General features: G+C 44.4%; 1 protein-coding gene across 1 annotated transcript; it reads right to left on the reverse strand.

Moving 5' to 3' along the window:
• Window positions 1-729: 729 nt before the first annotated feature.
• On the reverse strand, window positions 730-60,319 carry FRMD1 (FERM domain containing 1). Its single transcript, XM_084832116.1, has 14 exons — window positions 59,913-60,319; window positions 35,345-35,540; window positions 28,377-28,467; window positions 24,262-24,341; window positions 20,756-20,832; window positions 17,708-17,894; window positions 13,251-13,406; window positions 10,984-11,049; window positions 10,549-10,617; window positions 9,247-9,421; window positions 7,971-8,306; window positions 7,715-7,831; window positions 6,047-6,126; window positions 730-3,355 (listed from the first exon to the last, which is right to left on the reverse strand). Exons 2-14 carry the CDS (start codon window positions 35,438-35,440, stop codon window positions 3,068-3,070), a joined length of 1,818 nt encoding a protein of 605 aa, XP_084688242.1. The 5' UTR covers window positions 35,441-35,540; window positions 59,913-60,319; the 3' UTR covers window positions 730-3,067.
• Window positions 60,320-72,089: the final 11,770 nt, after the last annotated feature.

A 72,089-nucleotide genomic window follows, 5' to 3' on the forward strand; every position in this document is an offset into this window, starting at 1 on the left:
CCTGCTCTTTAAATGCATGCAGAAGGATCAACAACATTACTGTGGATCTCACTGGTCTTTCCAACCCTACAATTTTGTGGGGGAAAATATTTTTAAAACCTTTTAATTTACTTCTATGGCAATAACCAGTGTCAGCTGAAAAAAACAAATGGGGTGGACAAAACAAATGTTCTATTGCCAAAAGGAAGAATACTATTAAGTTCATGTATATTGCTTTAAACACACTCTCAGATTCCACTTAAAAATGTGCAACCATGTGATAGAGTGTAGTAGTACACTGAAAAAGGCAGACAGCAAAAGAATGTGGTACGTGGATACCGAAGGTATCTACATCACTTGATCACTCATCTTTGTTCCCCTGTACTGAGGGCCAAGCTAGACAAAACACTTGATCATGCATTTAGCAGTCATGAGATGAGATGTCAATCAAGCATTCAGTGACTGCAAAAAGGCTTTTAAAAAATTAAGAGCAGGTGATGGATGCCCAATCCAGATCAGGACCCCGGCATGGAGACCATGGGGCTTGAAGTCTTTGTCCTCTGATGCAGTCCTGATCCGGATTCGCAGCCCTACAGCTGCTATTTGCATTGGGAGGAAATCTCCCTCCAGTTGCTTGATTCGCATCTTGCCTAGTTGACACTGGAAAACACTGGCTTAGAAAAAAGAAAAGAAAACCTGGGCAGTAGTGATAAATCTTGCTGAACATTTCAAATTGTTTTTTTAATTTTTGTATGTTAATGGTTTTAGATTATGTCACTGTGTTGTATTTTTATGGTTTTAATCTTTGTAAACTGCCCAGAGGACTTTAGCTACTGGGTGGTATAGAAATGTAATAAATAAAATTAAATCTGCCAGGGCTCATTTGAACATGTGGGTGAACTTGAGGGTAATTTTGGCAATTCTTTCCTAGGATGAGAGAAATTCTAATAATTTGCAGGGGAAGGGGGGCTAGGGCTTACACAGCAAATGGGGATGGTGGTGGCTTCTTTTTTCCATTGTACCTTTGCTGCCACAGAACTCCTATCCCCCCCGGCCCCCCCACACAGTGCCCACCCTCGGAATGACAGTATTTCATGACATAGCATCATTCTAGGCCACCAATAGGAAGTTATTTGAAAAACAGCTGCCACTGCCACTTTTCCCACTAGGCCCCCATTACTAGATTTTCTCCTGCACACATGAAATGTTTAAGGCACTTTGCCCCTCTTCTCCCCACCATCCCCCATTTTCTGTTGAAAAGCTTCAAAAGATAACTTTTGGCTCTGGTCCTCATTGCTTGATGCTATAGTCAGTGAGGGATGAACATACATGCATGTTCATCCCTCATGGGAAATAGCACACAGGAAGCATATGAAGGAAGTCATTTGCACTACGGCTAAAAGTTAAGACCATGTTCTTTTGGTGAAATAAAGCAGAGATTAACTAGCCAATATTTCAGAACCATGATTAGTTAACAGAATTAACTAAAAGGATTTCTTTACATCCAAAACAATAGCCATATAGAAGGGCAAGTGAACCGATGTCCCACTGCTGTCAATTTTTTAAGTGCAGACTGACCTATATATGGGGTGGGATCCAAATGTAGTCATACGTATCAGTAGACCCATAGATTTCAATGGGTCTTAGGTTAGTCATGACTAAATTAAGCCCCATTGATTTCAATGGGTCTGCTTTAAGTATGACTAAATCTGGAACTAACTCATGAACATCTAGAGCTGTTATTGTGTTTCTACAACTCTGAGGAGACATGCACAGGACCTACAGAACTTACTGATCAGCGACCTGCATGTTATTTCTAGAAATGGTGTGCCATTTATTTATTTATTTATATAACCATCTTGCCATTGTTTCACCCATGTTGCTCTGTGGCACCCTGTAATCATTATTGTATAAATAGAAAACTCACTGGAAAAGACCCTGATGCTGGGAAAGATTGAAGGCAAAAGGAGAAGGGGACGGCAGAGGATGAGATGGCTGGATAGCATCACCGATGCAATGAATATGAACTTGAGCACGCTCCGGGAGAGAGCGCAGGACAGGAAGGCCTGGCATGCTATGGTCCATGGGGTCACGAAGAGTCGGATACGACTTAACGACAGAACAACAACAACTACCTGTGTCCAAGAATGGTGTACAGTTGTCTTCCTGGGAGGTTTTTAAGAAATGGAGAAAAAATGAAGGGGAGAGGCAAAGCTTCAAAGTGGTACACCCCTCACTTCCAATGATTTATTGATGATGTAAATATGCCTGACAGCTGTCACTAATAATAATAAAAATAATAAATCTTTGGGCCAATATTCATACATCTTGAGAGGTGCATATGACACAAGGCATATTCCACTCCTTTTTGCCTGTGACAGTGGAGTTACAGAGCTTCAGCTTGGCGGACAGTCAATGAAGATACATTTTTGGATAACAACCTCCCTAAGAATTATACATCCTGACCAATACATTGGACCACACTTTGGAAAACAGCAGGCAAATCTTTCTGTGTGTCCTAATAGCGTGTTCAGTATTTTGTGTAATTTGCCCACCAGCCTTTTCAGTGAGAAAAGTGGTCAAGCCAACGGTCCGTGAGCACTCCTCAGATCTCCAGTCTGGTATTGGTATAATGTTTAAGACGCTATGCTTTAATTATCAACTTGCACTTTGATCAGAACTGCTGGACACCACAACACGATAGACCAGAGTGCAACAACAAGGAAGGAAAGTATCCCATATAATGAAGTGTGTGTGTGTGTGTACACACACACACATGAACAAACATAAGTGTCCTGCTGGATCAGACCAAAGGCTTATCTAGTCCAGGATTTTGTTCTCACAGCTGCCAACTAGCTGCCTGTGGGAAGCCCACAATCAGGACATCAGTCCAATAGCAACCCCCCCCCCCGCCCCATGCTCCCGAGAAACTGGCATACAGAGGCATACTGCCTCTGATACTGGAGGTAATATTTAGCCATCATGACTAGTAGTCACTGATCATCTTCCATTTCCCATCACATCAGTTGTCATTCCGCTTCTTGTGGGTGCTTTGCCACAAGATAGTCCAAGAGCTTCTCCAATGCGATCACACCACAAATTCCTCTGGGAGCTGATCTTCTCCCAAGAGATCTAGAGACAGACAGTTCATGGACCGCTTTCCATAGAGGTCGGACTTGGTTTTACAGTCAGCTGTTGAATACACACATCCGTAGCTGGCCAGCTTATCCTCCAAGGCACAGCCAAACGTGTAGCTGTGGGAGGTATCGGAAGACAGTGTGGCACTTAGTGGCGGATGAAGACACTTGTGAAGACGAATGTCGTCAAGGCTTTGGCTGTGCTGGTCTGGGCACTTCATAGCTTTGGGCTGTGCAATCTGCCAGTTTAAGAAAGGCATATATTAAAAGCAAACAACATTAAACAAACAAGCAAGACAAAAGGAAAACAAAGATGGCTTGTATGCAAGCTCCCAGTGCATCTCCGTCTCATCTCAAATTGTTAACATCCCTCTCGCTCCCTTTTATGGAAATTGTCTCAATGAAAAAGCTGTGAACCATTACGGAACTGTGAAGTCATTCAACTATTAATGTCTAGATGTTGAGCTCAGTACACATTGTCCCCAATGGAATGTACAATGAACTGAGTTTTGGAAGGGAATCGTTTGGCAAAAATGATAGTACTTCTTTGCATTGAAAGGAGGTCGGGGAGAGGAGAAAAGGCAGGGTAGCCACATCCCATGCTATGAGCCTTTCTACATGAGGCTTTTATTGTGCACTTGTGCTTCCTCAGTCATGGTAGTTTGCAGGTCCTTTACACAATGTCATCCTCCTCCAGGGCCTCTCCCATGCTTCGCAACCATTATTGTGTATTTTTTCCCTAACAGGGCAAGTCTAGTATTTTTTCTCAGTGGTGTTATTGAACCCTCGTGTAATTGCACAATTCTGCTATACCACAGTGCCACCTAGTGGTTGTGTAATGAAACATATAGAAGGGCAGAGAAAAAATACTCCTGGAAAGAAACACGTGTAAAGGAGTCAATTTTAATCCTGCAAAGAATTTATTTATTTTATTTATGTATTGCATTTATATCCCACCTTTTTTCCTCTTGCAAGGAACCCAAGGTGGCTTACATGATCCTCCTCCTCTCTGTTTTATCCTCACAACAACAACCCTGTGAGGTAGGTTGGGCTGAGAGTCTATCACTGGCCCAAAGTCACCCAGTGAGCTTCCATGGCTGAGTGGGGACTAGAACCCGGATCTCCCAGCTCCCAGTCCAACACTCTTGCCTCGCTAAAAGTGCAGGTTAAAAGCCTGAAATAGAAAAGCCCAGTATCTAGAGTGGGTTCATGGGTGAGGATTCCTGATCGTTCTGAGAGCTCTACTCATGTTCAAACAAACGCAAGGAGAGTGCCTATTCAGACCTTGCCAGTTCAACGTGGCAAGGTCTGAACTGAGGGGGGTGGGGCCGGGACATTGGGGCCAGCGTGCATGGTTCCATCTCAGGACACATGTTCATAGAATCATAGAATAGTAGGGTTGGAAGGGGCCTACAAGACCGTCGAGTCCAACCCCCTGCTTAATGCAGGAATCCAAGTCAAAGCATCCCTGACAGATGGCTGCCCAGCCTCATCTTGAATGCCTCCAGTGTGGGAGAGCCCACCACCTCCCTGGGTAATTGGTTCCAGTGTTGTATTACTCTAACAGTCAGGAAGTTTTTCCTCACTGTTAAGCCTTTATATGTTCTTTGAACAGCTGCACAGGGCTTTACAGTGCAATCCTATGCATGTCTACTCAGAGTTCACTGGGACTTACTCCCAGGTAAGTGTGTATACTTGCCTTCCCCAACCTGGTGCTCTCCAGAGGTGTTGGACTGCAACTCCCATAAATCCCTGCCTCGAAGCCCAACCCCTTGCTGAGCCAACTAGAGCCCTGATTGGCTCCTGGGGTGTCCCTCACTGCCATAAGCGCTGCTGACTTGTGGCAGAGCTACCGCCAGCCCCAAGGCTCCCCTCTTCCCTGTGGGACCACACACCCCACAACCTTGCTCCCAGGTACATCCAAGAGCTCTATCTGCAGCCTTAAAAGGGTATAATTTTGGTTGCATCACGCCTATCAGTTAATCGGTCAGCCCTGCATGTTGACAGCTTTGGAAGTATGAACCACCCTGTTGAACTCCATGGATTACGAAGAAGTGAATTTAATTATTTCCAACTAGACTTCCTTTAACTAGCAGTTGACTGTGAGCCTGATTTTACTTTACAAACTTTGCTGTTCTATTGTGTTGGGGGAATGAAACTTTAGAAACATTTTGAGCTGAGCAATTTGTGCTCAAACCACAGACCGTGAATAAACAGCAAGTCCCACAATGACAAAGCCTACAGTCAAGAGTCTTTTCTTACGACAGCAACCACATTTGGAACATTAAAGATGAAAGTAGGGGTTTTTGTTTTTTACAGACCAGATTATTATTGCTTAAGACACAGCATAAGAATCTACATCTAGAAACTAAATCCAAGACCTAAACCCAACCCTGTGCATTCTTTGTTTTGGGTTGTATCCAGCTCCTTGAGTGATTTATGCCATATTTTTTGCTTGGAAGTAGATGTTCCACCAGACAAAGTCCCAGGGGTTGAAACCCAGAACCCCTCCTCCTTCTGTGGCATAGAAAACCGACTCATTTGCCTGTTGCTAGAGCCCTATTTGGACATTTTAACCTCACCCCCACCGCAGCATGACTAGAATCATGTGAGGGAGGGTGAACAACAAAGGAGATGGAGGAGAGTAGTGGCGGCGGCAGGGTGGGGGGACTTGTGTACTTGTTCCTGCTCTCCTTCACATAATTCTGATCACAGAATCATGTGTAGGGCTAGAGAAGGCTTCCCCAAACTGGTGCCCTCCAGATGTTTTGGGCTTCAACTCCCATCAGCTCCAACCAGTGTGACCAATAGTCAGGAATGCTGGGAGTTGTAGCCCAAAATATCTGGAGAGGACCACATTGGGGAAGGCTGGGCTGGAGTGTAAATGAAGTGAAAGTTTGGTGCTAGGCCCACAAGAGCCATCTCCTTACCTGACGGAGAGATTCCACACTTTGGCCTCGGACCTTTATCAGTGTGACTTGTACTACCGAAAGATGGTTCTTATTCATGTCTGGTTGGGGTAGGGTGGGGATGAGAAAGCGAAATGAAATCAGAATGATAGATGTAAACTGAAAACAAAAGCAGGGCCTGAAGCTCATGGGGGCAGACATTAGGAAATATAATGTATGGAGTGAGAGTCCTCAGGCTGGTGGGGCGAGTCGGCCAGGACTGGAATTTCTGCAGGCAGCTTCCATGCAGAACAGCACAGCAGGAGGAGAGAGTGCACATTAAAAGAACTGTGCACAGACGCCCACAGAGCCTGCAGGAAAGGCAGGTGCGTGCCTACAGGAGGGCACGCCCTCAGTTGGGCTTGTATCGAGCTTTGCTGCACTGACTCCACTGTCACCCAGGAGCTCTGTTGATGCCCACTGTGATCACCATTCATACCCACAGAAGACTTCAGGAACCTCAGGTCAACAACAGGGAACATCAGTTTCAGATCACTGAAAGAAGTGATCTGCCTTCTTTCAGATCATCCCCCTGAATATGAAAGGTATGACAAGTGGCTATTTGCCCCTACTCCCAGGCCCCAAAATACTCTTTACTCCAGGTATATATTAAACTTCTGTATATAATGGCAGGCCATAACGGTATGCTGCTCACCAATTCCTGCAACCAGCCCTATACCTATCTTGTACACTGTTTGCATTAGCAGATATCTATATCTGTCTATATCTATTTACAGTGCAATCCTATGCATGCCTACTCAGAAGGAAGTCCTAATGAGCTCAATGGGACTTGCTCCCAGGTAAGTGTGCATCAGATTGCAGCCTTAACAATTTTCTTAAATAAGTTAGGGAAGGGGCGGAAATAGGCAAGGCCAGCAGTATGTATCACTTCCAGAGGACCATAATTCGCACTAACCTCAAATTACGTTTCTAGCTCTCTTTCTTGCACAGAAAATGATTGTGAAAACATGTATGTATAGTTAAAGCTTCACAAACACCAAATTGGGAATTCCAGTGCTTGACAGGAATTACTAAACTCTGTTTAGCTGCCAGTTCTTCTTCCTAAGAGCCTCGTGTGGTACGGAGTGGTAGGCGGCAGTATTGCAACCAAAACTCTCCCCACGACCTGAGTTCGATCCCAGCGGAAGCCGGGTCTCGGGTAGCCGGCTCAGGTCAACTCAGGATGTTGAAGCCTCCATCCTTCCGAGGTCAGTAAAATGAGGACCCAGCTTGCTGGGGGAAAGGTAGTCATGACTGGGGAAGGCAATGGCAAACCACCTCACTATAGTCTGCCATGAAAACGCCAGCGTAAGCGGCGTCCCTCTAGGGGTCAGCAATGACCCGGTGCTTGCACAGGAGGAATCTTTCCTTTCCTTTCTTTTCCTTTTTTCTGCCCCCAGTCTCCATATCCCCCTGTTCCTATGCATGTCTTAAAACCACAATGCCCTGAGATACCCTCCCATATTTTTCTTGCTTCATTTCACATACAAATCCCTTAAAATTGAGTCAACATTTAAAATTGGAATATGTTATGCAAATGAGCCTAAATTGTATAACTTTACCCTCTTGCAGCTTGTTTTAGCTAGAGAACTAGGAGGTGTCCATGAAACAAGATGTGCCACTGAAAAATTATGAAGAATACCATCCCACCTTGGCAGCAAATATCTTCTTCTGTGTGAGCATCTACAGGCTTCTCAGGTGTGTCTTCTTCTAACTGAGGATCATCCACAGGTACCTCTTCTGGCTCGTCTACTCCCAATTCAACCTCTGGAAATTATGAAAGAGAAGTTGACGTAATGATTCAACTTTTTCTAGACCCACCCACCCACCTGCCATCTTTCTCTCTTAATTTTGTTGCCACGGAAAATAAATTGTGGCCAGCCACTCCCTTCCTTCCATGTCTTACCTTCATCCCGAGAGCCATCTTCTGCTCTCTCTTTGCTGTCACTGTCAATGCTGGAGCTGCCATAGCTGATGTTTGAGCTGCAGGACTGGTCCTTCTGATGAACCTGGGCCATACCAAAGGGCTCATCCACGGACATTTCCACTGATAGCCGGTGTCTCGAGTCGGCCTCAATGCCAGATGTGTGTGAGCTGCCATGGCTGTCTGTTGACTGCTGAGACAGACGATTCTTTCTCTTGCTTCCTCTGCTGCTTCCACTGTCATGGGAATGCTTGTCTGATGGATCAAAATCCATCTCAAATGTGTCACTGATGTAGGATTCCCGGTATCGTTTCTTCTCTGGAAAAAGAGGGCAGGATTTTTTAAAAAAAAATTATTTAAAGCATTTGTATCTCTCCCTATATCATTAAGATCTCAGGGCAGCATACAGATGAAATCAATTTAAATAGTATAAAACAATAAATAATTTAAACAGCTAAAAACATATTAAACCATTAAGCAAGCTAATACCAATTTAAAAATCTAAAACAATAAGTTAAAACAGTGTGCAACTTTTGGGAATTCAATTAGTCCTCAGAGGCTTTGGTGAAAAGCCATGTTTTAACTTGGCGCCAAAATGAAACCAAAGTCTGTGCCAATCAGGCCTCCAAGGGGAGGGAATTCCACAACCAGGGTGCCACAGCAAAGAAGGCCCTCTCCCACATCCCACCATACTGTATGTCTCGCACTGGTGGGATGCAGAGGAGGGCTCCTCCAACAGATATTAATCTTTGGGCAGGATGTGGAGAAAAGTGAGTGCAGTGACCAAGGTGTAAAGGATATCCAAACACAGTGCCACCACAGACAAAAGCCAAAGGTGCGAAAAACATGGAGGAGGAAGAGTGATTAACCCTAGCAATCAGGGGTCCATTTAATAAAAAAAAACAGCACTCCAGCACTGTACCATACACAGCTCCTCCTGCTCTTCCCTTAATTACAGCCCTTTTGCCCAGATATTCCAAATTCTGCAACCCCGCCCCCCAACATTGGTCTACAAGAAAGCAGGAAGACTGAGCATGCTTATGAAACAAACTAGCAAAAGGGTAAGCTGCAGTTGGGCTGTGGGGCTCCCGCAGGGTGTCGCCCTCAGCAGTTGCCCAGCCAAGCCAGCCACTGATGCCAGCCCCACAATCACTGAACCACGGCTCAAAGAAACATTCTGACCTGGCGCACTTCTTAACACTGGATGCTTGCTGGCAGCCTTTACCCTTCTCGAATGTAAGCCCTCCCCATCACGTACCTTCTACGTCTTCCAGCATCTGGATCTGCTTAAGTATGGGCTGGATGTTAAGAAACAGCCGGTGACTGTTGCTGAGCAGCTGCAGCAAATGCCGAGACCGGAACGGGCAACCGGTATAGTAAACCAACTTCCGGGCAGAAGGCAAACCATCTGGCTGGATCACAAATTTTTTCCCCTAAATTATATATGTATAAGAAAGGCAGTGGGGAGGAAAAATGTAACGGCTTAGGAGAATATCAGGGCAGGCTGCACAGATTAGATACAAACAGGGATTTCAATGTAGTGAGTAAGAGCAATGATCCATCTAATTCTGTATTGCTCACCATGACTGGTATCCATCTCTAGGATTTCAGGCATAGGGCTTTTCCAGCCCTCCAGCCCATGACCTGTTAACTAGAGGTACCAGGAGTGGGCCCTGGCACCTTGACTGTCCAAAGTATAGCTCCTACCACTGAACTATGACCACCTCGCACAAGAAGACCTACAACTCTGACCCTTAAACATCCTAAGAAAAGGGTGAGGAATCTTTGGCCTTTCATGGCATTTTACGGGAGGTCCAGACTCTGGGTAGAATCCAACAGGGCGCTTCCGCCTCCACTAATTCTCTTCCACCCTACTGATTGGGTTGTGCACCCCCCCCCCCCGCTTGCACAATGGCGATTTAGTGCTTCCAGGGCAATCCAAAATGAGGTTTCTGGAGGGAGGCAGAGCTCACATAAGGGAGTTCCACCAACCTGCCTCCTTCCAGAAATGAGCATTTTTTTGCTCATGTTGGGGCTTCTCTCATGAGGCACTAAATTTCCCTTGTGTAGATGGTAGGTCCAGTTTGCGCAATGCAACTGGTGGGACCCACCACTTGTGGAAGGAAATCAGCAGGGTGGAAAAGAATCAGTGGGGGTGTGAGCACCCTGTTGGATTCTGCCCAATGTCACCTTCCACTTGTAACCCCACAGTGTTTTCTCACTGCTTCTTCTGTCTTTTTTTCTTTGCAGAAAAAAAAAGTTAAAGAGGAAAAGTCAGAATAGCTGCATAGTTTTTATTTTTACCGCTGGAAGCACCCTAACAGCACAATCCTATGAAGAACAGGTTCACTGACACAGAAGTAAGCCCCACTGAGTTCAATGGGGCTTACTCCCAGATCAGCGTGTACAGGACTGAAACCTAAATTACACATTTTATTATCTATATCTGCTCAATTTGAAAAACAGAATCCATGCATTTACCAGCTCTGAGCCTTCAAGCAATATGTGATTCAAATTGCAGATAAACCAAAGACCCACTGTCAAGTTCCACAACACTCACCAAAAATGCAAGTTTCCCAATATGGGACCAGGGGAAGTCATACAGCAGCTGGCGCACATGGTTCACTTCCTGCAACAAAGCAAACACATAGCAAAAAAGACAAGAAAAAGGCATTGGGCTGGATCCATAAGAACAAAAGAAGAGCCAAGCTGGATCAGACCAATCCATCCAGTCCAGCATTTTGTTCACACAGCGGCCCACCAGCTACCTGCCAGGATGAGCCTTCTTCACCGCCTCCCCCGCACTGCCCCCGCCCCACAGCTCCCATTCAGCAGGGGCTGCTTTGTCTAGCAGCGTGTAAGTTTGTGTGTGTAGCAGAGTTAATGCTACACTCTTAAACCCGCTTATCTGGGAGTAAGTTCCACTGAATTCAATGGGACTTCTGTCTGAGGGGTATGTATAGAACTGTGTTGTTAAAATCTTCCCATGTCTTACCTGATAGATGTGCATCCCTTTAAGCGTCAGACCCAGGATGACTGTAGGGCGATCCTCCTTCTTATCCTGGGAAGACACATAGATGCAAGGTAAAACAATGACAATTCTACACGCACAATTCTTTGGTGTTCACTGAGGATGCTTTCAGCCCATCAGAACAGGTTTCTAGCCTGGAATGCTCCTGCGGCTCATGGGTATAGCAGAATTGTTTGGCTACATCTTTCACTCTTGTATGGATGTTTTTAATGACCTCCTGTGTTTGCTAAGGAGCATTTACAGAGACATTAAGGATTAGGAGAAGCTCTTTTCCTCAGACGTTCTAGCAACAGGAAATCATTCAGACCAGCAGTGGTAGAAGCACACGGTAACCTTCCTCTCACTGCTTTGGGGTCTAATGCACCCTTCCTCAACTTGGCACCCTCCAGATGTGTTAAACTACAACTCCTATCATCTCCAGTCAGCAGGCCAATAGACCTTCTGGCTGGGGATAATGGGAGTTGAAGTCAGACACATCTGAAGGGCACCAGGCTGGGGTAAGGCCGGCCAAATGGTTCACCTGCCACAAGATCCTCCGCACGGTGTAAAATAATGACATCATGCACTTCAGGGGTGGACCTGGCTGTTGCGAGTGGGTGAGGCTTGTCCATTCTTATGCTGGAGTCCTACCAAGTGCAGAAGACCCCCACCTTGGTAGCCACGCTGAAAAGATCCACAGAATGCAGCCAAGAGCTGGCAGGTCACGCACCAAAGGTGTACCAAAGACCACCACAAGGACTACAAAAAGGAACTCAACAGGGTAAATGCTGGGCCTTGGTTGCCCTTTCCTGGCTTTGGCAACCAGAATGCCCCCCCCCCCCCCCGCAAACAATGTCTTAGGGTAGGACAGCTCTCCCCAACCTGGTGCTCTCCAGATGCTTTGGACTACAACTCCCAGCATTCCTGTCCACTGGCCATGCTGGCTTGGGCTGATGGGCCTTAAAATCCCAAACATCTGGAGGGCATGTGGTTGGGGAAGGCTGCCTTAGGGAATCGCAGGTTTAGGCGGCAGCAGGGGTGGTGGTGTTTGTTTTTGAATGGCACTGCATTAAACAATAGTTCCAGATTTCCCTTTTACCCAACTACAGCCATCTGCAAAAGCATACTCATTTGTAAAGAGCTGACTGTGAACATACAAGAGTTTGCAATGATTTTTGTTATTAGAAACTATGCTGGCCTTCTCTATGCAAGGATTAGCTTAATGTTGGCTACTATGATCCAGCTTTCATAGATATTGATCATCATCATCATGACCAACAAAAATGATAATGGAAAAAAAAATACTATGACCCTGTTTGGATGTAATGATGGTTTCCAGCAGCAAATCTTGGGTTAATTAACCCACAAATTGCAGGGACACGCACCGCTCCCAAGCCACTTCTTGTTTGCTTTAACAACCCTCGAATGCTGCATTTGAGGGCTGTTTTCCATGACGTCTAAACAGGGGCACTTGGAGTTATTCATGGGTTAAATGCCCCCAAGTTAACCCAAGAATAAGCCATGGGTTAACTTGGGGTTGTTTAACCCAAGAATACCCCACAGTGCCCCTGGTTGGATGTCACGGAAACAATGCTGCATTTTAGGGTTGTTAACGCAAACAGGAAGCGGCTCACGTCCCCACAATTTGTGGGTTAATTAACCCATAATCTGCCATCAGCTGCCACCGCTATGTTCAAACACAGCAGCAGCAGCTGCTATGAGTCTGTCTATCAGCATATGAAAAATGAACACAAACACACACACACACACGTATTTCAAGTTAGGCCGAAATTCAAGTATTAAAGCAATTGATTTCAGCTCTGCATTCCAGGGCACAAGGGCTTGTCAGATCTTGCCATCCATACCCCTTCTAGCTTATACTTACAGCAGTCTCAATCAATACACAGCTTAAACTGGAAGAAAATGCAGGAGTGGATAAAGTCTTCCAGACAATTGGCACAAACAGAGTTTCCCTGTTCTCTGGTATGGCCATGGAAAGAGCTTGCATGCTTATGGATCGTCATATCCCTTAGAGGACAATGGAAACCCCTAAGTAAACAGAGTCTGTTGTCTGTGGTTCCTTCACAATGCTTCTAGCTTCCCATGAATTTTTTGTACTCTAGCTGAGGTCTTTGTTGCAATTTTATGCCTAGGACATAATATACATTGTTTGGTCTCCAGTTTTCTTTCCTTAAAGAAAAGAACTCAACACTATATTCCAATACTCGAAAGAACAATGACTCTCGTTCAACCTTTTGCAATCTGTAGAAGTGGACAGGCACATCTTCCAACAAGCACGACTCCTTGACATACTTCAGGATAGCTTCTCGAGTGGAGAGGCCTTGCTGTTCTTGATGCATCTCTGGAGCATGCTTCAGAATATAATCACTCCCTCGCTTTGCAATTATCTGTCACAAGAGAAAGGGACAACGTCAGCAATTTCTGCAGCTTCCCTTCAACTGTCCTACAAAAGAAGACAGCTGGTATTCATTGCATGGTGTGTTTGGTTCAGACAAGGGTATGCCTCTCATCCCCTCAGAAGAACTTTTGGCTAACTTTGAAAGGTAAGATCTCCTTCTGAGGCCTTTCTTCAGGTGCCCCTTGTATCACAGGTTTGTTATGCATGTACAAGGGATGGGGGTTCCTCAGCTGTGGCACCCCTATAGTGGGACTTCCTAAAGCAGGGGTGCAAGAAGTGTGGCCCACCAAGCCATTTCTGGAGGCCACCAGATCTGCTGCCAGTGCTAAAGAAAAACACAGCAGCAATGCCTGGGCTTTCCCACTCTAGCACTGGCAAAAGAAACCCCAGGGATTCCCTTGAAGAGAATTTTTTCTCTCATCTCTGATGAGAGATCAGACATAAGGATAGGATTCCCTTGCTAGCACTGTGTAGCAAGAGAAGCCCCAGGCTTGTGTATGTATGCATGAATGTGCAGCCCCCTAGCCCCACCTGATGTGGCCCTAAGGGTCAAAAATGTTGTGTGTTCCTGCCCTAAAAAGACTCACCTGGCACCTATATTACACTCTTTTGGGTGCCAGTTAGGAACAGTGTTATTTAATTTTCCCAGGCATTTTAATCTGCTGTTGCTTTTAACTTAGTTTAAGGGTTTTAATTACTCATTTATCGTTTTATTGCAAAATCATTTTAAATTGCACATTGCCCTGAAACCCGAGTATGGTAAAGGGCAGCATATAAATGTTTTAAATAAATAAATATTCCTATAAAGAAGAGTCAACTGTTATAATCTGCCAAGTGAGAATTAGGAACTTTCTAATTGTGTCCTACTTTAATTACAAGGCAAAAACAAATAAAAACAAATGACCAAGTATCCAAAGAACAATTGTATTTATTACTTCTAAATATGGCCCTCAAGTAGGGTAAGATTTAACCCGGGATGGGGGAATTTCAGAAGTTGCAAATTCTCCCATCCCACTGCAGTACAAAAGAAGTTGAGCCTTATGAAATTCCTCCTTCACAACTATTAAAGGACAAACAGAAGCACTGCTTCTTCAGCTCTCATTTTCCCATCTAAGTGGTGCTAAATCACTATAAAAAGAAACATGAACGGGGGATGATGACAACGCCACATTGGATCAGACTTTATAGGTCAATATTGCAATATGCACATGGGTTTGCTGCACAAGAGTAAAATTAACAACTTCCGTGCCTTTAATAGTTGTTGTGAGCCTGGGAAAGTTTGTTCTGTCATAGTACTTCAGTGAGGTCAGAATTTTCGCTTCCATGCAGGTATTAAAGGCACCCAAGTGTCCTTCAGGACTAGCTAATAGGTGACCCTGTGAGCAGGGTGACCTAAGCAGATTAAAAAGGCACACAGCAAGAAATGCAAAACACAGCAACTTTCTTGTCCTTCTCTGTTGCTTGAAAGGGTCGCGTGGTGCTGGACAGTGAAAGGGTGGGACAGCAGGTGGCAGTGCCAATGCTGCTTGAAAAGGGGGTTTCTGCAGGTGAGGGTAGCAGCAAAAGTCAGAACTGATACCTTCCACAGTCACCTGTGGAGATGGTGTCTCCACGACAACAGAAGGAGACGCGGATGGAGGAGTACTGTTTTGTTTTTTTGTTTTTTTAAGGAATCAGCTTTGCTGCAATTTGGTCCATGCAGGGCTCCATGAGGGAGTGCTCCGCACCAGTAAAAATCGCTTCACAGTACATACTTCCTGGTGGGTGTGGGTGTGAGGCAGGGGCTTCCCCTCCCCTGCCTTTCTCCTTTCCCCTGAAGGTCCAGGTGTACCTGCATTTCAGGAGCAAGCATCATTGAGCACAATGGGAGTTACTTCTGAGTAGACACACATATGTTTGTGCTGGGAAAGACCAGGGGGGGCACAGGGATGGGATACCAGCCCCCTTCTAACCGCAGGATCTCTATAAGGAAGGTGTGAAGTAGTTACTTCCTAAGGCAATAAACTAAGCCATGGAGAATCACAGGTTCAGTGAAGCTCTTTAGAGGCTTTAAACTTCAATTCATGGGGATCTTTCTAAATTCTGATGTGGGCATTCAGAGGGCAAACCTCATTGAGCACAGTGGGAGTTACTTCCGAGTAGACACACATACGCTTGTGCTGGGAAAGGGGGGGGGCATGGGAAACCAGCCCCCTTTCTAACCAAACTGATACTGTGCAGGATCTCTATACGAAGCTGTGAAGTGGTTACTTCGCAAGGCAATAAACCAATCAACAGAGAATCAGAGCCTCGAGATTGAGCTCTAGAGCATTTAGGGAATTTGCTTTAAACTGTGCCATTTCAATTGAGGGGGATCTCTGTAAATTCTGATGTGAGCATTCAGGGGACAAGCCTAATTGAGCACAAAAGGAATTACTTCTGAGTAGACACTAACTGGTTTGTGCAGGGAAGGGAAACACACAGGAAATACCCCTTGACCAGGGACACGGTGAAAGGCCCATCCCTGGGCAGGGTTAGCATACCCAAGGTCAATGCAGGGATTGGGGCTCACAGCAACTATACCATGGAGAACTTGACTTGAGGAAAATAACTGGACTTTAAGCAGTCTCAGGAAATCCAGTTTTTCCCTGATAAGCTCCAGGGTGGCTGCTGGATGGCCATGACGTCATGTATCCCTACCAGCCTCAACAGGCAGCCAGCTCAGAGTAAATTGCTAGTGGAGACACCTCCCTGGAGATTTCTCACCACGGAGGCTTTTTTTAGAGTTCTGACGTGAAGATGATTATCTTAACCCAAGCTGGTTATATTGTTTTCAGGCTTGATCTAAAGCAGCCTTCCCCAAGCTAGTGCCTAGATGTGTTGGACTACAACTCCCATCATCCCAGCTAGCAAGACTGTGGAGATGGATGTTGTAGTCCTCCAACACATCTGGAGGGTACCAGGTTCAGGAAGTCTCATCTAAAATTTGTTGAAAATAAGGGCTCATTGCAGTTTAGGTTGAATGTCCTAGTTCACCCTTTCCTGACCATCACTCAACACTTCAGAGGCATTTAAAATTGAGACTTTACAAGGGAACAGTAAGCCCTTGAAGGGAATGCTCTTGCCTGAATACCTTCTAGTCCTTTAATTACAGGGAGGCGCCCTCAGGTAGCCACACTAAAGTCTCCCTTTGTGTCTCTCACCAGACTTCACACAATTTTAATTATCTTCTATGCCATGGGGCCTGATCTTTCTTAACTCATCAGCCCAGCACCATGAGTCTAGGAACCAGACTCCAAAACCAGATTGCCTGCCTGCCTGACACTTTTGTATCTCCACTCCCTGCAGTCATCATTATCCTCATTCTTCACCATGCACTGCAACAATCCTGAGCCAGGAAACTGAACCAAAAGTATTTTGTACGTCATCTCCTTGCAGTGCCCTGAGGACAGGGAGAGCCGCGTCCCACTGGATGCCAGGTTCCATCTCTGGCAGTAGATTATCTCCATGTCTCTTTGCAGAGGAAGAGCTACAGAGCTGTGAACTATTTTGGACTTTGTTGTGTTGGCAAGCTTAACGTTTTGCAGTGATAAGGAAAGATCAATACCCTTTCCACGCCACCCTTCCCCTGCCTGAAACACTTCATGCCATGCTCACCTGAGAATGGCAATTCTGAGTACAAGGCAAGGGTTGGCTGGGGTGGAGGTAATGTGCCAGAAAGAGAACTCATGAGCATGGCGAGTCTTGACTTGCCCATCCCCTCTGAATCCTCCCTCCCTGGTGCAAACTCATTTCTGCTCTCCTTGGTTCTCGAAGTAGGGTGGTACAAGGTGGATCCCTTTAGAGCAGTCTTCCTGAATGTGGTGTCTTCTAGGTATCCAAGAATACAGCTCCCATCACCCAACCACTGGCCATGCTGGCTGGGGCTGATGGGACTTGTACTCAAAATATTTGGAGGGCACCACGTTGGGGATGGCTGCCTTACAGCAGGGGTGGGCTGGATTCCCCCCCCCTCCCTGAGGTCCGGATGACATTGGTGGTGGGGGGTGCCCCACTTGTGACATGAGTAATAGTGCCCTACCCCCTGGTGTCATCACGTCCCTGGCTGAAGCTCCTCTAACCGGTGCTTCAGCCAGGGAGCCAGCTTTGCATTTCCTCTGCCTTCCTCATGCAAGAAGAGGAAGGAGGAGTGATGCTTACTCAACCAGCATGTCCAGGAACCGGCTGAGTCCTGAACTTCTTATGCTTCATTCCACTTGCAGCCATTTAAAGCTTAACGGATTTGTTTCATTCTCATAATGCAAGACTTACCCACTGAGGGAAGTAAGTCTGGGGTTCAAAATAGTTCCCTCTGTGGAAGTTTTCCCGGTAGTCCCCCAAGTCAATTTGAAGACCATAAGCAGCCAGGAGGAAGTAGACTTCTTCTTTGTCAGTGCACCGAGACCTCAACACTTGTTCCCTGAGATGGCAATAGTAATAATGCCGTGCTACCTTGTCACTGCAGGGCAGAAAACACCAGTTAAAACCAAAGCCAGCCAAGAGAAGGCCAGAGAGCCACATAAAGAGAGTGCCATTCCTAGACAGTTGCCATTCTGAGGAAAAACCATTATGTAAGACATCTTTTATCAACATTAATCATTGCGTAAATTGTTTACAGAACATTCTAGAAGCCCCTTTCAGATTCAGTGAATGGGGGTGGGGGATTATTCCTTAGTTTATATACATATTAGGGAAACCAGACTAGGTTGGAGTTTAGCTAATGGTCAAACAACACATTATGTTAAATATGTAGCATGCAGCTTAAAGTAAATGCAGGGAGAAGAGCGCCCTCCCTACCCCCACCCCCCACTGCATCAAATACGAATAGTAAAATGGGATGCCAATGGGATCTGTTTTACTACTGCTATTTGGCATGCAACGAAGGTGACTTCTTTCGTGAGAATGGGGAGGAGGTAAGAATTCAACCTCCCCACCCCAGGTGCTGAAGTCCCGATCCAGCTTTGGCGGGGGCACTTACTTTTAAATAAGCAAAACCCCCATACAGAGTTGCCTGCTACATATTTAATGTAACAAGTAGTTTGACCCTAAGAGAATGTGGCTCAGTGAGTCCTATTTAACAACTTGGCTGGTGTGTTCTGACCCAGTTAAGGTTTTCAACCAGTCTCCTTTTTCCTGAAGTCCAATATTGTGCTTTTAAACACAGAACAATTGATTTTAGTACAGATTTTGCACTTGTATCTGTACCAAAGCCTTTTTCCTAATCTGGAGAAAAGTGGATTGGGGAAGGCCTTCCCTTGTATAGCATTTCCCCCTAAGTCTCTCAGAGGATCTAGATTCCATTGAAATCTCCCAATTTCAGGGGGGGCACAGACCCCCTTCAGGAAGGCGCTACTGAGAATCATGTGAGGGGGAGGCAGGCTCACATCTGCTGTCCTTGTGTCACTGATGTGCAACAGAACCCTCCCGCCCATGTTCCCCAACAAATGGTGTACATAGGCTCACTGCCCCTGGTACTGGAGGTAGCATATAGCCATCAAGACTAGTAGCCAATGACAGCCTTTTCCTCGAGGAATTTGTCCAACCCCCTTTTAAAACCATCCAAATCAGTGGCCATCACTACATCCTGTGGTAGCAAGTTCCGTAGTTTAACTATGTGCTGTGTGAAGCAGCGCTTCCTGTTCAAATGCCTCTCCTAAGGTTTCATGACAGCAGTAAGAGCTGTAAGCTACGATGTGCTGTTATTTCTGGTATTTTGCCCTCCCCCTTTGCCTTTGCCCCCACCCACCCCTGGAATGTGGCCCCTGAGAGCTTCCCTGAAATGGAATTCAGCCCTCAGGGAGAAAGAGGTCCTGCTCCCCGCCGCCCAACACACACAGACTCCGCAGACAAGGCCCATGCCTGGACAGCGGAGAGGGGGGCCTGCTGGGGCCGTGTCGGCAGAGGTGGGGCCAGGAGGAAGAGCCCTGCCTTGCTCTCCCCCTCATGTTAACCTTAATTGTGTGAGGGGGAAATGGCTGAATAGGGCTAGACTGAATTAAAGGCATCAGATCATACAAGGAAGGCAGATGATGAGAAAGGAGTTCTTTTGCCTCCCTGCAGAGCACATAGGGGCAGCCCACAGGCCACAGGCTGCAAGTGGCCCTTGGGGGCTCCTATGTAGCCTGCAGTGGGTGCCCATTGCTGCCCCCTCCCCCCAAACCCCCCCCCCCACGCTGCTGCCGCAATTGCACTGGGAGGAGGGAGGAGGGAGTGACTGTCTTTATGCACCATTTTCCCCAGCACAATCGGGCTCCTGACAACCCACCAAACACCTGTTCAGCAGACTGCTGGGAACACAATTCCTCTGGGGAAGGAGGTGCATGAGGAAAGATATCCCTGCACTCTTCCCACCCCCACAGCCGCACTCCCAATAGTCCACCAAATAGCTGTTAGAGCACAATTTAAAAGGGGAAGGTGACCCAGTGTGCTGCCTTTGCGGCTGATTGGCGGGCAAGGGAAGAAAGTGCTCTCAGCCACTGTGCAGGGAGTTGTGGTTTGCATCTGTACTCACATTTTACTGGACATCAGTGCCAAAATGAAGGCTCTTGTAAACGCACATTTGAGAGGGCTCTACACTTTGCCATGGCTACACACCTATGTGCACAGGGCTGGTGTCAAGGGTAGGCATGCTTGGGCACCCATGTCCCAGCAGGGGCCCCTGACAAGCGTCTCCTGGGGTTGCTCCTCCTCTTCACCATTGCCACCTGCTTGCTCACGTGCCTCTTGCTCTGGCCCAGACAATGGTGGTGGTGAGAATGAGATGCACTAGGTGCCATGGCCTGCTTGCTCCCGGGCTCTCTGCCTGTCAAGCAAGCAAGTGGCAGCAATGATGGGAAAGAGGCTGAGGAACAATAGCAGCTAGTAAAGCACCTTGGATAGCTCCTTTAGAGTTCTGACTGGTTCTGACTGAAACCCAGGGTGGATTCACTACCACACTGACACTGGAGCCACCAGCCTCCACTGGTGTAACTATGGCAAACATGATTACCACATTAAGTGTGGAGCTTCCTCTAACCTGAACTGTGGACAACAGAAAACTTGTGTAAATACATTCTGGAAACTCTAACTCAACCTTGCCCAACCTGGTGCCCTCCAGATGTGTTGGACTGAAACTCCCATTATTCCCAGTCAGCACAGCCATGATGGCTGGGGACAATGGGTGTTGTAGTCCAACACATCTGAGAGTTGTAGTCCAACACATCTGCAAGGCACCAGGTTGGAGGAGGCTGAAGTATTGGGTAGCATCAAAAACAATGAGGGTAAACAGAGAAGCATGAGTCGAATACAGTTCTTCTCAAAGAATACATAGGACAACTGTACCTTATGACCCGTCCATTTTCTACGTAGTACTGTACTCTGAAGAACGCAACCAATGGAGGGCAGAATTTCTCTGTTCCCTTTTAAAGAAAGATGGCAGAAAAGGAGAGTTACATAATGTCCATAATCAAGACAGGGTCGCATGTCTCCTTCACCACTTAGCATTTTGAATCGTCTTCCCCTTCTTGCTCATCCGTTTACCATATTTATTCTTCAGTCTGTTTTGAAGTCACATCACAATCAATTGTTTCACTTGAATAATAATGGTTCACTGACATGAGCAATGGTTGGAGCACCCTAGTTTTGCAGGTCTTCTGCTTCTATTACAGAGGTTCTGAAATGCTGGTCTATGGACCACTGGTGATCTGTGAGCTCCATTCTGCTGGTCCATAGAAAGGCTGTGGAACAGTCAAGAGTATCTATACTTGGCCATGAATTTGATTATTTTTTTTTTAGGACAGTGGACATCAAGGCCATTTTGACCTAGGAGCCATAATTTTCATAATGTGGCATTGGCATTGACGATGAAGCAGGTGCTGAAGAAAGAACATCATTAAAAAATGAGTTATGTTTTAGTTTGTATAACAAAAAACATTTATTAAGCAGCCTGCAAAGACCCTCAGCAATTTTCAAGGTCTGTGGAATTTTGTGTTTTTGAGAACCACTGTTCTTAATTATTTGCATCTTGAGTGCCTTATGGCAGAAAGATGGCCTAGAAACTCTTAATTCTTTATTTCTATTTTAAGATACAAATGCTCAAGCATGTACAGCCCCACCATTCATGGTACTATGTTTTTGGCCTGCAATAGGACTGATGTGCCACAGGCCTTACTGCAGGTGTGAGCAATTTGTGGCCCTTCAGATGTTTTGGCCTACAACTCCCATCAGCCCTAGCCAGCACAGCTAATGGCAAAGGATGATGGGAGTTGTAGGCCAAAACATTTAGAGGGCCACAAGTTGCCTGCCCACTCTTTCTGGAAGGTCCATCCTACTGAAAGGCACAATTACCACCATCGCTGCTTTTGTTTGATTTTGTCTGGAGCTCAGTCTCAAGAGTCATTCATTTTGTGAATTAACAGAACCTTTTTGTTGGAACTGAAAGGCACTCCTGCATGTCATCTCAGTGTACGATAACCCCTTGCCCTACAGTACACGGCCATCTTCTCTGTGTCTGGCCTTTCAGGGATTTTGTAGGCCTCCTCCTTGAAAGCCTTGAAGCTTTCATTATGAAGATAATTAACAGTGCAAGCCAACACATACTTAGTCAGAAGTAAGTCCCATTGTGTGTAATGGGGCTTACTGCTTATGAAGTGTGTTTAGGACTTGCACACTAGAATCACAGAGTTTTTAGTGACCTAAAAGATCATCTAGTCCAATCCCTGCCAATCCAAGAAAACCACTGCTACAGCATCCTTGATAGGTGGACATCCAGCCTCTGCTTAAAAACCTCTTAATGAAAAGGAGTCTGCTATCTTCTGAGATGGTCTGTTCCACTGTTGAACAGATTGTACCACCTAAGTTCTTCCTAATGTTTAGTCGAAATCCCCTTCCTTGCAATTTGAACCTGTTGGTTTGGGTCTTACCCTCTGGAGCAACAAATTTGCTTCATCATCTACCTACCTGGAAGGAAGTTCCATTGGACTCAGTGGGGCTTACTTCTGAGTAGACATGTACAGGTATATCTCTAGTCTGTTTCTTTACCGGAAAAACATGCAGGCAGGATTCTATCCAATTGATCAACAGGAGCAAACCTGCTCCTGTCTGTCAGTGTTGTGGCCAAGGTATACAAAGGCAGCAGATAACTGATAAATTATTGGGTGCTTATATTTTAGTTGTATTAAAAATAATTGTATTTAAAACATCATTATAAGAAATATTAAGCTACTTGTATTTTAGGCTTTTGTGTTTAACACTGGTGTTAACCCCCCCGCCCCCCCCCACACACACACTGCCGGCTGCCAATTTTTCAACCTGTCTGTACCAGTCATGAAAGACTACAGCTGTTAATTGCTGCAGATCAAGCTACTGTTAAAGCACAGCTACAGACGCTGGTTGAAATGTTAGCAACCTTATCCATGCTGTACACTTAGGCCAGGGGTAGGCAACTGGTAGTCCTCCAGATGTTTGGCCTACAACTCCCAGGATCCCTCACCACTGGCTATGTTGGCTAGGTCTGATGGGAGTTGTAGGCCAAAACATCTGGAGGGCCATAATTTGCCCATCCCTGACATAGGCCCTATCCCATCCAACCACAAATGTTCTGGCTATGGGATGACTGATAATGTAGCATAAACTTAAGAAACAGAGCTACATGATAAACCATAATATATCTACAATGCAACGTTTTGCAGATATGAGTAGATGGAGGACAATGAACATTGGGCCAAGGGCAGGCTAAGAAACCTTGGTTCTGTTTCTGACTAAGGGTGTTTCTACATTAAGCAAAACCCCACATCCTTTCCGGAGCTTCCTGCTTTCGGTTTCTTTGCGGGATTAGGAAGGGCTGCTTTACATGGCAGCCATGTAGTTTGAACTGAGGGAGTGCCTCCCTCCCTCCCTGGCATGTGTGCAAAGGAGGGGGGGGAGTCTTGTTTTTGCAGCTTAATTTCTGCTGTACTGTTTTCTCCCAGCCCCCAGGAAACTTCTGACTTACTTCTGAGTAGACATAAGATGACCCTGTAAGTCTGCAACCCCCAGCACACTTACTTGGGAGTAAGCCCCACTGAACTTAATAGGGTGCTTTCAAACAACAGAGGATGTTGCTTCTGAGCTTGGTGGGGTGGGGATCAGATGTGTCTCCCTTCGTTGCAGGGAGGCATTTTACCCTCTTCTCCATCCAACTGAGAAATGCAGAGGCCGGAGACACAATCGGCAGGTGATTCTTGCCCTCGCTCCTGTCAAATCTCATCCTGACTGTGCCCCCAACAACTGAAAACAAACGCCCACAGCAGGCAGACACAGCGGTTTCTTCCGCTATTGGAGAAATTCACAGGGAGGTCATGGCACTCCTGTACCATGGGCTGGAAAAATTACCACATTTTTGTGTTTGGGGAAAACATAATATAGGCTGGAGGAAATGGTAGGGGATACCCTGGAGGGTAACAGCATCATCTAAGGAGCCTGCAAACGTCCGAGAGACAGCCATCTCAATAGCAGGATAAAAGCTCCGTGTGATGAACCCCTAAGCCACAGACTTCCTCCCTGATGTGTAATCCAATGCTCACTTACTTGGGAGTAAGCGTGGAGCTTACGTCTGAGTGAATGTATCTTGCAGCCTTCCCCAACCTGTAAAACATCTTGGGAGTACCAGGTTGGGGAAGGCTGGTGTATAGGATTATGTTTTTAGAACCTCAGATCCTCCAAAACATAACATCAGGCAAAAATGTTTGGACAACAAAATGGACAAAGGCCCCAAATGATGGTTAGCTTCAGTGTCTATCGGGTGAAGTCCAGCATGCAACACTGACAAGAATTTAGTATCAAAAATGTACACTGGCGGGGGGACTTACTTTGCTGGCGTCTTTCTTCCACTCCTTTAAGAAGTATTTGCACAGTTTCTGCTCCAGGTCAATAAATACATATTCATTGTCTGAAAGGGAGGCACAAGAAAGGGTAAAAATTGGAGAGCTTCAAGGACTGTGACTTTTCTCTTCCAGTTCTTTGAATGTTAGTGATATAAAGATGAAATTAAATACATCAGTAAATGAGTTGCAACTGAACTTTGTGTTATGTTATAAAAGAGTCCCCTTGCTATCCAAATCATGGAAATCTTGTAGACTGGGCAGAAATGGGAACAGCTGATCATCACAAATTTCTGCCATCTTGGATGCTGTACGTGTCTGAGAGAAGTGGGGATTGTTGCTACATGGGCCCTTGCCTACTCCCAGGAGTGCAGAGTGGTGGGTATATCCAATGTGGTGACAAGCAGTGCAATCCTATGCATGTCTACACAGAAGTAGGTCCTATGAAATTCAATGGGACATACTCCCGGGGGTGAGATTTGCAGCCTTAATTTTTCAGGAAACACTCCTAAACAGAGTTTAGGAATTGTTGCTCTAAACCAGCCTTCTCCAACCTACTGCCCTTAAGATGCCTTGGACTTCAACTCCCATCAACCCCAGCCAGCATGGCCAATGGTCAGGAATGCCGAAAGTTGTAGCCCAAAACATCGGGAGGGCACCGGGTTGAGGAGGGCTCGTTCAGTCTATTCTGTCATCTCAGTCAGTCACATTTAGGTGCGTCATACTTATGTTGTTAGAGAACATAGCTTGGATGGACACATAGCTATGCTCTTAGTTACCTCTGCTTGTGACCCAGGACAAGGCAATAAATGGAAGCATTCTTAAAAGGGACTGAAATGTCAGGCAAATTCTACAAGTGTACCCATCATTTCCTCAATTTCCAGTTCAATTCTCTGAGTCTTCGGGCTTATGTAGCCAAAATGGCAGCACCCATGCCCAAGAGGGAGGTATCAGCAGACTTGGGTAAACCTGAGGTTTGCAGAAGTATGTTCTTTTTTTCAGGGAAATATCCCTATTGGAATGCAACCTTCCTCGCCCAAACAGCCCAGTGACCACACTGAGAGGGGAAAACCCCCTGAAACCTGGGTGGGAGAAAGAATGGTATGGAGGGGCTGGAAAGAGACACATATATATAAAAGGCATAGAGAACCATCCAATTGTCTGGACAGGTCATTTCCTGGCTCACAGTCATAAGCTATTTTTAAATGTCCCAAGGGACAGAAGTGAGAGCTGCATACCCATAAAATCCCAGATTCTGTAAGGGTCCAACTTACAATTTTGCACTAAGCCACATACATACATCACCTAGAGTTGAGCTAGGTGTGAGTCAGATAATGTGCAGATTTTTAAAAATGCAAATTGCATCAGTCGGGAGGGCTGATTAATTGTTGGGCCCACAGCAAGCAAATACAAAATTCTGAAAAGGGATTCTCCTCAGGACCAAAGCAGGGGAAGCAAGGGTTAATTCCCCCCTCCCCCCACAGTCACACCTCCTGCAATCCCAGTAATTATCAGTCTTGCTCTCAGCTGATGCAATTTGCACTCCTTAAAAACCTGCAATCAAATGCAAAGATGCATTTTTACAGGAATGTGTCATTTGGCCCTCGGAGTACCTGCTTCTCTGCGCCTCGATGTCTAGCCCAGGGCAGCTTACTCCCAAGTACAGCCAGCGCTGGGGGACCATGCAAGCACCCTCTCTCAGCAGGGGAGAGCACGCGAACGGTTCTGCCCTAGGAGCTTAGCTTCCCTTGGTCAGAGTTAGCGCAAGTCCCCTAGGGTGAATTCTCTATCTAGGGTGATAGAGAATCAGCCTTCCCTTCCCCAACCTAGTGCCCTCCAGATGTGTTGGACTGCAAATCCCATCATTCCCAGCCAGAATGATGGGAGCTGCAATCCAACACATCTAGAGGGCAACCTTTGTGACTACTTGTACCCTGGAAAAGGACACAACGGCCTTATTGTTCAGGTGCATTTCTGGGAAGGGGAGGACTAAACCCAGCAACTATTACTCATGTGGGGGTGGCTCATTAAGCCATTTTAGAATTTTATGAACAGTGAGGGCGCTCCCTGCCTTCCTCTGCCAAGAACCCTCCTTTTTTTTCACCACCACCCCTCAGACACAGCCTGCAGTTGTGGTCTGTCCTCCCGTCTGTCCAGGAATGCAGCATTACATTCCTGCTCTAATGAGGTTAATATTGTCCAAATGCCAACCTGCAGTGTAATCCTCAAGCTACAAAAACAAAACCCCTCCCCAGCCCTCCAAAGTTTCTCACATAAAAGCAGAGCAGTAGATGTTGTTGTTTTTTTAAAGTGGATTAAAGGTGAAGTTTACAGATCCTTGTCATATGTTTTAAGTTGCCTCTTTTTTTGATGTATACTTTTGATTTGTGCTCAAATGAAATCGGAGTGCAAATTCAATCCGATTAAGAGAGAGGTGGTGGTGGGGAAACAGGACTTGGATATCCACGCAGATCGGCAAATTTAAGTGTCCTTTGCAAAACACACCAATATGAGGACCAAGTGTAACATTGCTTAACTTTCCTGGGGCATATAGGCTTAAGTGGAGCCAAGGTTCAGCCCCCTCCCCCAGAACACCCATATTCAGTAGCCCTATTCTGGTATTCTGATTTCTATCTGTGGGGGGCTGCGGGGCCATGCATGTCCCCTCCACCTTTCTGCATTGGGAGGGAAGGTCTGAAGCCTGTTACAATTGCCTGTCAGACCTTCCCGCCCAGTGAGAGAAGGTCAGGGGTGGAGGGGGAGGTGCACCCGGCCCCATGGCACCTCCAGGATAGGAATCAGAAGACCTGAAGAGGGATAATGTTAATGCTCAATGCTCTGGGAATAATAATGAAAAAGAGTGCTCTTGAGAATGTGCAGAGGGCACTTCCTGCTCCAGTAAGTACAACTGAGAAGCGCACACCTAACATTTGGAAGAAAGGCAGATAACAGCCAGAGAACAACATCCAATTTCCAGGAAGACTTGAGTAGTGGCACTTCTCATTTCAGAAGCTAAATATTGTGAGGCACTGATAAACCCTGTTCAGATGAAGAAATGAATGTATTTGGGGTGTGTGTGTGGAAGGAATGGGGGATAGTCCCCATTTGGCTATGAAACTCACTAGGTGACTTTGGGCCAGTTACTGACTCTCAGCCTAACCTATGTCACAGGGTTGTTCTGAGGATAAAACGGAGAAGAGGACCACTGCCTCGGGCTCCTTGGAGGGAAGGTGGGATATAAATGTAACAAATAAATAAACTTGAACTTGCCTCCACATAATGTGTGAAATGACCCCACGCAAGGGTAGCTAGCTAAACTACCCTGGGGTTCTTTGTGTCTGGAAGTAGGAGCTGTTGATACAGAATAACACACCTGTAATTCTCCAAACTTCTTAATCCCTCATTGCACCATTTCTGGGAGAGTAGCAATTGTGTACAGTGCATGTTAAGGAAACTTTGCAGGGAGGAAGCGGAAGACAACTATAGCCCACTCAGTTTCTCTGACTTAGACCCTGGCAGGACTGAACATCAAAACACCAGCCGTCTGCTTTCTCCTGTAGGTATTCCATGCCCTAAGAGGAGAGGATCCATTTGTGGGTCATTTCACATACTAGGGCTCCCAGGGTATCAAGGCGACATGAATTAACTAAAAGAGTGCTCTGTCTGTTGGTACGGTTCTTAAGCCTTCTCTGTAAAATAATTTAATAATGTTCAGGACCATGTGAATTTTAGTGAAAACAACCTTCTTTACAAGTTAAAACTTCAAAATGAATTGAATACATCCAGCCCCTGACTTTATGATGTCCTTGTAAATATTCTCTCTTATTGCACAATTAATGCTTTAAATCCTATGTAATGCGGCAAAAAAAAAAAGAGTTGGCAGACAAAACAGCTGCAGGAAAAAAATGAGAATATTATTCTTTAATGTACACACCCCTCCTTCCTCTAACAGGGAATGTTCACAGGCCAACGATCAAAGGACTTTGATATGTCTTTTAATGATGCCCATTGCTTGTGACAGTATTACACTGAAGTGCCTTCTCAGACACAGGCACAGATCCAATGCTATGGCTCTTGGCCAAATAACTTCTTGCTACACTTACTTTTTACAACACTGATGCCGAAGAAATGAGGATCTTTGAGTTTCAGCGCACTGCAAACTTGCTCAAAGAGTTCCTGTCCAGTAGCTTTTACCTGGGAAAAAAAATGAAAAGAAAGTAAAATATAGTTTCGCATTTAAACAGCATAGGATAGGTTTCCCTTGTCCGAGACATCTGGACATTCAGATCAGAAAACGTGGAGGAGCAAAGTCTGTGTCTGAACAAACATTTATAGTGGGGAATTTGGGCTGCCTTGGGGCTGAGCGCTCCATTGCATCAGATAGCATGGACTGAATACACCAATGAAAAGCAAGTTCACACCTTATTGGGAGCATTTATGACTAGATTCTAGAGCAAGGTCTACTGTTAACATGTTGATTGCTTTGCAATCTGAGTGCCCTTAAGCAAGCTCAATACTGTGCTAGATTCTGGCCAGTGTTTTAGTGATGAATTAGCAGTATATATTTATAAAGGAAAAATAGTGCCATACTGGAAGGAGAGGACAGTGTGGGACAGTTGATAAGTCTGGATACTGGGGAAATCACAGGTTGGGTTCAGACAGAACATGATATCATGGCTTCTTTAGTTAAACCAGCCTTCCCCAAACATCCGGAGGGCACAAGGTTGGGGAATGCTGAGCTAAACCACAGTTTGCTTTTTAATGTTTGAATCCAAGCCTACCCATAAACCATGGTTTGTTTGGGCTTGACAAACCAGAATCTGAAATCCCAGATTGAAGCTTGTGCTAACTGTGGTTTGCTGTTATGTCTGAATTCACTGACAGGCCACAGTGAGGGTCATTGCTCCACCTCAAGGGGCTTTTGATGCAAGGAAATTACAGTCCCCCCACCCCAAGTACCTGCTGTACCACGAAGATGGGGTGATACTATGAAACTGAGTTCTGAACAGAAGAAAAATGAAAGCAGCCAGGCAGCTTTAAACCATGACTTGCTTATTGTCTCAAAGCTCAAATCATGGTGAGGGTTTTTAATTATGGTTAGCACAAACCATGGTTTCATGTTATGACTGGACCATATTACAACAACGTAGGCTTTTTAAAAACCCTGGGTAGTTGTGAACAAAATAGGAGCAAGTGAGCTTACTGGTTCCCGCTCCCCAATCACTCCCACTGGGGCCAAACAACCCAGGGCCGTTTAACTCGGGTTAACCCATGAATTCCAACTCAGGATTGTTTCCCCAACATTTCAGCATTCCTGGTTCGCATGTCATGCTTAATAACCCAAGGATGGGGCATATCTGCATTATTTAGCTCCTCCTGCTCGCAGCAGGAGTTATCAGGCATCCCCCAAGGAGCACACTGTAAGTGCTGAGCTGTGGCAAGGGTTGGCAACCAAGGGCCACTTGCAACCCACAGCCTAATTTCATGCAAGTAGAGGGAGCCCAGAAGGAGGGAAGGAAGGTGGGAGGGGAGAAAGGGGAGGAAGCAGAAGGAGCGAGCGATGGAACAAGCCCTCTGCAAGCAACTGTGCTGAATCAGGATGCTTTCTGAATAGCTGAAGTGGGGTCCAACTCAAATCTTGTGATCGGTGAACAACCCTTGTTGGAAGCAGCCTCCAGCTACTAGCCATTTTGAGTGCACCAGCCTTAAACGGGCATTATGAAGAGTTCAAGCCAATTTGAGCTGTTGGCTTCCCATGAGCTCTCAGCAGTGAAGTCTGGACTATCAGCACGTCCATCACCTAAGAAACCATCCTGAAACGTTACGGGCCACTGTGTTGATCTCAGACAATCAGAGTGTTCCAGAGACTCCTCCATTCCTCGCCTCAAACTAGATTTCTCATGTTTTACGGAACACACTTGGCAGCAACATTTCAGTAACAACCCATGCTACTGAAAAATTTGTATTCTACAGAAGGAAAAGCTTAATACAGAGAAATCTGCAAAACATAAACCTGAGCCAACTGAAGAAAAAGAACATTACAAGGGGCCTGGTTAGGATACCTGTCAAGGCTTTCCTAGTGGAATTCCATTTTTTAAGGCTGCCCTTTTGTAAAGTCTCATCATTTCACCAAGTCATTCTCGTAAGAACATAAGAAGAGCCCTGCTGGATCAGACCAAGGGTCCATCTAGTCCAGCATTCTGTTCACACAGTGGCCAACCAGCTGTTGACCAGGAAACCACAAGCAGGGCATGAGCACAACAGCACCCTCCCACCCATGCACCTCCCAACTGGTGTACATAGGCTCACTGCCTCTGGTTATGATGGTAGAACATAGCCATCAAGACTAGTAGCCATTGATAGCCTTTTCCTCCAGTAATTTGTCCAACCCCTTTTAAAGCCATCCAAATTGGTGGCCATCACTACTTCCTTTGTTAGCAAATTCCATAGTTTTACTATGTGCTGCGTGAAGAAGTGCTTCCTTTTGTCTGTCCTGAATCTCCCATGAATCAGCTTTGTAGGATGACCCTGGGTTCTAGTATTTTGAGAGAGGGAGAAAAATGTCTCCCTATCCACATCCTACACACCACACATAATTTTGTACACCTCTATCATGTCTCCCCTTAGCTTCCTTTTTTCCAAGCTAAACAATCCCAGCTGTAACTTTCTCTCATTGGGGAGATGCTCCAGCTGCCTTGATCATCTTACTTGCCCTTTTCTGCACTTTTTCCAGCTCTACAATATCTTTTTTTAGGTGTGGTAACCAGAACTGTATACAGCATTCCAAGTGTGGTCTCACCATAGATTTGTATAGAGGCAGTATGATATTGGCAGTTTTATTTGGATTCTCCCACTACTTAGATCAGGGATACAGAACCTCTTTCAGCCCAAGGCCCAAATTCCATTTCTGAGAAGCTTTCTGGGTGGGCTGGATCAAAGGCAAAAGGGGTGGGGCCAAAAGCAAAAGGGGCAGGGCCAAAAATACCAGCATACTTTAGCTGAAAGCTCTTGCTGCAAGTGTGTAAGCTGTAGGCGAGACATCTCAACCTTTTAGAATGGGGAAAAAACAGCACCAAAGCCAGCATGCCACCAAACAATCAGTGGCTGGGGGAAAGCAGGTGGGGCTGGGGGAAGGGGGTGCTGCCATCTGGATAATCCTGGAGGGCCAAATTAGGACCCCAGGAAGATTAGATTTGGCCCCTGGTACTCAGGTTCTGCACCCCTGACTTAGATCTTTGGGTGGAGAACTGTCCTTACTGTCTGTAATCAGCCCTGCAATGGTGTGACAGTCTGTATGCAAGTTCAGACTGGCTTCAGCCTTCCCATTTCTTTCTGACTGAGCAGCGTTTTCAAAAGCTCAAAAAGCTCATACATTTTAACGAGAGAAAGTTAAAGCTGAAATGGGTAATTTCAGAAATGTACCCAAACATCCAATAAGTATAAACTTAGAATTTAAACCAGGGGTGGGCAACCTTAGGGGATTTGGGGGCTAATTTCCACCTCCGGACCTACCCATCGGCTGCACCTCTACCAATGTGCTGGCGAAATTTGGCAGCACGGCAGAAAAGCAATAAGTGACCTGCTGCTGAGTTTTGGCAGCACAAGACGGCGGAGGCTAAAAAGGGCCAAATGTAGGTTGTTTTAAAGCTAAATTTGGCCCAGCAAAACAACTGCATTGGACTCCATTGCACTGTGGAAATCCTTTGGCAAACTGGTTTTCTGCCACCACCGCTGCGCCGCCAGCTGTGGGGCTGCGCTAAAGGCGGAGGGGGGTTAGTTGGTTCATTCAGCCTGCACGTTGCCCTCCCCTGATTTAAACATGTAAGCATCATCAGAGTCACTTTTACAAAACCATGTGGGTGCCTTTTAAACGTTCTCCCAGCCATATGGGAGTTGCTTATCCATGAAGAGATCCCACATGGCTTGTGAAAGAATCTAAATGGCCCAGCAACGTGGACAGGGTCAGTCGTATTGGTCTTTGCCACGGAACTGGCATCCTTGCTGGGAGGATGTTGGTTCCAAAAGACCCACGAGACTGACCCTATCCATGTGGTTGGGTCATTTAGATTTTCTCCTAGCCACATAAGGGAAATGGCTATGCAGCCTGCAGAAATGGCTCCTATGCAGCTTGGAAAACATGAGTACAGCTAATTGTATGGGTCTCTCTCACACAACCACCACTGTGTTAGAACATAAGAAGCCAATCACTCGGCTTGTACATTGATGAAGAGTGCAGCTAGCTGTGAAAATCAGTGTGAATGGCAGGAACTCTTAGCAGCAGAAGCTGCTTCATACATGGTCAAGCTATTTGTTCATCTAGGCCAGTATTTTCTTCTCTGCCAGATAGTGAATCTCTAAGGCAGGGTTGGGCAACCAACAGCCCTAAGGCCACATATGGAAGATGGGGAGACAGGGAGAAAGAGAAAAGGGGGTGTCAGAGAGAGAGAAAAGGGGGTGGGGGAGAGAGAGAGAAAAGGGGGTGCCAGAGGGAGACACACACACACACAAAGAGAGAAGAGGGTGTGTGTGTGTGTGTGTGAGAGAGAGAGAGAGAGAGAGAGAGAGAGAGAGAGAGAGAGAGAAGGGGGTGGCAGAGAGAGAAAGGATAGCTTTTCTCACTTTGGGTCTGACCTTGCCCACCATAGACTTCAGCCCCACCCACCACCAGTATGTGACTCCTAACAGATTACCCCTGAGGGAATGCAGACCTCAACAGGAAAAAGGTTCTCCACCCCTGTTCTAGGGTCTCAGGCAACTGGAGATGCCAGGGATTGGATCTGGGACCTTCCACATGCAAAGCATCCACTCTACCACTGAGAGCTATGGCCCCTCATCATGAAGAAGAATGGTCCCATCCACACAGCTCCAAAATAAGATGCTTACTGCAGCTGTGCCAGATCTCACCAGAGAGACACTTTTCCCACACTGGAGAGGCAATAAGAGAAGGGTCCAAAAATATCCATGGAAGCTAGAAAGACCTTCTCACTGCTAACCATAGTTAAGTTTATCTGTTATAGGCAAAATGGGATGATGGTGATAGTGATGATGATAATTCCGTTACTGCTATTCTGACTAATAAAGACAAATGCATCCATTGTAAATATGGGCACATCCTTCAGGCTGCCAACTAATATGTTTTGAACTGCATACAGAACAGCAACGTGTTAGTGTAAATCATGTAAGTAATGTACATGGACCTTGAGGTCCTTGATGACCATATTTTCCATTCAATCATTGCAGGATCTATAATAGAACAGTTGGGTTATCATGTTAGCTATCCCAGATAGATCCTTTCAACAGGATGGAAGCTCAGGTATGGGGAGTGCATCATTTAATAGTTGCCACATCGGTTGTGGGCATGGGAATCCTACTTAAGGTTTTTCCCAGTGCTACTCTGACCCTTTCCCAGTCCGTTCACTGTTGGGATCCACATTGAACCTGGTCTTGAAAACTAGTTTAACAAATACATGTTCAGATGTTCAGTCACTATACCCACAAAAGGGTCAAGAGCTGGGCTTACTGGGTGTATGCTGAATCCATTCATAAGACTATGTTATTATTACTATTCATTGTTCAGAGAGACCATGTGAACAATTCACATGGTGATTTACTGCATTTACCTAGGGAGGGGAGAGAGACAGGATGTTGAGCCAAGAAGCTTACAACCTAACGCTAGAAGTGGAAGAGAACAGGTTGGGAGAATGGTAACAGAATGAGAAAAAGAGAGGAGAAACAAGAGTAATGAAGGTAACAAATGCTCCTCTTAGGATTTTCACTGTGAGTGCAAAAAAATATCAGGGGAAGGGTAAATCCCCTTGGAGTATCTTGCATAGAAAAGCATGGTAAAATTAATCAAATACCAAACAAACAGGCACATTTGTATGAATCCTCCTTTAACAGTTCACTTGTAAAGGGCATGAGGAAATGGAACAATACCTTAACGTACCCCCTTGGCTATTTATGCTGCTTTTTCTGAAGCTTCTTTCAAGGGTCATGTTATTGAAAAACTGAGTGGGAAAACACAGTGCAGTCCCTTTGATAGTTTACTTCAAACATGTACAGCTCTATGTATTTCCTTCTAGAGATGCCTTGTGCTCGGTAACTTTACACCCGTCAACAGCAGCAGGCCTTTTAATATGCTTACCCTCCTTCCCCCCGCCCTTTGTTTTTTTGGAATGGTTTTTTTATTGGCCGAATAGATGATAAAGAAAACAGGCACGTCTGTGCATGAAAATAAGTAGCTCGCTGATTCAGAATGTACATTTTAGAGAGGGAAAAACCCCTAACATGTGGACATTGCGTTACAAAAACACAAATCTTTACACAAATCTGATGACATTGATAAGATCTTTTCTTTTTCATTAATACACAGATTTTTTAAAAGCATAATCGCCTTGTGCTTTCAAAACTCATAAGAGAATACAGAAAAACAGTTCCCATTAGTATCTGTAGTGCATAAGGGCCACCACAGACACTGAGATATACCATTCTGTATCTTAATTCTTGGACTACTTTTCACCTTTCACATTTCTGAAGGGTTCTGCTTTAGGGAGACTTGGCACATTATATCGCCACTTAATTTTGCCCCAAACTATACATGGAAATAAAATTATGCAAACTATGATTCCCCAAACTCTTCAGTGTTGGAAGATCAACACAGCTAAATGCCTGGATCAGCAGACATAAAGTTAAAAACTACTTGGTGAGGTCCAAAGACTGATAGGAATCTTAGGTTTCCTTATACACAAATGAATTTTTGTTTCCAAATGCTGTAAAACCATTAGGTAGATGTGAAAAAGGATTTCAGAAAAAGCAGACCCTAGTCATCAAGTGCAGCAAGAATCACCAAATTCAAGACAACAGGTTTATCAGCTAGTCTGGTCCTCTTCTTTTGAGGGCTACTCAGCAAGTGTCCAACTGGGTCATTGTTTGTTGGCTGGTGAATTTTTCTCTCAGTGTTCAAGACTTTTCAAAGTTCAGCTTTATCATTCACACTGGCTACTTGCATACAGTAGGGAGCTATCAGTGTCACTCACATTGCGATCTCAGAAGGAAGCTTAGACCCACTTACCCCAACAGTCACACTGAGCTGGTCTCGGTTCGGCAGGAGGACACACATGTTCCTAAACTCGGGTGGCATCTTGTTTGGCAGTAGCTGCTTGCTCATGGCAGAACCGGTTGTAAACTTCTCATGCCCGCTCCACCACGTTAACGATGCAGCAATTGGAGTCTCAGGAATCAAGCCAAACTCTGTCTATCCTTCGAAACTGAGAAACATAAATCCTTAGTGTTTGTTCATGAGGATAAAGGGTGGAAATACTGAGCAGCAGGAAGCTCGTGTGTTAAAGGAATCTCTTTAGCTTCATTCCAACAACTAGCACTAACAGCCAAGTGTCTCCAAAGGTACATTCACCATAGCACAGTCGTAAGTAATTCTAGCATTAGTCAGCTCTTTCACCGATTAGCGGCTGGTTACGTTTCGCTGTAGGTGGGAATACAAGCCTCTGGGAAATTATCTCAGACCCAGCAAAGTGGCATCCGCAACACACATTCCCGGCTCCTGAATCATTCTTTGTGTCCTCCGTGCCAAGTACCATAGTCCAATGTTATTTTTTTTTTTTTTGCACAGTTGTCTCACCTATGTGGGTGCCCAGGCGTTAAAAGCACAATCTTGTCTGAGTCATTGGAAAGAGAGTTAGAGAAAGCAGTGCAAGGAACAGCAAAGAATGGAAAAAAATACTTGGCATACCAGGGGCAGGATTATAGGGTCAACAGTAAACAGGACCACAGAATAGGCAGTTTTCCAAAAGGCAAATCAGAGAAGGAGGAATCATGTGCCTTTGTGGCTTTAGTAGTATTAGTCATAAGTATGTGGGGAGAAAGATTTTTTTTCTTTATACTCCAACACCTGATGATTAGAAATTACACTTAAGCTCAGTGAAAATGAGACACACAGCAGATATACATGCCACTGTGTAAGAAACCATCATTCCAGTAGTATCTCTCTGAAGACCAGGCACTGGGGGCAAACAACGTGGGAAGGCTATTACCCTCATGCTGTCCTTGCACACAGTTAGGGGCATCTGGCTGGCCACAGTTGGAAACAGGATACTGGAATATATAGACCCTTGGTCAGATCCAGGGATGGGTGGAACTGTGAATCTCGATCTCATTGAGGTTCTTAGTTTTCCAATGCCAAGCTCGTTCTGTATGAGTCTTTCCACCCCACCCCGCAGCTGAAAGCCATATTTTTGTGTGTGCATATTTTTCAAACACACTCATTTTTCTACACGTGCTCCCATTGACTAAAGAGTGTTTCTGCGGATTTTAGAAATGTATGCAGCATTTTTTGCACGTTTTTCAAATGTGTGCATATTGTCAAACACATTTTTTTCTTTTGCTGAATGCACTGCAAGATAGATGTATGGATTTCCAATGGCAGATGTATGGATTTCCAATGGCAAATTGTATTTGGTTCCATGTTTGGTTTCAAGAGATGCAAATTAGGTAAGTCCATTAAAAAGAAACACCTCAATGGAGTGATTTTGTTTCAGCCATACCTAGTCTGATCCAGCCAGGCTCTTCTTAATATTCTAATAATGACAAATGTTAGACTCATGCAACCATTCCTGCAGACTGACAGTGCAGGCCTTTCTGGGCTTGCTTCACAAGGGGGAGGAATTAGGTCAGATCCAAACAGAAATGCGAAGATCTTATAGAAGAGGGAAGGCAGAGTTCCCAGGTCAAAGAAAGCTATGGGATGGATATTCTGGAGTGAGCTGTTATGTGAAGTGTGGTTTTTCCAGCTTCATTTTGCTGGTGTTCAGCAGTTAGGGCAAGACAAACTCCAACTAAACTGTACTACCTCGTCCAGCAATCAAGAATGTATTTAACCTCACTTTCACACTTCACCGCTATTACCTCTGGATCTGGCCCAATACATGTATTCAGGGAGCAAAGTTCTTAATATGTGCAAAACACAAGGCAACATGCCAGTCCCATTCTGGCTGCTAGATGGTGATGTCAGAATGGCGGTTCCTAGAGCAAATGCAAACTGTGAGGCTTTGGCAAGGCACTTTACAGATAAAATTGATCGGATTAGGAGTGTTATTCCGTGCACTGTGGATACAGTTAGTGAGGAAGAGGCAGTCTGTGGCAAACCGGTTTTGTGGGATCGGTTCCAGCTTCTTCCTTCTGATGAAGTGGATAAGGTGCTTTCATCTGTAAGGCCGACCACCTACTTACTTGATCCTTGCCCATCTTGGCTCATTATGAGCTGCAGAGAGAGGCTGGGTGAGGGGATCAGGGTGGTGGTAAATGCCTCCCTTGAGGAGGAAGTGATGCCATCAGCCCTCAAGGAGGCAGTGATAAGACCTCTCTTAAAGAAGCCCTCCTTAGATCCCCAAGTTCTGAAGAACTTTCACCCAGTCTTGAATCTGCCATTTGGGAGCAAGGTAATTGAGTGGGTGGTGGCGATGAAGTTGAAGGCACACTTGGAAGAAGTCGATTATCTAGATCCATTTCAGTCAGGCTTCAGGCCTGGGCATGGGACAGAAACGGCCTTGGTCGCCTTGGTGGATGATATGAGGAGGGCTCTGGATAGGGGCGAATGCTCCTTCCTTGTTCTCTTCGACCTCTCAGCGGCTTTTGATACCGCTGACCACGGTATCCTCCTGGACCGCCTGGAGGGGCTGGCAATGGAGACACCATATTACAGTGGTTCCGATCCTTCCTGTCCGGCAGATACCAGAGGGTAGCACTGGGAGAGGAGGTTTTGGACCCGTGGCCGCTCACTTGTGGGGTGCCACAGGGTTCCATCCTCTCCCCGATGCTATTTAACAATAACATCTATGTGAAGCCACTGGGGGCTATCATCAGGAGGTTTGGGGTGCGGTGTCATCGGTATGCGGATGACACGCAGCTCTACCTCTCATTCAAATCTTCACCAAGGTTGGCCATAGAATCCCTGTCCAAATGTCTGGAGACAGTGAGTGGCTGGATGGGGAGGAATAAGCTGAACCTTGACAAGACCAAGATACTTTTGGTGAGAGACAAGAGGAGGTTGGGGGATGCTGACCTGGTGTTGAATGGGGTACGGCTACCCTTGAAAGACCAGGTCTGCAGCCTGGGGGTCATCTTAGACTCTCAGCTGTCCATGGAGGCTCAGGTGTCAGCTGTGAGCCCAACAGCGCTGTTCCAACTCCATCTGATACGGCAGCTGTGCCCTTACCTTCCCGACCATCTGCTCCCATCAGTAGTACATGCCCTGGTCTCCTCTCGTTTAGACTACTATAATGCGCTCTACGTGGGGTTACCCTTGAAGATGGTTCGGAAGCTGCAGCTGGTACAGAACGTGGCAGCTCACATGATTAAAGGCAGCTGCCGGCGAGATCACATCACTCAAGTGCTGAAGGAGCTGCACTGGTTACCAGTTGTTTTCCGGGCCAAATTCAAGGTGTTGGTTTTGACCTTTAAAACCCTATATGGTTCCGGCCCAGCTTATCTTAAGGAGCGCCTCCAGCAACACCAGATTGGCCACTCAACAAGATCAGCCTTGGATGGCCTTCTCTCTGTCCCATCAGCCAGGACAGCTAGGCTGGTGAGGATGAGGGAGAGGGCCTCCTCTGTAGTGGCCCCCACTCTGTGGAACTCCCTCCCTAGGGAACTCCGTCATGCCCCCTCTTTAATGAGCTTCCGCCATGCATTAAAAACGTGGTTGTTCAGACAGGAATTTGGGGTGAGTTAGGGTAATTTTAGAAATGTGATTTTTTTAATGTTGAATTTTATTGTTTTGACCTGTTTTTATTGTTGTACATCGCCCAGAGTGGCTGGGTGACCAACCAGATGGGCAATTAATAAATTTAATAAACAAACAAACAAACACATGCCCTTTATCCCATCCTGGCTCACATTATAGGTCCTCTCTACATCACAAAACATGCCTTCAAAGCTCCCATACTAGGGCAACCCTAAGGTTGAATTTGTGGTACTTGGGAAGTTGTATTCTTTTGACTGTAGATTCAGGGTGTTGAACCTCTTTCAGCCCAAAGGCTAAATTCCATTTTGGAAACGCTCTCAGGGAGCCACATTCCAATGGTGGGAAGGGCTGAAGACAAGAGGGGCAAAAATTCTTTTGGAAATAAATGGAAAGCGGAAATAAATAAAATCAAATTTTGTAGCAAGATATTCCACATTCTACGTTAAGAAAAGCTGGCATCTGTGGACTGAAATTAAGCAACTGTGCATGTGTTTGCTTGCATATTTTTATAATATATTCTGCTCTTGCAAGTCATGGGAATGCGCAACGAGGTACCTAGGGCACTAGAACTCTCCCTCTGAGGATTAAGAAATGGTGTGGACAAAGTGGAGAGAGATAACTTTTGGGGGTTTCCCTGCTTGTCACTGAAGAAAGCCTCCTTTCTTCGGTCCTCCTTTCTGCAGTCTTTTCCCACAGGGAAAAGCGGGTATGGGCTGCTCAACCTGCAGCTGCAGGCCACATGCAGGCCTCAGGTTGTGCACCCCTGGCATAGTCCAACTGCTACACAAACTGATGTGGTCCATGGAGGGAAACCTGGCCCCACCATAAAAGGGTTCTGAATCCCTGGACTACGTCATCTCCAAGGTCCCTTCCAACTCTATGGTTCTATTGTTTTAAAATTTCCACTACGCCACTTTTACACACACACACACACTCACACAATTGAGCTTAAATGAAAGAAGTGTTTTAACACAAATTTAAAGATTGATTGTAATTAATTAGTCTCCTGCCAACATGGTTATGGTACACCCACTAGCGTGGATGGAATGTAGCATGATAAACTCATAAAAAGAGCTTTATACCCACCAAAGTGTGAAACGTGAGTTGCAGTTCTTGGAGCGGAGGAGCAATGACTGAATAGCACAAAAACCCTGCTGCCTGGAAGCACCCAGTAATACAGGAAGTACCTAAGGGAGAGGTAGGGTACTTTTCCACCCTGGGACACCTGCTGCTAGGTGGAATACAGCCCCCCCCCCCCCCGGCAATCCTCTAGCAGCTGTGTCAACTTCCAAGGACCAATACAGTTCGAGAACCCAGCATATCAAGACTGCGTTAATTTGGAAGCACTAGGTCACCAATCCTGATTCCTCAAATTACAGTGAAATCATATACATATTTACTCATAAATAAATCCCATTGTGTTCAATGAAGCTTACTTTCAGGTATGTTTGCATACAGTTGCACTGTTTGATTCACCTGTATCATTCTTACATTGGTATAAGCTAAGATAAAAGTAAAATTGTAAGAACTAGTTGTGTTATATTTTAGGTCATCAGATTATTGTGTGTCAGCCACATGGTATTAGGAGGGTCCAACACATGTCATGAATCTCTAAGTCAGCCTTCCCCAACACAGTGTCCTCCAGATGTTTTGGACTACAGTTCCCATCAGCCCCAGCCAGCATGACTGTAGTTGGGGATCCTGGGAGATGTGATCCAAGATTGGAGGAAGCTGCTCTAATGGCTAGCCGCAATGGCTAGCTGCAATAGCAAAAAAGGCAGGAAAGGGTACCACATAGAATGTCCTTCTACAGGGAATTAGAATTCACTCAGGTTCCTGGCCTTCTTAGATAGAATTCATTTATAGGGGTATAATTATATGGGAAGCATATTCCTACAACCTTCATGTGCTTTAAAAACACAAGGAAGTTTATATCGGTCAGCAGACATTACCTATCTAAAATGCACCTTGATTTTACCGAGAATCAACACAATTTGATGACTGTGGCTAAAACCAAGAGGGCATTTTAGATAAGGTAACATCTAAGTGATCACTATAAACAGCTGAGTATGGCTTAGAATTTGTTTATCCAGACTGGAGAAAAGATGCCATCTTCATCTTATAGATACTTCCAATTCATTCCAGCCCCACTCCAAAGAAGATAATGGATGGTCCCCATTTCAGATTCCATAGTTCCGAAGCGTACCCTATTTTTAAAATGTGGATCTAGTAACAGTATTTTTATCATGTCGATCAGGAAGCTTTGTCCTTTTCACAGCTTTTGAGTAGAAGGACTCTGGTAGTAAATCATTTCAGCAGTCTAGAAGCTAAATAGATAAGTGCACACCACTTCTGCTAACACTTCCTTTTCCTGCTGGTTGCTGTAATGAGTGTGACTTGACTGCATCTTCAGTTTCTAGGTGACAGAAATCAAATCAAAGGAGAAGAGGGAAGAGTAATAACATGGTGGAAGAGTAAGGATGTTTCTAAGGCCCCATTATATATAGAATGAAACAGTATCATTGAACATCACTGGTGTTATTAGACTATGTATGCACCTTGACTGTAGTTAATGCTCTGATTGGATCAGAAGAATACACTGGTGCTTGAGGTTTGGGCTCCAACTGCCCCTAAAGCTTCAGTTAGCTTATGCTCCACCAAAGCTCCAAGAAAGAGGAAAAGAGGGGAGTCTCTCTACTTTCCCTTCATACGACATCTGCTCAGATAGGTGGGAAGAAGTGACCTGACTTCAATCTTTCCAACTCTGGTGAAACTCAGGGGTGGGAGGAGGAAGAGAATTTATCACTGCATTTTCTTTTCCCTCTCTCTAATCCACCCCAATGAAAGCATAGAGGAAAGTTCAGTAATGTCCTCTGTATAATCACCACACACTCCTTCTCCAAAGCCTACTTCACCGTGTGTATGAATGGTATTGCACCTCTGTACTTTTCTTCTACCAAACTGACCAGGGGAGGAGATTGCTCTGAAATGCAACCTCTTTCACAGGGTTCCTCTGTCCAATTTTGGGCAATTCCACCTTCCCGCTGCAGTCTCCCACAACATGGTGTTCTGGTGAGGCACTGGGTGCATGGCTGGGGCTAAGGGTGTTGCAGAGGGAAGGAGGGGATGGTAACGCCTCCATCCACAAACTTCCATCTTAGGATCCAAACCACTATCTCTCAGTTTAACCTACCTCACAGGGTTGTTGTAAGGATAAAATGGAATAACTGGATGTGCACCACCCTGAGCTCCTTTGGGAGGATAAATAGACACAAACATGAAACATAAATACAATGTTAACTAAATAGCAGGCAAGTTATGCAAAAATAATAATAATTGTGGGATAACTCATGCAATGCAGTAGTCAAATGCCTAATATAAGACCAAAAATACCATTATCATTTAACATGGTATACAATACATGTAGTTCATTAAAAAAAAAAACTAACTTAATAGCACAGTAAGATAAACAACAGAGCAGGTTTGCGCAATTGGATTGTGAACCTGGAAACAATGCACACGTGTTTATCTCAAGATGGGTTTAGACTGTCCATATGCCATGGTTTTGTTTATCTTAGATTCTGACTTCTTAACCTCAATTAAACCCTAAAAGCCCAGCCAAGGTATTGCAGAAGAATTAATAAGAACTGAAGGCACTTGTCTCTCTCTAAGGCACTTTTGTTGTTACACTGTGTGTATGTTTAAATTACTTCAGGTTTTAGCTTCCAGGAAAGTGTATGTCAAAAGTTAACTGCCCTGTCAGGGACCAATTTAAATTTCCTCAGAAACAAAACACCTTTCTTATGTTTCTTAAGTGTCAGTAGCCGTCTTGGCAGTATTCCTCTGAAACCCACGTCCTGGTGAACAGGAGGAGGAGGGTGCTACTGCACTCATGTCCTACTTGTGGGCTTCCCAGAGGCATCTGGTTGGCCACTGTGGGAACAGAATGCTGGAGTAAATGGGTCTTTGGTAGGGGATTGCACCCTTAAGCTTGCTTCACACAAGCTAACATATAGGTGTTATCTGGGACTGGTCAGATGGAGCGTATTACTTTATGATCTCCATTGTTGCCTACTCATTTCTGAGCCCAATTCAAAGTGTTGTCTCTTAACTTTAAAGCCCTAAATAGCTTGGGACCTGGGGTCCTGAAGGACCTTCTCCTCCCACATGTGTCCTTCCATACACTCCATTCAACCTTGGAGGTCCATCTCTGAGTCGTCCCCCCTCCCCCCATCAACTGAGGTTCATCAGACAGGCACAAGGGGAAGATTTGGGGCTGTGGCCCCAACACTCTAGAATGGTCTCCCTGCAGAGGCCTCCTCACTATATGCTTACTGGCACCAGGTAGCTGTTGGGGGAGGCTGAACCAATAATCTCTTCTGATTGCTGATTCTATTATTGTAGTATTTTATTATGTTGTTTCCATTGACTTGATTAATTTGTATTCCTATCCTGCTAGCTACTTTGAGCTCTCTAGTGGAAGAAAAACAGGATAGAATGTTAACATTAAAAAAACACACACACACCACAAAAAGATCCTGTTTTCATCAATAAAAGATATTGGGTGCAATTCACTTGCAATGTCTTTAAATGCATTATTTATTTATTTTTAATATTTTACAGTAACGCTCTGTAAAAGGCAACCCTGCAAGACAAGAGTATTGGATTCCTCACATTGAATTGAATCACACCCAAATAATTGCAGAGATGTATTTAAGGGTTGTCCTCTTTTATCCTCTTTTTTGGAGATTCATAAGTGGCCACATTCATATCAATGGTAACATGGCTATTTGGGGGTTGCTATTTGTAGCTAGGGAGCTGAATACATGATAGCAAGCTGTGCATATACAATGCATATGATTCTGCCAAACACATGGCTCTTTGGGGAGCCCTTCAGCTGAGGGATAGCACTGCTTGAGCAGTCGCCCAACCAGCTTTCTACATCCAACCCGTCCATTCCATTTTATGATGTCATAAAACTGAGAGCTATGGAATGGGTGCAACATCTGTAAACAGTGTCATAGGTGACATGGTACAGCCCAAGCTACAAAACTCCATGGAAGAGTGAGTGTTTTGCCACGTGAAAGGCTGCTATATGACTAAGTAGTCTTTGTCAAGTATGTGCTGGGTTGCCCTAAAGCCTACAAACCAATTGGTCGTCTTCAGTGTCAGTCCAAAGAAGGCACATAAATCTTCTGGATAAGGACACACCACAGTTCAACTATGGGCATAAAGAGAAATCACATATTAGACATTCCTATTTCAAGAACTATTTTTAACTTTAGGTTTGCACACTCTTCAGTTCAATGGACTACTGTTCTGGGCTCAGGGTGCAGCACAGTGGATGGAGTTGGATGTGAAAGATGCTATTCTAAAGTGCTGCTTTGCCAAAAGCCTACCTTACAAGGTTGTTGTGAGAATAAAGTACAGTAACTCTATGAGTGGGATAAAAATGTGAAAAATGATTTGCTGGATGGTTTTGGACCAGTCATTCTCAGACCAATAAATTAATGTTCAGGGGGTGGCCATTTACTCCTACTTGACTCAACTGAGCTCCCATATTCCTTCCCCTGGTCATTTCAGACAAGTTCTACAGAAATGATAAATAAGTATGGGAGGGAAGGTGAGAGATGGTACATTTTCCCCAATGTAGAAGAAAACTGGAAGAGGAAAGTCTCCTCCCATTAAAAGACATATAAAAACATACAATTAAAAATAATGAGGAAAATTATCAGGATTTCTAGATTCTCATCCTGACAGGCATGTTCACTGCTAAAACTGGAAGAGGATGTCTTTGTTGTTTTTTGTTATTGCTATTCAAGAACTTGTGTACTGGCAGAGAACTTTCATCATGACAGTGACTGGCAGGAAATGAATGGGCAGCATGTAATACAGAAACAGTCTTTTAGATTTAAGATGGCAATCCTAAACACACTTCATGGAGTAAGCACCATTGAACACAGTTCAATGAACAGGTATAGGATGGTGCTGCTCTTTATGCTTGGGAAGTCTCTTCCCAGAAATGTCTAGTGCTTCAGCATTTCACAACAAACACCAAAGAGCTGCCAACATACTATTTTAGTAAAAAGTTCAAAAAGCATCATTGCTATCATCATCCACAAAAGTAACAAATTCCTGACAACCCCATAACAGGATTTAAAAAAAAAAAAAATCTGGAAGAATATTGGCAAAAAACGATATGTAGTGTGCTGATTTTAATATTAGATTTGTGACTTTATAACTTCTTGGATTTTGGTTATGCTATAGTTTAGTATATAATATTGAATGAATGGTTACAGCTGATTCAAACAAAACCACTTGTATACTCTGTAATTATTTAAAGCCAAGCTTTCTTTTATTATTAATTTTGTGATATTACTCTTTTTGGTTTTGTACTGTTTCTTCCTTTTTATTATAAGTTTATTCATAAAATAAAGTAGCAAGAAAAAAGGCAAAGTACTGCAGGACAATAGGGTCAAGAAGGCACATCTCTTATGTCTTGTAGTGTTCTGATGCTCTGCAATAAAGGATGAATGTGCAGGCCAGGGATGGGCAACATGCGGCCCTCCAGATGTTTTGGCCTACAACTCCCATCACCCCTAGCCAGAATAGCTAATGGTGAGGGTTGCTGGGAGTTACTGGCCAAAACATCTGGAACCTGCCCACCTCGATGTAGGCAAAGTCATTCATCCCTTATACCAGAGCATCACAGCGGTATAAGAAAAAAAAAGATGCTCCTTCTATGATCCATGGCTTCAGCAGTGACCTTTAGTTTTAAATATTTTTGGATAACTCTACCGCTAAAAGACATACAGCCTAATCCTAAGCATGTTTAATTGGAAGTATGTCTCACTGGGGTTTCTCCAGTGCAGTGCAATCCTATGTTTGTTTACTCAGAAGTGAGTCCCACAGTGTTCAATGGGGCTGACCAAGGTAAGTGTGCCTAGGACTGTAGAAGGCTGCTCGAGGAATGTTATTTTTTCTAACCAGAGGTGTTCAAATTATTTTCTTGGAATGAAAAAAACCACACCTTGAACCAATGTATGGTCTGGCAGAACTTTATTGCTGTCAAAACACACTGTCTTTAAAATTAATACTATCTCCACTTCTCCTTCATGGTCTTCTATAGATCATTTCATTCTACTCAAAAGCAACATAGCACAAAGCAGGGTTGGAAAGAACTGGAAGATAACTGGTGGCGAACACAGATGACAGAACTGATGCCACACCTGAGATAGAAGCAGAAAAGGTCATTTCCATCACAGCTTCAAAACAACTAATTCCCATGTAAATTCAATGAATAGGTTCCCACGCATCCCAGTTCTGTCAGTTGTCCAGATCTCAGCTAGGAATTGCATGAGAAACTGGTATCATACTTTTATTAGAAGGCATTCAAGCTACTCTGTATGATCGGAGCATTCATAAACAGTAGCACATCATTCTTCAAAATGTTCACAGAGCATGAGCATAAGAAGTCTGCCCCGAGGAATGAAATCCACAGACCTGACTATCACCATAATCATAATTTTATCTGGATTTGGCTTCAGCTGGTCAAGCTGCATCTGGTGCTTAACCAGTTCAGGCATTGGTTCACAGCAGGGACAGCCAACTCTGAACCACCCACATTTCATATTAACGCCCAGGTTCCAATAAGAATAATAGAATTATAGAATTGGAAATGACATTAGAGGTCATCTGGTCAACCCCCTGCTCAATACAGGCTGTACAATGCACGTTACAATTACCGCATCCCTGAAAGATGGCTGTCCAGCTTCTGCTTAAATATCTCCAGCAAAGGTACCTCTTCAATCAGCCTCTACATGAGGGGTGGGGAACCTCAGGCCTGGGAGTAAAACTTGGCTCCCCTGGGGTCTGGCCCTCTAGGATTCCCCAGATGGCCATGCCCTTTCTCCTGACACCACCCCATTTCTCCCAGACACCAATTGTTTGGTGGTTTCTCAGCTTTTGTGCAGTTTTTACGCCATTCAAAAAGGTTGAAATGCCTTGTCTAAGGCTTCATGACTGCAGTAACAGTTTAAGCTTAAAAATGGTGTTTGGGGGTATTTGGCGTATTTGGGGTCCTTTTTCCTTTTCCTTTGGCTGCACCCACAACTGGAATGCACTCCCCCCCCCCAAAACTTGCCTGAAATTGAATTCAGCCCTCAGGCTAAAAGAGGTTCCCCACCCCTGCTCTAAACTGGTTGAATTCCAACAGACAGGTTTGTAGGTCTAGAATTATGGAAGACTAACAGCCCTTCGAATAGATAAGAGATAATTTCTCAAAATGTATCAATTGTATACCATTTGCACAAGAAACGTGGGGATCATCAAGAAAGAACCTTTGGGTAAAACTAATCTATCACCAGTCTGCTGGACCTTCCCTACCAGTGTGCAGGTCAGGTCAGGCCAGGAAACAGAGATAGGGTTGATGGGTGTCACTTGGTTTCCAGATAAAGGAGGGCACTGACAATTGCCAGCCCAAATCTGCCTGCATTATGTCAGTGATTCCCAAATGATGGATTAGAACTCTGAACTGGGTAGCCTCTGCAACCTATGACTAGCGATCAGCACAGTAAAACCAGGTGAAATAATGGCAGGTAATTTCAGGGTCAGAGAGTGGCACTTGCAGATCTGCTCTGAACCCCCCCCCCCACGCCGCCCCAAAGGACATAGGGTCCCATTGGTAAAATAAACAGAACCAGGGAATTTCAGAAGGATCAGGAATTTGAGGGAAAGATTTTAGGAGTCTTCCCGTTTTTCTTTTTTGGGTGCCATCAGGAAATAAGAACAGGCATCAGATATTATGGTTCTATTATTTATGTTCTGGACTGGAGAAAATGATTGTTTTGCTGGATGTCAGGTAGACACTCTGCCATACCTCTTCAACTTGCCCAGATTCATATATTCACCCACCTCCCAACAGTTCTATGTGCAGATGCTAAGCATATTAAGACATAGGGTTGGTGTTTTTTCAGGAAGCAAGGGATGCCATTAATCTTCCCTTTCCGGCACCACTTGGTGCTTTCAGTCAACACAAGCTAACCTGTGCTGCATTAGAGCCACCTTTGCTGAACTGATTAAGAAAGGATTGAGGACAGACTGGCATGCAGTCCCTAGGCCCAAACAAAAATACACCCAGAAACTGGATAGGCAGATCTGCTAGCCAATTGACTCCCTGTGACTGTATCTTACCTGCCATTTTGAGAGTTGTGGCTGCATAGAATCTATGTGGCTGGTACTGCAGATGTGGTAGTGAGTTGGATGGACAGATGAGCTTAATAGCAAGGATACTCTTAGAGGAGTGGACTAAGGCAGCCAGAAACATGTCCACATGCTAGCTGCTCCATGTGACAAACTATTCATGGGCATCTGCTTGCCATGCAGACCAGCTCTTCTTGTGTTGTTTTGTCTCCACATCACCAACAGCCATTCCTGCTGGCAGCTGTGGTGTGAGGGTGTGGAAACACACACACCATGAGTGTCAATCCACAAAGTGAGCTTGTACCCATAAATGGCTCATAGCGTGGAATGGTGCTGAATAGTCTTGAAACAGTATATCACAAGTAGGATCTGCAATAAAATGTTGCAGTGTGGAGTGCTCCTGTTCAGGGTTCTAGCCAGTCCTTTACCAACACACTCCATTCCATTCCCCTTCCCACCTGGTTTTCTTCCCCACCCCACCAACAGTCAGTCAGCATTCTGTGGCTACTGAGCATGATCAATCCGCACTGGGCTGGATTTGGGTTCCCCACCACCACCTTAGATACTTAGGTTTGTCCTTCTGCAAACCTTGGGTTTTTCATGAGCCTGTTGATACCTCTCTCTTGTGTGTAGATGGTGCCGTTCTGGCTACGCAAGGACCCATGCTTGGAGAAAGAGTTTGCTATTAGTATATATGATTCACTTATAAAGACCCTACAGGTTCAGTGCCATTTCTGTTGCTCTTACCTATGGGCCTTTTAAATAATTTTTTAGAGATTCCATGCCAATTTTGTTCTTTTTTGAAAGTACATTTCTACTTTCGGACATAAATTCTGAAAATATGACGATGGTATGTATTAAAATGGTCCAGCAGCAGAAAAACGGCATTCCTGTGACTGCAAATTATACAGAAATAGTTTCCATTATGCTGAACTACAATGTACAATTCATTACAGGCCCATTCATAGGTGTCAAGCCACACACCCCTAGTTTAAGTGCTGCGTGTATAGAGTTAATATTTTACATGGAAACATCGATTTAGAAGCGATACAGAGGATGACGGTTAAAGGCACATCACATATCTTTTTTAGAGATGTTCTGCCTGTTTAACTCTCAGATCTATACAAATATTTCTTACCTATGGAACTATGGATTGATTGCCTCCTCTGGTAATCACCCCATGACATAACAAATTGAGTTACAGACAGGGCAACTGATTCTCATTTCAGTTCACTGCTTTATCTCCAGGAAGCTCCTGGGCTCAATTTCTCTCCAGGATATACAGCTTATGAACACCGGTGTGATTTATAAGGTCATAGAAATCATAGAAATATAGGAAGTTGCTTTATACCAAGTCAGATCATTGCACCATCTAGCTCAGTAATGTCTATTCTGACTGGCAGTGGCTCTCCAGGGTTTCAGACAGTTTCCCAGCACTACTTGGAGATGACAGGGATTGAACCTGGGCCCTTTTGCATGCAAAACATGTGCTCTACCACTGAACTATGCCCCCTTGCGCACTTGAGGCTTAGATAACAGCAGCTACAATAAGTTCAAATGGATCTGGGTCCAGCACAAATAAGAGAGCACCTCCAAACTTTGAGAAGAGGGTCAGCGGTAGTATTTGACTATGCTGCAAGTAGAGGTTATTTCAGCCGCAGCATATCTAGCACCAGTTCCAGAAGGGAATTGCTTAGTGCAGAAAGCAACTAAAGGGGATGGAATCTATGGTTATTCTTGATTTCTGGTTGAAGTCTGTCTCTCACTGTTCTGTATAATGATAAAATTATGTAACATTCTTGTGTATAAAATGATCCATGGTGCGGAGAAAGTGGAGAGGGAGACTTTTTCTCCCTCTCATAATACTAGAACCATGGTTTTGAATAGAGGCTAAATAATGGGAGATTATGGACAGATAAAAGGAAGGACTTCTTTACAAAGTGCATAGTTAAACTATGGAATTCTCTACCACAAGATGTAGTGATGGTTGCCAGCCTCGAAGGCTGTAAAAGAGGATTAGTCTACTTCGACCCTGATGCTGGGAAAGATTGAAGGCAAAAGGAGAAGGGGACGGCAGAGGATGAGATGGCTAGATAGCATCACTGATGCAATGAATATGAATTTGAGCACACTCCGGGAAAGAACGGAGGACAGGAAGGCCTGGCGTGCTATGGTCCATGGGGTCACGAAGAGTCGGACATGACTTAATGACTGAACAACAACAACAACAACAACGCCATCAAAGGCTACTAGTCATAATGGCTATATATGACCTCCAATATCAGAGGAAGTATGACAGTGAATACTAGCTGCTAGAGAACATAAGCAGGGGGGTACTATTGTGCTCATGCCCTGCTTGTGGGCTTCCCATGGGCATCTGGCTGGCCACTATAGGATCAGAACGCTGGACTAGATAGGCCTCTGGTCCGATCCAACAGGGCTCTTCTTATGTTCTTATACTCATATCCTACCTGTAAGCAGCTGGGTAAGTCTGTCTGGCAAAGGGCTCCAAGCTGATCTGAGTGAACATGATATTGTTCAAGAGCGCTTGACATCAATGCAGCTGAACACTTGCAAAAGTAACAAAGACCCAGAGTGACATCAGAAGGCCTGAAATAACTGATCAGGTTTTTATTGGCTTTAGGGACATCCTTGGCAAGAATAGTATGAAAAATATAGTATAGGTCCTGCAGGAGCCATGTATATCTTAACTAGTAAGTTCCCAAATCTAAGCAGTGTTGAATAGGCATGGTATGTTGAACTACCTGACAGCAAGGGTAGTTTACTGTTGAAAAATTGAGCAGTTATTGTGAAATAATTGTGGGTGATCCCTTTATTATGACAAAGGTTCTTTGTTTCAGCATTGCAGATTTCAACAAGCATGAGATCTTCTACAGGCAGGACAAGCAGACAGAACAGAGGCAAAAGAGGTGGACAGAAGAGTAGATTCAACACTTATGGCCTGCTGTAAGAGTAAGCAAGAGCTTGAACATATGCAAGGCAGTCAGGTCCTTGGTGTGCATGTGTACCAGCATTCCCCAACCTGCTGCCCTCCAACTGGGATAGACTACAGCTCCCATCAGCCCTGCCCGCATGGCCAATAGTCAGGGATGATGGGAGTAGGAGGCCCCAGGTTCACCATTCCTGCAATATGACCTGGGGATGGATAGCCACATTGCCTTCACAGGTGGGTACTTCGCAGTCTCTGTGGAGAAATACAACTGCAGGAAATCAGTCCCCATAACCAACATCACTTGTGGCACCAGTGCACAGATAGCACACTTGGGAACAGCTTGGATGGTGGTGAGAAGGTTTCTTTCTCAGCTCACCACAAAGACAGTCCAACCCAGCTACCATGGCTTCAGTCTGTGAAGCAGCAGAACGCCTCATGCACCTTTCAAGATGCAGTGGTGACTTGGGGGGACTTGCCACGTTTCATCTGTCCAAGTTGAGCCAGCTAAGTGCAAAGGTCTGATTGCCAGCCCACCTTGGAAAAAGAAAGGGCACAGTGACCTAGAAGGCCATGGGCCTTTCTCTGTCCCTGTGTTCAGATGGCCCACCTCCACAATAGACTGAGCAAGGGGAGAAGGGAGAGGAGGAAAATATACTTGCCAAATATTGGCAGGTTTCAGCTCCCAGCTTTGGATTCTTGGTCAGGCTGGGTGATTGCAAGCACTAGACCAGGGATGGGAATGCGTGGACCTACAAATGTTGTTGGGCTGCAACTCCCATCAACCCTCACCATTGGCTATGCTGCATAAGGCTTACGGGAGATGCAGTCCAACAACATCTGGAAGGCCATATGTCCTCCACTCCTGGATTAGAATGGTAAGGAATGGTTACTTGACCTAGGCCTAATGAATAGGGCATGAGAGATAAATACAGTAAATAGAAAGATTCAGGGAGAAAGCTAGGCTGCAATCTTTCTCCCAGGTGTGCTAGTGTTCCATGTGCAGGTAATTTTTTTTAATGTGGGGGTAGACAGCACTCAAACACACAGCTCCCTTGTCTGCATTCTAAAGCAGTCACATGTGCTTTTTCTGAAGATTTGGAATTGGCTCTTATTATTGTGGTACGGCTGAATGTGCCGTGAAAGGAAGAGAAGAGCAAGCTGGGATTCATCCATATGTGAAAAAGATCAAATACAAAAGAGAGAGGGAGAAAGGGGCGGGGAGGGGAAGCTGTCTATAGCAGCCTTCCCAAACCAGGTGCCCTCCAGATGCATTGGACTACAACTCCCATCCTCCTGGGAGGATGCTGGGAGTTGCAGTCCAATACATCTGGAAAGCCTCAGGTTGAGGAAGGCCGGTCAATAGCCAATCATAGTTTGAATAGGGCTTTTCGGCTACCCCTCTCTCTTTCCCCATCTGTCCCTCTTATGCAGTAGCGCAACAGAAAAAATAAAATAAAATAGTATAACGGATCCAAATGGTAATCCAGGATGAAAGCATTTCAAAAGCCATTTCTGTGGAAACAGAATAACTGCCATCCCAGTGTGGAAAACAACATGGCAACTCACATTATCCTAAATTTAGTAGGAAGACCAGTATCAGACATGATGAACACATGCCAGGTCATAATCTTTTTTACCTAAGATGCTCTGAATGTTTATTAACAGTACAGCTTGCACTTGGTACAATTTAGCTTTTGAAGAGACAGGGACAAAAACCCATTTCAGGAGATTGTTTCATATCCCTTTTGAATGCCAAGGAACAAAACTATTATGCACCAGCCCAACCAAGCTTTCCTTAGCATCCCAAGTGATTCTTCTTAGTCAGAGAAATGCAAATGGGAAAAGCTTTATACTCCCAGATTAGGAAGGATATGTCTAGAATTATCCCTGACAAAGGAGATTCTTGTAAGAAATTCCATCTTCCCACCCCATTAGCCAGGAGAAAAGTCACCATTTTCTATACTGTATAACTGAGACTAGCTCCCTATGCATTCTGCCTAATTAACAGCACAGTCCTATACATTTTGCTCAGAAGGAAGTCCACTGAATTCAATGGCACTTACTTCCAGTTAGGTATCCTGTGCATCTGTCTGAAACCTTGCATACTCTTACACCAACATATGGATCTCCCTTTCTGCTTAGACTGACTTTTGATGGCTACAATCATCAGCAAGCAGGGCTGGGTTTTAATACCTGTATTTTTGCATAGCCTGATTAGATCTTAATTCGAATGCTAACAGGGAAGTGTGGAAAACGGCCTTCCAGTAGTTAGCATAATATTGCTTTCTCTGGTCAGTAATGGGAATGGTTACCATGGGACAAAAGCCAAGATTTCTGCTTCATACAAAGCTGCCTATTTTGTGCGCATGGCAAACGCTTCCTGAAGATTCCGCAGACCCCTTCACGTGACTGCCCCCATGGTCACATGACTCCTCGGCCCTGCCCCTGATATCCACGTGTTAAGCACGGACATCTGAAACAGAGAAGCCTACACATGTAGACTTCTATGCTTGTAGGCTTCCATTGGTGCTGGAACCTGATCACACAGAGGACTACATGCATAAGCTTTCTCTTCTCAGATGTCCATGCTCATTGTGTGGATGTTGGGGGCAGGGCTGGGGAGCCACACAACCTTGGATATGGGGCCAGTGGCACAGCCTGCTGCTCCTTTAATCGCAAGGAACCTCTTCACACAAGTAATGCATGAAAGGGGCTTGTATGAGGAAATTCTGTGGTGCTTAGAACTCCTTCTCTCGTTCTTCCATCCCAGCTCACAAACTCAAATTCCCAACTCAAATCTCAAATGCTTATCATTTAGCCAAAGGCTGTCACCAGTCATTACCATAAAAAGCGGGATAGCCTGTTCAGATATAATTACAATACAGCCAAACATAATCCTTTACTATGTCCAATATATATTCAGTATCTCTTACAACATATTATGGAGAGGACTAATGAAAAAATCAAGACACAAAATTTATTGAATACATAAAAACTAAAGGAACCCAAATAATTCCAAATATCTCCAGCAAGACATATTAGGAAACATACCTCTGATGTCAGAAGTATTAGCAAAAGAAAGCTCTGTCCATTTGTGATTGACACAACTATTAAATGTCCTCTATCCTCCTTCATTATTCCAAATCATACTGGCAATAAATCACATGAAATTCAATCCATTCCTTTTTTAATAGATAGAACTGCAACTAAAATAAGAACTAGCCAAATCAAGTATAATCCTATGTGTCTGATTCGTCAGCAAAAAGACCAATACATCGTCACCTACCAAATCCCTTTTGGTTCCCAACCACTTTGTTATAAACATCTGTCTAGTGGAACTATATAAACTACACAGCAACCCTCATCTCCAACTGAAACGAAGCCTAGGTATTGTATTTGCTGGCATTCATCCCTTGCCTCCGCATCTTCCTCCCCATCTTCCCTTTGTCCTGTCCGCAAACTACTGGTCATTGTCTAGATTTGGATGTAAGCTCTTCAGGGCAGGGAACTGCCTTTTGCTTATCCTATTCTGTAAGAACAGAAGAACCATGTTGGATCAAACCAAAGGCCTATCTAGTCCAGCATTCTGTTACCACAATGGCCAACAAGATGCCCATGAGAAGCCCACCAGAAGGTCATGAACACAATTACAGCACTCTCCTGCTCATGTTCTCCAGTAACTGATGGTCAGAGTGCTGGAGCTATGTAAACGAAACAACAGCAACAAGACATGTGTGCCTCCTGCCATCTTACCTAGCTAGCTGGTGCTGCTCAATGGTGAAGAGCATAGGCTATGAGATAAACACCCCATTTAGACCACAGTTCAACCATGAATTCACTGGATATACCCTTATGCAAAAAAAGGAAAGAAAGAAAAGAAAAGAAAAGAAAAGAAAAGAAGAGAGAGTGAGGCCAACCTCAAACAGGTGCCAAGGGAAAATATATTGACTTGCCCAAAGCGTTTTAAGAAAATCTTCACTGGAGCAACAACTGCAAGTTCTTGTATGGTGCAAGCATTTTCTTGCTACAGAAAAACTTGCAGTAATCACCCCTGACTAAGATTTTATCAAAACACCTTGGGCAACTGCATAAATCCTTCCTTGGCACCTGTTTGAGGTTTATCTCCTCTCTTCACTTATTGGTTATTTTGGAGCTGTCCTACTTTTTCTTTTCGCCTTACAGAAGCCACAGTCTCTTAGTTTCAACCTTGCCTTCCCACCTATCAAATATATGTGGGTAATAATACGGGCCTATCTTACAAGTTATTGGAAGGATAACTGAGAATATGTGACAGTCTTTGAGCAGGGGAAGGGGCTCCAATCTACGAAGCACACCGTGGTGGAGCTTGGAATGCCTAAAAGGGCCTTCTCCAACCTGGTGCCCTCCAGATGTGCTGAACTATGACAGCCAACATCCATGCTGACTGGGGGTGATGGGTGTTATACTCCAACACATCTGGACCTGGATGGTCTAGAAAATGTTGGTGTTCAGCAAGCCAGTGGGTAGAGACAAGTTCTTTTTCATCAGGCTACCCGCACATTTCCCTTTCAAAACCCCAGCAGGTGTGTCTGGAAAGATCCCATTCCTCCACCTAACCACAGCAAAACAGAATAGACAGACACAACCCCTCCACTCTTACCCCCATTTTGATTTGCTGTCAGTGCAAGTCTAGTCTACCGTATCAAAACCCTGAGCTGCCAGCAAACTTTAGGCTCATAGACAAAATGCATAAATCACTGGCAACCGTTGATGAGGACTGAAGAAGAGAGTGCTACATGTGCAGTTAAACTGATGTGTACTAGTGCCAACAATAAAACTCTCAAGAGAAATAGATTTTTACACTTAAAATATACTATGAAAATAGAGACTAATCACCAGACAGGTAATTCTGAAGATGAGACTAAACACCGTCTGACAGTTTTTGTACAGGTATTTACAGCCAGTTCCAGGGAAAGGTCTTTACTTGAGTCAGGGGCTTGTTTTAATCAGATAAGCAGCTTTCCTTGACCTGGTGCCCTCCAGATTTATTGCAATACAGCTCCCATCATCCCTGTCTGGGGACAATGGGACCTGTAATCCAACACATCTGAAGGGCACCAGGTTGGGGAAGGTTGGAATAAGATGATTATTCCAACCTATATATATAGCTGCAGACCAATTAGCTAAACTGTGGAAGGAAATGAACAAAGAAACCTTCCCATCATTAGAAAAAAAGAAGACATCACAATTTCCTCATATTTTGGCTTTCCACCTCCTGAAACACAACCATCACTAGCCCTATTCAGGAGTTCCCAAAGCCTGGTGATTAAACACATGAGGAGGGGAGCATGCTAGCCCTGCCCTCTCCATCATCACTCTCATCGCCCTCTGTAGAGGGTGTCTTAGTAAAGAGGAGTCTGTCTGTGGTGGCAGTGTTCAGGAAGGCATGGAGAGACCCCATGGACAGAGGAGGCTCTCCTCTTCACAAGGTCACCCTCCACGTGTAGAGGGTGATGAGAGGGATGATAGAAGGGACGGGGCTAGCATGCTCCCCTCTGCACGTATTTAATCACTAGGCTTCTAGAATGCCTGAATAAGGCTACTGTCTTATTGAGCTCGTAGATGGAATTCCGGATGTACCACTTTGGACTCTAGGTGGGGAGCTCCTATTTTTGAATGCTCCCCCATGCAAAAAACTAACATATCCTTCAACAGGGAAATTATTTAGCATAGTCCTCTCTATACTAATTTTACTGCATGCATTAATTTGCCTGCAGTCCAGATGTCCATCTCCTCGTGAGCCCCTTTCAGATGTTATTCAGAGAACACACAGAGAGGAAGCACGGCCACATGTTATGCCCCCCCCAACTTACTTACCACCACCACCCAGCTCTACATTTGACCTCCCCACTGGATTGCGCAGGGTTCCCAGTTGTGTGAATGAGCCAATGTAAATGCAGGTATTATTATTATTATTACTACTACTACTTAAATTTATGCATTGTTTCCCACTGCAAAAAGCAGTCTCATACACAATACAGAAATCCATGATTAACCTAACAGGAAAAACCAACCCCCCCCCCCCCCGATCAGTATGAACCATAATCAGCACAATAATACAAATAAAAATAAGTACCGTAAAAACATAATCTAAAAACAATACAATATGAAAAATGTTCATCCACAAATACACAAAAATCTCCCCTGGCTCACAGGCTAGAATGAACATCACAAAAGCTGCCCACAACCATCAGGCCATAACTCATGTCCAAACGCCTGGGAAAAGAAGGCTATGTTCCCTCTTCGGACTTTCCGCTGAATACACCGAGGTCAGGAGTGAGGCCAGTGCGGACAGCAATATCAGGAATTGCACCAGCGTGTCTGGCCTTACCTTCCCCTACACATGTTATGACTGTGTGGAGGAATAATTTCTGGAGGGGGCTAGTCTACCACCTCATTCTGCATCTGAGTGCTGATCCTTATGTAGCAAAGAGGGCACCATCCACACACAAGAGCGGGGTATCAACAGGCTTGGGGGATCCCGAGGTTTGCAGAAATACAAAAAAATCTTTAGGTCAGGGAATCTTTAGATCAGGGGGAAAATCCCGCTGGGGACATATCCAAATACAGCCCGATGAAAACTGAGCATGTTCTGTGGCCACAGAATTCTGCCTGACTGCTAGGTGCAGGGGAATTGGAATGGAACAACCGGGATGGGGCGGGGTGGGGGATGGAATGGAATAACCAGGCAGGGGGCATGATTGGCTGGCTGGAACCCTGAAGAGGAGCACTCCACTTGTACTTTTTGTCACAGGTCGCACTTGTGGTTCTTTTTTCAGACTGCTACAGCTCTGCCAATGATAATAATGATAGTAAGGGTGCAATCCTATGCATGTTTAGACAGAAGAAAGTCCTGCAACTCACAGCATTCCCCAGCCAGCATAGCATAGGACTGCGCCCTGGAGGGAGCAATCCTATGGCCACTAGTCAGCGGCTAGACAGCCATAGGATATCTGGTTTTCTGGGAATCAACCTTCCCCCCACTTCTGCACTGCCTCGGAGGCAGTGCGGAACAGCCCGTGCTCCATGGTCGTGAGAGGAGCACAGAGCGGCTGAAATGGGGCGTATCTGGGGGCGTTCCGGGGCAGGGAGGGTGGAAATGCCTGTATGACACATGTGTCATACAGCAGCCTCCTCCCCCGCTCTGCCCTCCTGCGGCTAGACAGCCGCAATCAGCTGTCTAGCCAAAAATGCAGGGCAGGAGAAGCGCGGAGGGAACAATCCCCTCCGTGCTTCTCCTGCTCTGCACTGGATAGGCGGTCGCCTCCGAGTTCGGAGGCGGCAATCTATCTGAATAGGATTGCGCCCTAAGTGGCTTAAGAGCTGGGTCAGGACTATTTCACATTCAGTATTTTTTCCTACAAGGTAAAAGAAAAAAGGCAAACACCATAAGGGGCGAAAATCATGCCACTGTTTATTTTGCCATGCAGATGTGTTAGGCAGACGCCACACATTCCCACTTCCAAAAATGCATACACATGCCAGAAAAGGCACTTCCCACATGATAATGTCCCATGTAGAGAAAATAGATATGATGCAGCCCTCAGACATATGCAATTACAGTTTCAGGGCTAGAGACGGGACCACAGTCTTCTGCTGAAACACTCATCTCTGGGTTAAAATGAACCCCCCTTAAAAGTACGTTTTCCTGCCAGATCTGAGAGTTTTTTTCTTTTTAAAGTTGTCTAATATATTGATTGGACAAGTGAGAAATTTCAAGTTTAGATACAATTTAAACGTTTCACTATTTAGACTGCAATCCAATACACTTATATGTTCTAAGTAGACATGTATAGGACTGCACATGCATAGGACTGCACTGTTAGTCCTGAAACTATAATACAAACCAAAAATGAGCAGAAAAGAACGGCCTCATCTCTATCGTAGAGTTGTCTAAAGTGATCTACATATTCAGCCATACACAAAATCAGAGGAAAAACAGCGAGGAGGCGGAATTATAGAGCGGAGAGGATTTGAAACTCATTCATCCGACTTGTGATACCGTCTAAATTCATTGGATCAGAACATTCCTGCAGGTTCATTAAGCCTAGAAAGACCAGCAGCGAAATTAAACATGGTTCTGAAACCCGACGGGGTTCTACCCAGCTGGTTCCTTTTTAGGCAAAGGCAGAGCAGAACTAAGCAATCTGCAGATCTCCCCAAGGAAACCTGGCTCTCGGAAGCTTCACCTCCACGCGAGGCAATCGCTGTGGGGATGCCGCGCATTCGAACAGCGAACATTCAAGATTAAGTGCCTGTTTAAACCTGTTGCTCGCTACGCAACTCTGAACATTGGGCACTGCAGAAAACACCTAGGGACAGAGACTAAACACCAAGGCAAGGCAAGGCAAGGCAAGGCAAGGCAAGGCAAGGCAAGGCAAGGCAAGGCAAGGCAAGGCAAGGCAAGGCAGCGTGCTAAAGCAGACGGAAGCCAAAACATCTTTAGTTCCATTCGGGAGCAACCCGCTGCACGTTTAGACAGAAATAAGTCCCACAGCTCCCAACGGTAGTACTTATTTCTGTCCAAACGTGCACACGATTACGCCCTTAGTTTCTCTTTTGCTAACGCTCGCTTTCGCGTAGCATCGTTCCAGCCTACTGCCGTCGGGGGCTACGAAACGTGAGCCAGATGATGGAGGTTGGAAGTCCAATCTGCAAAGAGGGGATCCGGTAACCAGCGGTACTTACAGCAAGATTCTGCCTGCAGCAACTAGCAAATGTGTGTGGGGGGATTTATTATTATTGTTACGTTTGCCCCGGATTCTGACAAGTGCAGCGGCTCCTTTTCCTTCGGAGATGGATCCGATCCTCGCGCTTTTCCCAACAGATCCGCCAACGGCACACACTCTACGGCTAGGTACCACCGTCACGCCACAAAGAGGGGTAGTGGTGGGGACGAAGGGGCTCGTCAGAAGACGGAGATTAGGAATCCAGAGGTCCCCTTCAAACTTGCCCCTCCTTGGGATGAAGGAGAAGCGGGAGAGTTCAGGCCCCTTGCGGTGCAAGAAACACGCCACTCCCGGGCGCTTCCTCCCTTCCACGATCCCGGCCCTGCGCTCGGCTTGTGGATCCTTCCAAGTCGACTGCTTGTAAACAGAGGAGGAAGCCGCTTTGTCGCCTTCTCAGTGGAACCCCACGTGGAGAGGCGGGGCTCGAGGTAACCTGGCTGGGGGGGGGGGGGGACGGAGCAGCCACCCGGTTCCCCGTCCTTGCAATGCGATTGGCCAAGCTGGGACAGGCTGAGGAGATCCCTTTAGCTGATTGGTGGCCTGGTTTGTCAGTTCAGGGCGGTCTTGTACATCCCGCGGGTGGTTGAGCTCAGTCCAGATCAAGTAATAATTTATCGACACGTGTAAAACGGGTGGCACGTAGCTATCTGCCTAAGCCCATCCAGAGCGGGCACCTTGTTCCATAATGTCGGGGGCGCGACTGCTGTGCTCATTGCCCCTCACGGTTTGAATGTATTTATTACATTTATTTTCTACCGACCAATAGCCGAAGCTGTCTCCTTACCACAGGTGCGTAATAGAAGGGTGCAGAAAAGAACCCGGGTAAGATCTCGAACTGAGCTGGATACATTTATTGAGGCCTAGTAACATGAGGTTTAATTTAATCCGGTGACTCAGAAGTAGCCCACTACAGCCCACACACATGTGACTAGCCCATGCACATTTTTGCTAGCCCCTGTGCCCGAACATACCTGTTTGTGCCATTTGCGGCACACTCATAGCTTGAAAAGGGATGAACGCAGGGACAGCAGAGACTATTCTAATTTACAATTTGTTTGTCTGGAGACTACTATTACTGGCCAGGGGAGGGGCTATTTCCAATACTTGACTACTGGGTGTGTTCAAGTAATTTTGAAGGGCATTTGCTCCCCAGCCTCAAAACAAAGCCCCTCTGCAGGGTTGGCGGCAAGGTCAGGGATCTTTGAGTAACTGCTGAGGGCCCACACCCCAGCAGGGGCCCACGGACAAGGACCCCCTGGAGTTGCTCCTCCTCTTCACCATTGCAGCCTGCTTGTTCATCTGCCTCTCACACTGAGTGGTAGTGAGAAGGAGGAGAACTACATGCCACTGCCTCCTTGCTCACTGGCTCTGTGCTTGTCAAGAAAGCAAGAAGTAGCAACAGAGAAAAAGGCTGAGGAGCAATAGCAGCTGGTGACAATGGCAGTGAGAAGTTAGACCCACCCAGTGAGGAGACCCACCGAGAGTGTCTTGCCCAAGGGCCCTCCAAAACTTGGAGCTGGCACTGCTCCTGTGATCCGCTGAGAAAGGATTATCCAGTCATAGATTAGATGGTTGTGAGAGACAAGATGGTGTAGAGTGTTGGACAAAAGTCTGGGCAAACCTGGGCTTTTCTGCTGTGAACTTCACTGGATAACCTTGGATCTTCACTTTCTTTCAGCCTAGCCTACCTCACAGGGTTGTGATTTTTTAAAACAACAGCTCCATATATATATATATATATATATATATGGAGTTTTATTAAAGATACATGTCAAGAAGTACAATTAATACACAAGGGGAGGGGGAATTAATCAAATAAACAAATGAACCAAAAACTAAACACACACAACTCAGGATTGTTCTCAGAATAAAAATGGAGGGGGAGGCTGCCTCTCTTTAGAGGACAGTTGGAATTGAAAGGTAATACATAAATAATGTCTGCTAAATACATAAATAACAAATATATAAATAACTTCTGCTAAAATCAGGAGGACCCCAAATACGTGTTTGAACAGCTGTTGAAGGATAAACCCAATTGTAAATGGAGCACTACATTCATAGTTAAAAGGTGTTATAAGTAGCACAGTTTCATCTGTTTTCACAATAAAAATGGAACTATGTATACCAAATCTATACCCAATATAATTTTAAATAAATAAATAAATTCATGTTCCAGACATGGCAGGCCCTGTAGGTGCTTCCAGTTCCCAAGTGGCTGGCTAGGAATTGTTCATGTGCACCCCAGAAAAACATTGGGTGATATGGGATTGATCCTGGCTCTCTAGCATGTGATCTCCTGGTATATGTGAGGATAAAAAGAGACATGTATGAGCTTCAAGTGTAGTTCTAATAGGAACACAATATTAATCTGTAATGTATACCTGTTCAAATCAGGTGACCCTTGGTGATTTGCTTTAGCTAGAACTTCCTTGGCAGGTGATCTGTGTTGTAATATTTGGGCTCTAACAAGGGACACCATGTTTTCCTGTAGCACTCTATTTCTTCAGCTGTATATTAGAGATGAGAATACCTCTTTTGGAAGGTGTTATTACTTGAAGTGTCATTCATGTGCCAGCCATTGTGAAAATATCTACATCTCCTCATAGGAACCAGTGTAGCAGCTTAATTAAAATGAGCTGTAATTAAACCTCTGATGAAGAAATCACCAAATATTCAAAGTCACCAATTAGCCCTTGGGGATATGTAACCAAATTACATACCACTAGTGGCATTTGGTCCTCTATACTTTTAAATATAGTCATTCATGACATTGGGGCCCTATCATGAGCCATTGTTATATCTGGAGAATAAACATTGTTTACCTTACTTGGAATCCATCCCCTGTGGACAATGTTCTGCTCTTGAACAGCTCCCATTCATTTCAGTGAGCCTTGTGCAGGAGAACATCCTGATGGATTATGCAATTTCGGTCAGATCTGTCTGCTTCCCATTTTGCCACCCTGAAGGATACACCAGATCTGCTGACTGAAGCAGCTGCCTCAGAGAAAAGATCTGATTTCTTTATTTATTTTTCACTTTCAATACCATCTTTACACTGTTACCTGCTTAACAGATTATTGGTGTGGGGACAAGGCAGAGTAAGTTCAGAATAGGTGTGGGGGTTCAAAAAGTGTGAGAAACACAACACTATGCTAAAAGAGATGGGGAAAAGGGCTCCACTTATACTTAATTTCTTGTCTTGTATAAGTTCATGTCCAAAGGAGTTGTTTCTGCTGACACCACACAGGACAGGTGCATATGTAACACCAGCATTAATGTTGTTAACCATGGTTAACAAATTGGGAAGCACAATCTCCTGGTTAAAGAGAAATCCGGTTTATTAAACCCTTAACCATGGTGATTAACAGGGCCAGCCCTGCCATTAGGCAGAGTAAGGCAATCACCTCAGGCAGCAGATGCTGGTGGGCTGCCTCTGGTGTGGTGGAGGCAGTGTTGATTCAACTATCCCATTACCAGTGTTGATTCAACTGCCAGTCCAGCTGGCTTCTTGACCTTCACCTCAGGCAGCAGAACCTTGGGCCAGCCCTGGTGATTAACATCTGCTTACCTGTCATTAAGGGAAGATATAGCAATTTGCTCCAGGGAGTTGGGGGCTGCAGGGAAGGGCTGCTGTGCCTAGCAGGGAGGCCGGTGTGAAGTATGCAATGAGCCCATAGGGAAATCTCAACAACAAAATTCCTATGCATGTTATTGGAAATGAGCAACCATTTTGCACCACGGATACAACCCTCACTGCTGCAGACGTCAGCCTGTTAAAGATACATTGGAAGATTTAGTTTCCAGCATGCAACTATTGCTGGCAATAAAGAGACCTCTTCCTTGGTAATGACAATAGTCCATGGTAACTTCTTAACTATAATCTTTGGTCAACTGCTAGAACTAATACTTATTCAGTAGGAACAATGGGAATTCCCCCATTAAGGTTTTTGAAGGCTCTGGTCTGTTCCATCCAGGAGAGGATGACTCAGAAGTCAGAAATCTGGGGCATTTGTACTCCACACATTTAGTAAATAGAAGGCTAATGCAGAGGTATGCAGAGGGATTCAGTAGGAAAAATCATTCAAAGGGAAGAATAGTTCATTCATTCAAGAAACCTCTAATCTTTTAGGTAACAATAGAAAATTGGGCACAGGACAGAATTATATTTAGTTAATTGCTGATGTGCAGAGCTGAAAACCATCCCCCCCACCTAAAAATATTATTGTACTAGTTACATGCATTCATCATTAATGTCATACTGCATGATAGTTGGTGCTCAGAATGAGAAAAGATCTTCCATGAATTTCATTTATGCAAGAATAATTATTTGCATATTATTACACTGAAAATCATGCCTGTACCTAAAACTCTCTCATTGCAAACCCTCTTATTTTTCCTCTGTTTCTGGATAGTTTTCTCGTTCATTCTAGAGATTTTTCTAGAGGATATATGCATAAAGAGGAATATGAGCTATACGTTTAAAAAACAATAGCTTTTATCTGATAGAAATATTCCAGTGTACCAATAGCATAATCTAAAGATAATAAATTCACTTGGTTGATTTTAAAAAAGAGAAATAGTTTGCGATTGGAAAGTATATCTGAAATGCATTTTGTGATTCCAGAAAATACATGCATTGTTTACAGAAATGTCGTAACCATTGGAAACATTTCACGGTAGGCATAGCTCATTCAAATCTACATTTTAAACTTGAGACTAATTATTTATCATTTGCAGTAATTAATGGATGCTTACAACCTCACTTATTAATGGAATTGATGCCTCTAATTAAATATTAGGTAGATCTGGCTTGTTTTATTTCTATCCTACATTTTTCATTTTTTATAATAACCTTCAGCTGTGGTGAGGGGAAAGGAGGAAGATTAAGATTGCAACCCTATACCTACTTACCTGGGATTAAGTCCCATTGAACTTAATGGGACTCACTTCTGAGTAGTCATGTAAAGATTGTTTTGTCAGGCTGGTATAGAATTGTGCTGTATGGCAGCAATCCTGAACATTCTTACTAGGGAATAAGTCTTACTGAAATCAATGAGGCATACTTTTGAGTAAGTGCATTTAGGATTGTACTGTGAGCCTTTGAATAGCAGTACTATCCTATACATGTCTATTCAAAGTCAAAAGTAAGCCTCATTGAGTTCAATGAGATTGCTTCCAAGTAAATGGGTACAGATTTTTGTTTTCTAGAGTTTTGTTTTCTGCTGAAATCTTGGGGAAGCAGCCTGTGGAGGCTGGTCGCTCTGATGTCAGTGGGGCGGTGAATCTGCTCTGGGTTTCAGACAGAACCAGTCAGAATTCTAAAGGAGCTCTCCAAGGTGTTGGATAGCGCCTTTAGAGTTCTGACTGAAACCCGAAGCGGATGCACAGCCCCACTGACATTGGAGCCACCAGCCTCCACTGAAAATAGCTTGTTTTTAAAAGGATCCTGGAAACTATCAATCATTTAGTGCTTTGGGGAAAGGAGATGGGGCTATTTAGAGAGCCCTGGCGAGCCAGATTTGGCTCCCTTCGCTGAGGTTCCCCATGCCTGAAATAGGCTAAGCTTTTAAGGACGGAGAGGGGGAGACTAATCTGGCAAAAAGGAGAGACATGTAAACGTATGCAGAAATTATAAAATTGTTCATGTATAAATTGGCTGTTACGCTTAGACTTCAGTCCTAAACCTACTTCCTATGAAGTAAGTCCTATTACCACTTCTGCATGATCACACTGCACAGCTGCAGTTTTACGTACACTTACTTGAAACTAAGCCTCATGGAAAGGAATGGAATTTACTTCCAAGTGCACATGGTTAGGTCAGGGCTACAAGAAAAATATATTTGTATTTATTTATATTATCAGATGGACATGTAATTCAATACTTTTTAAATATAAAAAACATTTAGACAATTTACCGAAAACTATTATTCCAATGGGACCGCGGTGGCTTAGTGGTTAAGATGCTGAACTGCAGACTGGAAGGTATTATGTATTATTCCAATACATAATAAAAGGGTGCCAGTTAAAAAAAAAATCAGTCCATATAATTTGTCCAGTTGTTCTATGAACCATATTGGTCAGTTTGTCCATATGTTATGTGCCATATCTGATGTTTAAAGTAGCTATACTGTAATGGTAGAAAATGTTGTTTTTTTCCCAGTGACAAGGTTAACAATCAAATGTTTGCATTCTGTGTTAAGTATATCCATTATAAAATTTAACAGCTTTGTTAATGCATCAAATTTTAATCTGATTCCGGTGATTTGATTCATTGAGTCCAATAAGTTTGAACATTTGAGCACAAGCATAAGATAAGAAATAAATCTGTATCAACCAACCCACATTTCCAACATCCAAACCTATGCATATTTTATATGGAAACAACAATTAATCCCATGGAAAAAAAAATAAGTTGTGCATATTTTTCCAATCTGTAGTTTAAAAAAAATCATGACATGCTTATTCTCTTACAGCCTCATCCTATGCATGCAGAACCAGCGTTAGGGGTGGGCGAGCTGGGCAGTCATATGCAGCGCCAAGCTGTCTTTTTAGAATGGCCTGTCCACAGTGAGCTAGGGTGGCAAAAAAACCCCAAGTGTCTGTAACCTTTCTTTCAAGGTTCTACAGGTTGTTTGGGTACTAAATGCAGAAACGATCTTCCTTCAGTTAGCTTTAAGATATGTTTCTTTTTCAGTTTCCACTTTGATGTCATTTGTGCTAGGTCCAAATCAGTGGAGCACAGCTTTGCTTTGAGGTAACGTTACCGAGCACTTAGCACTTGGAATACTGTAAACACTATATAAATAATAATAAAATAAAGGCATAAAGCCGTAAGCTGCAAGAGGTCAGCTGGATACCTTTTTTATTTATAACTCTTATTTATTGTTTTTTAAGATAAAAGTAATGGATATTTGAAATTAAAGAATGCTTACCAAAAGATAGGAACTGCTGCAACCCCCCCCCCAATATAAGTAAAACCTGTGACAGTTCTGCTGTGTTGCATAGTGCACTGCCACTGCTCTGAATGTGGCTTTTTGAATTTTGGCTTTTGCAAGCTATAGCCCAGTGGCTGAGAGATCAAAGTTTTGAGCAATGTTGTTCTGGATGGACATCACACCTGCACCAGGCCCCATAAATCCCTCTGGGTAGCCCTGCAAAACTGAGTACAAGGGTGGGGGCACCAAAGGCACTCCTCATCCAGGGCACTATTTTTCCTAGGGCTGGCTCTGTATGCCTGTCTAGTTAAAAGTAAGTTCCACTGAGTTAACTGGAGATTATAGATTTTGCAGGCATTGGCAATCATGTATCTCTGTTGTACTAAAATAGCGAACTGAGAATTGATCCAGGGTGCCTTAACACTGTCATAACTGGCAAACTCAAAATGGCTGATTCCCATATGATTGATGTCTAGCTCCAGTTAAAATGCCAGGAATAAGAACATATTTTAAAAATCCATGTAATTTGACTTAACTTTCTGTTTAGTTTTAATTGACTTCAGCCCTGCTGAAAATCTGAAGACGTTCCCAGCTAAATCTTTGGAAGAGACCTTTCTCTCTGTCCCACGACCACCAAGGCATGTTTGCCAGGAACACGAGAGAGGCCTTCTCAGCAGCTGCTCTCAGGTTGTGAAACTCCCCATCAAAGGAGGCAAGTATAGCTCCATCTTGATTGTCCTTCCAGTAGGCAAAGACATTTTTATTCAGGCAGGCTTTTGGTTGTTAAGCTGTCTTGTTTGCTGAACTAGGTTTTTCACTGGTGGCTGCTGTTTATTTCTTATTTCATTTCAACACCAGCTGAGTTTTTAATCGATGTGGTCGTTTTAATTATGTAGCGTTTGATCTGTATTTTATTATTGCTAGCCACCTTGAACACTATTTTAGTGGAATGGCGGGATTTAAATGAAATAAATAAATGCATAAATACATGTTAGCTAATCCATCATTCTAAATCTATGTGTGTAGTCTGAAACTAATTTATAAATGCAGCATAGTTTTGAAAAAAATTAAAATTAGTAATGCAGTTGAACAAGGCAGAGGTTTCCCATGCACTTTTAGCATACAAGCCTGTACTTGTGTAGCCTGATAATATTTCACCTGAAGGTGTCATCATGAAAGCTGCAAGAATGTCTGTTGCTCTATCTCTGGTAGTATATTTATAAGTCATATGTAACTTGTAACTACAGGGCTTGCTTAGTTGACATCCCTGATGTATTCCTTTTCTAGAAATCATTAGCTTTTGTCACACTGTATCCTGAACTACATGAACGACTACCACACTTCTTTAAAAACAAAAAAGCAGGTTATGATCCTAGCCCTCATGGTTGTTTTTTTTTTACTGCTGCTCTAAGTTTAGTTTTTGTTTTTTGTTTTGCTATTTGTGTGATTTGGACGGTGGCAAGGAGAGGACACAGGAAGTCCCATTCTGGAAGTAGTAGCTTTCTGCTTGCAGAACAACATTTATGAATCCAGCCCTATGATTCTACGATGTCAGATTTATTATCTAGCAACTACAGTTTACCTGTCAAGTTCATGGAAATGGAATGTGGAATTCTATTAAAGTAAATTATTAACATATTCAAGTTAACCATGACATATTTTTTTTGCCTGCAACATGTTTTCAGGATGGCCACTGGTGATGACCAAATTACCTATTCCTGGTTTATTACATTGGGTCATGACTAACACTGAGCTGGAAGGCACCAACATACCTATCTCCTAGTATAAGAGTTTTAATTGCAGACCAAAACCTGGAACTATACTGAAGCACATTTGAAATCATGCTGAAATTATGGCTTCAATTATAGGGAATTCTTCCTGGTGGTGTTGGCATAAATTCAGTACTAATTCATGGTCCCACTCAGCATGTGGACAGCCACTGTTTCATTTCAGCCCAAATTCCAAAGTGCATGTAGCACAAACTTCCCCAACATGGCCATGCTGGCTAGGGATGATGGGAGTTGTAGTCTGACACACCTCGAGGGCACCAGGTTGGGGAAAGTTGACTAATGAATAGGGTTGCCTGACTAGCTTATCAGGAGCACAAAACAGATTTTTAACCATGTCACTGCAAATCTTCCTAATGGGAATTAAACAAGCATGATGCAAAATTGTACTCTGTGCTTGTCATGCTTGAATCTCACAGCTAGCACAGTTTAATCCAGGCTGCTGGTCTGGAAAACAATTCAGATAGCCATGTGCAAAGCAGTCATGTGAACAATTTGGCACAACAGATGATAGATCATGATCATCTTGTGCAACATCTCCAATATTTAATTTGTTTAGGGCACAATCCTATGCATGTTTAGTCAGAAAAAACTGACATAGCTGGCTGAGGAATGCTGGGAGTTGTAGGACTTTTTTCTGTCCAAACATACATAGGATTACACCCTTATAAACAGTTGTATGTAATGACTGGGTGGAGAAGTCTGTGCCAAGGGCCCATCATAGCAGACTGGGTGCTACAGATGTGAACATGATTTCATGCCATGTACAAGAATACCCACGGGACCCTTATGACTGAGGGGAGTAAAAATTGTATATGTCCTGGCCCAATATTTTTTCCCCTCACCCCAGCAAGGGCATTCTGATGAGCATATAGATCCCACCAATTGCCCACAAGGGCTTGTCCAAGAACATATGAATCTGAAAGCTCCATTTAAATGAATGGGAAAAACCTGCTTCTGCTATAGCTCTGTATCCCAGTCTACACTGTGTTCTGGTGCCAGTGAGTACCATGGGATGTTAGAGACATACTAGATTGTTTGAGCTTTCATAGTCAAGAACTTAATATTAAATTATATTAAACTACTTATCCTTTCTTTGTGCCACTCTGTTTTCCCAATTATATCCTTCGTTAATTAATTACAATTAATTACATTTAATTATATTTATTTAATTAACCACTTTTCTTCCATAGAATCCAAAGCATTATACATGGGGGTTCCCAGAAAGTCTCCCATACATACATTGACCAGACTCCGGTCTGCTTAGCTTCAGCAAGGTTGCTGCTTGATGTGTCTTCAGACCATACCTGGGATCTCTTTCCTGGCCTCCCAAAAGCTCTTTGAGGAAATCATTTAAAGCACACATAAACACAATCATACGTACATACATTCGCACACAATTTTGCTGCTTAAGAAAATGACATAGGCTCTTAAAGCTATTGGAAAATATTTGGGATTCAGAAGCTTTAGCAATTTTGATGTTTTGAAATGGATACTTCTGTGCCAGTTTCACCTGGTTTTGATGTCAACACTTCAATTTTTTTAAAACCTCTGTTTTCATTCTTAAGCAAGCAGTGTTCCAAATGGTTGAAATTCCAGAAGTTAAAAGGTACACGAGTTTGATTAAACAGGGATTAGCAGCAGTACATTCCTGATTTTTCTGAAAACATTTCAATTTCTTGCCCTTGGGTTTTCCCCCCTCTCAAAGTGTTTTTTTCTGGTTTACATCCAAAAACGTGGGAGTGAAATGGAATGGAGGATCTGAAAGATAGTATCTTGAGCTGCAACCTTGCCTACTAGTCCCTTTCCTATTTAATACTGAAGAAGTGAACTGGTGGAATGAGTGGAGGAATTGAGAGCGCACATCAGGAGGCAGACGTGACTAAAAGCAGCTCCACATTGCCAAAGCCCTGAAACAAAAGCAATTGACTGGAAGCCATTGTCTCAACAGAAACTGTCATTTATACATTCCTCTTGCTTTCTCTACAAGCCAAAGTGAGATGGGATCAGTTCTTCAGGTCCCAGACTTTAAAAAATGTCACCCTAGAGGCAAATAACACAAAAACTCTGCCTGAAAATGTGTGTGTGTGTGTGTGTGTGTGAGAGAGGGGGGGGGGGATACTGCACACAGCAGAGAAGGACTCTTGATAACAACAACAACAAAAATAGCTTCCCAGTTTGTGGCATTTTGCCATGATATAAAAATGTAATAAAACACACACACATGGATTTACATACATTCTTCCCAAGAATTGTTTCATGAACAGTTGGCTTTAGTTACACAGGGGATGCATTTTGTTCGTTGTGTAAAACTCATCAGACCAATTAAGAATGTTTCAAAGGTTCTGATGTCTGAATCTGCAAGCTTCATCATCCCCAAGAGTCCATCAATAGGAAGTAAAATTAAAAGGAAGTGTGAAACAGTTTGGTTCTGTGCCATGAAGCATTCCATTGTGAGACCGAGGGGTGATTCTCAAGCTATGACCTAACAGGCCTCTCCAGATAACCAGACTATAGTGCAACAAATGTGAAGTTGTTGTACATGATTTGAATCATTTCATTCCATCAAGATCCTCTGTTTGGAGAGACCACATTTTCCCAAGTACTCTACATTTTATTTATGTATTACAGTTGTATTTTATCCATCTTCCAAGGAGCTCAGAGCAGTGTTTCAGCTTCACAACAACCCTGTGACCTAAGCTTTGCTGGCAGAAAGTGACTTGCACAAGGTGACACAGTGAACTTTATAGCTAAATTGGGATTTGAACCTGGGTTTTCTACACTGCAACCCAACATGCTAGCTGCTGCACAGGATTGGTCCTTGAGTAGTGGGATCATGTGATTCTTTTCCTGATTAGAAGGGCTATTGAAATTGGCTATGCTGTCTGAAAACTAGTTGCTTGACTATCAGAGGGGCCTGTTGAATGGTGCACATTGCATCAACCATGGCAAGAAACACAACATCTTTTGTTGTTGTTGTTGTTCAGTCGTTCAGTCGTGTCCGACTCTTCGTGACCCCATGGACCATAGCACGCCAGGCCTTCCTGTCCTGCGCTCTCTCCCGGAGCGTGCTCAAGTTCATATTCATTGCATCCGTGATGCTATCTAGCCATCTCATCCTCTGCCGTCCCCTTCTCCTTTTGCCTTCAGTCTTTCCCAGCATCAGGGTCTTTTCCAGGGAGTTTTCTCTTCGCATTAGGTGGCCAAAATATTTGAGCTTCAGCTTCATTATCTGTCCTTCCAATGAGCAGTCAGGGTTGATTTCCTTTAGGATGGACTGATTTGACCTCCTTGCAGTCCAGGGGACTCGTAAGAGTCTTCTCCAGCACCACAGTTCGAAAGCATCAATTCTTCAGTGCTCAGCCTTCCTTATAGTCCAGCTCTCACAGCCATACATTACTACTGGGAAAACCA

The sequence above is a fragment of the Heloderma suspectum genome, chromosome 1, assembly GCF_057233095.1.
Source record: "Heloderma suspectum isolate Gila_16-S chromosome 1, 16-S_ref, whole genome shotgun sequence".
Lineage (NCBI taxonomy): Eukaryota > Metazoa > Chordata > Lepidosauria > Squamata > Helodermatidae > Heloderma > Heloderma suspectum.

Coding starts and splice junctions, on each gene's coding strand:
- FRMD1 (XM_084832116.1), bottom strand. CDS start 35,440: ATGAGCAAGCAGCTACTGCCAAACAAGATGCCACCCGAGTTTAGGAAC. Junction 28,468..35,344: donor AGCTCAGTGTGACTGTTGGG/GTAAGTGGGTCT, acceptor TTTTTTTCCCAG/GTAAAAGCTACTGGACAGGA. Junction 11,050..13,250: donor ACTTCTACAGATTGCAAAAG/GTTGAACGAGAG, acceptor GTGTCTTCCCAG/GATAAGAAGGAGGATCGCCC.